The sequence below is a fragment of the Physcomitrium patens genome, chromosome 4, assembly GCF_059467195.1.
Source record: "Physcomitrium patens ecotype Gransden chromosome 4, ASM5946719v1, whole genome shotgun sequence".
NCBI classification, from domain to species: domain Eukaryota; kingdom Viridiplantae; phylum Streptophyta; class Bryopsida; order Funariales; family Funariaceae; genus Physcomitrium; species Physcomitrium patens.
In genome coordinates this window covers 18728274-18800362 of record NC_143413.1, presented here as the reverse complement: position 1 = coordinate 18800362, position 72089 = coordinate 18728274, and the positions used below count along the sequence as shown (strand labels likewise).

General features: G+C 33.6%; 2 protein-coding genes across 3 annotated transcripts; both read left to right on the top strand.

Annotated features, from left to right (window-relative positions):
• The first annotated feature begins 44767 nt into the window (after positions 1–44767).
• On the top strand, positions 44768–47395 carry LOC112281319 (uncharacterized). Of its 2 annotated transcripts, none has more exons than XM_024517696.3 (8): positions 44768–44879; positions 45213–45293; positions 45581–45754; positions 45895–46067; positions 46187–46286; positions 46432–46505; positions 46655–46751; positions 46892–47395. In XM_024517696.3, exons 2-8 carry the CDS (start codon positions 45239–45241, stop codon positions 47047–47049), a joined length of 831 nt encoding a protein of 276 aa, XP_024373464.1. In that variant the 5' UTR covers positions 44768–44879; positions 45213–45238; the 3' UTR covers positions 47050–47395. The 2 variants fall into 2 exon arrangements, with proteins under 2 accessions (XP_024373464.1, XP_024373465.1); XM_024517697.3 differs by having other exon boundaries at positions 44768–44958.
• A 573-nt stretch (positions 47396–47968) lies between these two features.
• Positions 47969–50504, top strand: LOC112281320 (ran-binding protein 1 homolog b). The gene is made up of 4 exons (XM_024517698.3): positions 47969–48278; positions 49194–49345; positions 49535–49660; positions 49967–50504. Exons 1-4 carry the CDS (start codon positions 48085–48087, stop codon positions 50134–50136), a joined length of 642 nt encoding a protein of 213 aa, XP_024373466.1. The 5' UTR covers positions 47969–48084; the 3' UTR covers positions 50137–50504.
• The last annotated feature ends 21585 nt before the right edge of the window (positions 50505–72089 follow it).

Below are 72089 nucleotides of genomic sequence, written 5' to 3'. Positions count from 1 at the left end.
CGCTGGCAACCATCTCAGCCAAATGTCTTCTATCCTTCCATTATTGGCTACACATGCCGTCAAGAATTGAGACAAATGTTGATCTGGGTCCGCACTTGACAAACCACGAAAATTAGGTAATGGTGCGACGCTAATCGTACGATCGCCCAAGGTACCCATTTGAACTGCAATCGGAACGGCTGGTCCTCCTGCCGCCATTGAATTTTTTGTTCCTCTGAAATTTGTTTTAAAATAATCTCTGCTTTCTCTTACTCTAATTACCGAGCTCTCAGCGGTCCTTGATTTACTGTTATTTCTCCCAAATAGTTTTATTGGTTGACTTGCAGGTGAAAACGTCAGATTTTGAAATACAATATAGTTGCCTTTATTGGCGACCAATTCATGCCAATCTGCAGAGCCCCTATTGCTCGTTTCAGCGGTACCTCCTACTGGAAAATTACCCAATGGAGTACCAAATACTTCTATGCCTCCTTCTCTTTCAATTAACGGCCTCAAGATTTCTACTGGAATGTTGACAAAATTTCCCACGAGTGCTCTTGGCAGTTTTTCTAACGGTACATAAGACTGCAGAATTAACAGTCTGTCCGGTTCTTGATATGTTCGGATGCACCGACAAGCTTGCAACCATGGTTTAATCCAATTCTGTCGATGCTTCCTTTTAAGATTACGTTCTTGCTCCTCTCTACGCAAGTTCCTTCCTTGCGCTCTTCCCTGTCTTTTTCTCAACTGATTTATTTTCCTCGATGCAATGCTCTCGTTCTTATTAACCATAATCTTTCTTCAAACACTACTAAAATCGTCTTCCATTGCCCATTTTCTCACACGTTTGTAATTAATTCCTAGCGCTCAAAGCTATTATCACTCCCCGGCAGCGGCGCCAAAATGTGATTTCTCGTTTTACTTATTCTGGAAGAAACTTCCCAGAATAAATCCATATAGGGGGATTCGAACACGGAGAGTGACTAGTTGCTTGAGCGTTCACGTTAGGGTCACACAATTAATTACCTCCAATGTATCGTCACTATTTCCATTGTCTAAGCACATAGGAAAACGATAATCTCTCCTTTCACCTTATCACTCTCTTCCTTGCAATAATTCAGTCATACCAATAACTGTTATTTCCACCAATATATCTTCACTCTTATAATCTCCAACTGTAATACCTCAACATCACAGCTTCAGCACACAATTACCCTCATTCCAATTACTGGAATTCTTCACACAAAACTACCATTCACATTACAGTGTTTCACACAACCACAGATTCATTCTCTCTGCTGAACTACAATCAGATTTCAGCATTCAATCTTTCTTCTTCTCATTCAATAACATATAATTCTATTCACACTTTCATTCCATGATTCACTTCACAATATTCAGAAACTCTCAATACTCTTATTTCAAAGAACATAACAACAAAAGAAAAGAGGTAGCACCAAGCTTACCCCGGCTCACACTATCACAGTAATGGCGGTTTCTTCTTCTCTCTCATCCTCCTTATCCTACCACAAGATACCAACTGCTACATCTCTAATGAAAACTGCTTTTCCTAACTATTCATCCATTTTAAGTACTGAACTACCTTTCTAACAGTCATCTATCCCTGTTTACACTATAAACTAAGTATCTACAAATCAGCAAATAACTACTTATTCTACACTTGAAAACCTTGACTAAGCAGGGAAATCGATTTACAAAAAAATCAAACAAATAAGAAAAAAAGCATATGGATTTTTGCTTCGAGATGGATTCTTATAGAAGAGACCGAAGAAAGGAATTGCGATGCCACAACAAGTGATAGGCTAAAAGGAAGAAAAACTAAAATTATTAAGAAGTTCCATGATAGTTTATGGGCAGTGCATAGAGGAATTTGGGCTACTTTTGCTAAACTCAAGGAACGATTTTGGTAGGAAAATATGTATCGAGATGTGCTCTCATTTTTAGAGTCATGTGAAATTTGTCAATCGTATTCTAATATCCGACATCGAGATGGTCTTCATCTTATGTTGTCGTATTACGTACTTTTCTGCTCGAGAACGCGCCGGGCATCTAGCTGTAGAAGGTAGTATGGAGATTTGCTAATATTCAAGCAGTTTATCGGTTTTTGACTGTTGGAATATAAATAACTACAACAATATATCGTAAATCTATACGAATGTTGTTCGACTGCTCACCGAAATCTTTTTTATCCCAGTCGGTAGGTCTCTAGACATTACAGAGAACCCCGAACAATCCAAACTGCTAATCTTCGATACCGCTTTATACTCACGATCTTGTATCCACTGACTGTCTCGTTAGATTAACCCAATAAATTTCATTCACTCCGCATACTCAATCCTATAGGCACCCTTTTAATTCTTCATCAGAGACGTTACTTCGATTTCATAAAACAGTCAAGAGTAATCACACCCACTTCATTAAAACCCCGATTCACCAATACAGCACTCACTTCAGCAACGATTGCCTCAGTCTTCCCAAATCCCTATGAAGAAAAAAAAACCCCAATTCTCTGTTTTTTTTCCCTGCCCTGAAGCATGAAGCTAGCTCTCTGACCCTTCTAAAAAACTTATTCTCTCCCCTTTCATTTCTTAACCTATCCTCTCCTTTAACCCTAATTCTCCCCTCTTTCAAACCCTAGCCTCTGAATTTCTTCATTCTTCCATCTTGGATCCAAAATTGGCTCCCGCCATCAGAGCTTTCTCCTCTGTTTTTACCTTTAAGAGATCCTTTTACCGAAAGGACGTTCCTGGAACAGCACAAAGAACGGAACAACTTGAAATGGAATCGGAGCCCCGTAATCGGGACCACATTGAGTCGCTCGACCAATTCAGGTCTCATATTAATTAAGAGGCCCATAGTAAGACTTGGATGTTCCCACAATTGGACCACATTGGATTGCTCGACCAATTTAGGTCTCATATTGGATAAGAGGCCCGTAGTAAGACCTGGATTGGATGTCTGGAAATTGGATCCAATTGGCTCTTCGAGCCAGGTTCAGCCGTCGTTGAATTAGTCCTTTTCCTTTCTGTAGACTCCAATTATTGGAATCGAATGGAGCATTTCAGTATGCCTTGGTTGACTGTAACGGGGTGACTGACCCTGGCCTCTCAATATTTACACTGGGATTGGTCGTCGCTCCCAATATTCGAGGTAACTGAACATTAATAAAAGTCTCCTTTCTTTATATTTTCCCAGTATATTCATGTTACAATACGACATTCACCTCCTCTGAACCTGTGCATCCTCCGGTATGCACCAAATTTATCCAATTCCTGTTTGATTTAAAATATATTCTCTACATCTTTGTCCAGTTTGTCTTTGTCACCTTCATTATCAAAACCACTTTTATCTTTTTTGCTGCGTACCTAACTTGCATAATTCTCCTTCAATATTATATAAACTTTTTCTTTCTTTTCTTTTAAAATCATTAACTTTCTTATACATAATATTTCCATTCTCCAAAATATCAATAAAACTCGCATCAAAGGCACCTTCATCTCGCGAGAGTACCTTCTATTTTTTACCTCCATAATCTCGCTTTAAAGTGGTACCTCCTCAAAATCCTTAAATCTTTCAACAATCTTTGGCAATGGTTTCTCCCTCAACCTATCTCAACTCCGTTCATAGTTACGAGGTACTGTTAGAAACTGTATAGCTTTCCTCCCATCTTTGCTACGTAGCCTTCCATAAGCAGAACCATGGTCAAATACTTTTGTTTCCATCTGTATTGTCGTAATATAAGGTTGTCCTAAAACCAATGGATAAGACATTGTATCTTGAACAAAGAAATGTTGCTCCGTCACAACATCCCCAATCCGAATTTTGACATCTAGACAAGCTCTATATAATTCGCCCCGTGTGTTATTAGCTACTCGTATTGCCCATCCATGTTCCATATCAATTGGCCATTTTTGCTTCTTATAAAGATCTTTAGACATGAGATTTATTTCAGAACCATGGTCGACTAAAGCAACAATTGGTTCTTCTATATCTCCTACTTTCACCAATACCTCAGTAGTTGCCCTTGCCCAATGCTTTCGAGTATAACGGCTCAAAGTTTTCATTTTCTTATCACTATAATCTTCAAAACGTACTCGTTGATTAAACCCATTCTTTTTATTTGTTGGTTGCTTGTAACCAATATGAACCTCTTCTTCATCTTTATATATTCTTGCATCAATAGCATGACTCATTCCAGTTTTGCCCATTAATTGCCTCTTTTGCTTAATACTGTCAATGATAACTTCATCAAACTCCTTCTTTGCAATTCTCAAGACTTCTTTCAATGTGAATTCCACCTTACCATTTAATATACGTTCTTCCAACACCCCTTTCAAATTTATTGCCGCTTCAATGTCAGAAAGTAGCTTATAAGCAATTGATTTGCCCTTATCTTTTGTCTCCGTTATTTTTTCTTCCAATGATGCTGAGGTATCCTTTACAGGCAATTCTTATGAAGCTGCTTCCCGATCCTTGTCTCCTCGAGTTTGCCTCTTAAAAGAATTTCCTTCTCTCGTATCATCAAAATTTCCTCATCTCTTTTCTTCCATCAAAGCTTCATGTTGGCTCTTAGCAATATATGCATGAATTGAAAGAGAATCAACAGGATCCTCCTAACATGTTGCAACTCGTATTGTAGCTGCAATCCTCAATAATGCTTCTCGAGGTAATTTCCCTTCTTGCATTGTAGAAATGGCAGAAGCCCAAAACTCATTAGTTTTCATACTTCCACCAAGGTCATCATCTACTCTAGCACCATAACTTGTACTTTCTCGTGCTGCTGTTTCGTGCTCTTTTAAGTAATCTTGAACCAATGCTTTCATTCCTCCCTTGCCAAAATTGGTTTGAAGAAGATCCTCCCTATCTTTTAATGCTATCTTCCTATCTTTCCAGCAAATAATTCCTTGCCGTATCATATTATTAAATTCATTGCAATATTTTCTAGTATGTGAAGCATCATCACACCAAATGCATCTTTATACATATGCTTGTTTTGAAACATTCTTCGAATTATTTATAGAAGTATTCTCTTCAAGTCTTGCCAATTTGATTTGAAGATCTCGCATCCGTCCTATAATTTCTTCCATCCCCATATCTACTTTCTTTGATAAGGATGTCGAAGGTTGAACTGTAGGCATTGTTGGTGGTGTTGTACGTACTGGAGCTTTGGATGCTTGTACTGTTTTTGGAATATTACTCTTATCCTTCCTCCTTTCTCTTTTTGTAAGCAACCCCATCCCATCTTCAAAGTTCTTCTACTTTGTTGTCAATCCTTCATCTTCTTCTTTATCTTCAAGAAGGAGTTCTAATTTCCCTTTCAATTCTCCATCAGCAGCTTGAAGAAATAGATCAACTTTGTTCGGCTCCAATGTCAATTTTTCTACCTTCGATAATTGAGAGGACTGCTTCTCAAATTCCTTTAGTAGCTTTGTTGCTTGTAAATTCTTATTAGGTCGTTCAATCCATTCCAAAAACAACTTTTTAGTAACGCGATCAGCATCTTCCAAGAAATATTCGTCTATCAATGCATGTGAAAAAACCTCCCATGAATTCCGATAACGATCCGTAATCGATGTAATATGGTCTCTTATCTCCGGTATCATGGCAAGTCCAAATAATTCAACCATTTTCTTCTCAAAAACTCGATTTAATTCCATTTCATGAATATAACATCTTAAATACCTTGAAATATTCCTCCCATCAAATTGATCAATTTTATTGACCACTGCTTGCAATGCTTCGGTTGCCAAAGCTTTCTTTTGATCATTGCTTTGTTGTTGCTACATTGATAATGAGAAGGCTTGAAACATACTAACAATAAATGGATCCATGTGCATATCTTGTCTTTTAGAAGAATCCCCACCAGAAACTCCTCCCAAAGATCCTTTAAAATTTTTATTTCCGTTTTCCATAAAAATAAAAATAAAACCAAACGAAATCCAATACCTTCCATCTGAAGCTTTCACGTCGGATTCACCACTTTATGTCATATCACGTACTTTTCTGCTCGAGAACGCGCCGGGCGTCTGGTTGTAGAAGGTAGTTTGGAGATTCGCTAATATTCAAGCAGTCTATTAGTTTTCGACTCTTGGAATATAAACAACTACAAGAATACACCATAAATCTATACAGATGTCCTTCGACTACTAGCCGAAATCCTTTTTACTCCAGCCGATAGGTCTCTAGACGTTACAGAGAACCCCAAACAACCCAAACTGCTAATCTTCGATACCGCTTTATACTCACGATCTTGTATCCACTGATTGTCTCATTAGATTAACCCAATAAATTTCATTCACTCTGCATACTCAATCCTGTAGGCACCCTTTTAATTCTTCATCACAGACGTTACTTTGATTTCATAAAACAGTCAAGAGTTATCACACCCACTTCATTAAAACCCCGATTCACCAATACAGCACTCACTTCAGCAATGATTGCCTCAATCTTCCCAAAACCCTATGAAGAAAAAAAAACCCCAATTCTCTGTCTTTTTTCCCCGCTCCGAAGCATGAAGCTAGCTCTCTGACCCTTCTAAAAAACTTATTCTCTCACCATTCATTTCTTAACCTATCCTCTCCTTCAACCCTAATTCTCCCCTCTTTCAAACCCTAGCCTGTGAATTTCTTCAATCTTTCGTCTTGGATCTAAAATTGGCTCCCGCCATCAAAGCTTTCTCTTCCATTTTTACCTTTAAGAGATCCTCTTACCGAAAGAACGTTCTCGGAATAGTACAAAAGACGGAATAGCTTGAAACGGAATCGGAGCCCCATAATCGGGACCACATTGAGTCGCTCGACCAATTCAGGTCTCATATTGCTTAAGAGGCCCGTAGTAAGACTTGGATGTCCCCGCAATTGGACCGCATTGGATTGCCCGACTAATTTAGGTCTCATATTGGGTAAGAGGCCCGTAGTAAGACTTGAATTGGAGGTCTTAAAATTGGATCCAATTGGCTCTTCGGGCCAGGTTCACCCGTCGTTGAATTGATCCTTTTCCTTTCTGCTGACTCCCGTTATTGAAATCGAATGGAGCATTTCAGTATGCCCCGGCTAACTGTAACGGGGTGACTGACCCTGGCCTCTCAGTATTTGCACTGGAATTGGTCGTTGCTCCCAATATTCGAGGTAACTGTACATTAATAAAAGTCCCTTTTCTTTATATTTTTCCAGTATACTCGTGTTACAACACGACAACGTATCCTCTGGCTATTCATTTTAAATGGTTGTTGATTTGGTTATTATGCCAATTGGGTTATGGGAGATGAGATATTTAGTTTTAGCTCGTGAAGATTTATCAAATCAAGTAGAAGGAAGAGCATTGAGGACAAAATCTACAGAGGGGATTTGTAGGTTTTTGCTTAAAGATGTCATTTGCCGCTATGGATGCGTAGAAAAAATCACTGCAGATCGTGGAGAATTAAATGCACAAGAAGCTCGTAAGTTCTTTGAAAGATGTAGAATTAAACTATCACTGACTACTGCTTATAATCCGGAAGGGAATGCAAAAAGTGAACTTAGTCACCGACCAATTGTGAAAGCATTAGTTAAAGCTTGTAATGGGAAAGTTAAAGAGTGGCCACAGCTTTTGTCATTTGCATTATGGGCTGATCGAACAACACATAGTTAAGTGACAGGATATAAGCCAATAGAACTTATGACAGGTCGAAAACCAATTATATCGATTGAAGAAAAGGTACTTACTTGGAGTATGCTACCATGGGAAGATGGATTGACAAGAGAAGAACTTCTAGCTATTAGGATTCGACAATTGGAGCAAAGAACGGAAGATGTCCAGATAGCATTGGGAAGGTTAAAAAGAGCAAGGTTACAAAACAAGGCGCGATTCGATAAGCAATATCGATTAAGACCAAAAGCAATCGAAGAAGGTGACTGGGTACTTGTTCATGACAATAGTCTGGATAATCAACATTGTACTTTGCAGAAATTTTCAAAACGTTGGTTTGGACCACATGTAGTAACAACTGTTCATGATAATGCGACTTACTCATTACAGGAGTTAGATGGTATAAAATTGAAAATACCAATTGCAGGGAAGCGAGTAAAAATATTTAAACGAAGACACACGGAGATGAATATGAAAGACCTTAATAAAAGTATAGAGCTTCCGCAGCAAAAAGATGAAAGTGATTTGGATAATGAAGGTGACGAAGACGAACTAGACAAAAACGTAGAGAATATATTCTAAATCAAATAGCAATTGGATAAATTGGTGCATATCGGAGGATGCACAAGTTCAGAGGGGGTGGATGTCGTGTTGTAATACGAGTATACCGAGAAAATATAAAGAAAGGGGACTTTTATTAATATTCAGTTACCTCGAATATTGAGAGAACCGACCAATTTCAGTGCAAATACTGAGAGGCCAGGTTCAGTTACCCTGTTACAGTCAGCCGAGGCATACTGAAATGCTCCGTTCGATTCCAATAACGGAAATCAGCAAGAAGGAAAAGGACCAATTCAACAACGGGTGAGCCTGATTCGAAGAGCCAATTGGATCCAATTTCAAGACATCCAATCCAGGTCTTACTACGGTCCTCTTAGCCAATCTGATATGAAGGACCAATTTGACCCAATTGCGGGAACATCCAGGTCTTACTACGGGCCTCTTCTCCAATATGAGACCTGAATTGGTCGAGTGATTCAATGTGGTCCCGATTATGGGGCTCAAATTCCATTTCAGGCTGTTCCATCCTTTGTGCCATTTTGAGAACGTCTTTTCGGTAAAAGGATCTCTTAAAGGTAAAAACGGAGGAGAAAGCTCTGAGGACGGAGCTTATTCCAGATCCAAGACGGAAGATTGAAGAAATTCAGAGGCTAGGGTTTGAAAGAGAGGAGAATTAGGGTTAAAGGGGAGGATAGGTTAAGAAATGAAGAGAGGAGAAGGGATCGGAGGAGAGCTTCATGCTTCAGGGTAGAGAAAAAAGACAGAGAATTGGGATTTTTTTTATAGGATTTTGGGAAGACTGAGGCATTCGTTGTTGAAGTCAGTGTTGTATTGGTGAATCGGGATTTTAATGAAGTGGGTGTGATTACTCTTGATAGTTTTGTAAAATCGAAGTTACGTCTATGATTGAAGAATTAAGAGGGGTCTATAGGATTGAGTATGCGGAGTGAATGGAATTTATTGGGTTAATCTAACAAGACAGTCAGTGGATACAAGGTCGTGAGTATAAAGCGGCATCGGAGATTAGCAGATTGGGTTGTTCAGGGTTCTTTGTAATGTCTAGAGACCTACCGGCTGGAGTTAAAAGGATTTCGGCAAAAAGTCGAAGGACATCCGTATAGATTTACGATATATTCTTGCAGTTGTTTATATTTTAATAGTCAAAAACCGATAGACTGCTTGAATATTAGCGAATCTCCATACTACCTTCTACAATCAGACGTCCGGCGCGTTCTCGAGCAGGAAAGCACGAAATATGACAATGTCATGCCTTTTAGACTTACAAATGCACCAGCAGCTTTTCAACATCTAATGAATGATGTTTTTCGAGAGTTTTTGGATGATTTTGTGGTCTTTTATTTAGACGACATCTATTCTAAGAATTGAGAAGAACATGAACTTCATGTTCGTCATGTATTACAAAAATTTAAAAATGCAAGACTCTATGTTAAGATAGAAAAGTGTGTATTCCACACTACTCAAGTCAATTTTTTAGGTTACATCATTTCAAATGATGGTCTTATGATGGATCCTAAGAAAGTTCAAACTATTATAGATTCAAAGATTCTAAAAATGGTAAGAGATGTCCAATGTTTTTTGGGATTTGCCAACTACTATCGGATCTTCATCAAAGACTTCTCTCAAGTTGCAGCTCCACTAACACGTTTGACTTGTAAAGACAAACTCTAATGGAATTAAGAAGCGGAAGTTGCTTTTGAATCTTTGAAGATAGCGTTTGTTTCTGTACCAATCTTGTATCATGTTGATTTTTCCAAAGCATTCTTTATAGAAACAGATGCATCAGACTTTGCTCTGAGTGCAATTTTATCACAAATGGGAACAGATGACAAACTTCATCTAGTAGCCTTTCATTCAAGAAAATTCTCAGTAGTAGAAATCAATTATGAGATCTACGACAAAGAACTTCTTGCAATCGTGGATTCATTTCAAAAATGGCATCATTATCCAGAAGGTGCTTCTAATCCAGTCACCGTATATACGGATCACAAGAACCCCAAGTATTTTATGTCAGCACGCATATTAAAGTGTCGTCAAGCTCGTTGGAGCATCTCTTTATCAAGATTCGAATTCATCATCACTTATCAATTAGAAAAACAACAAGGTTTGTCCGATGCCTTGTCTAAACATTTTTATCTTGCACAAAAAGAAGGAGATGCAGCTTTTGAGCAACAAAGAACGGTTCTCTTGAAGCCGGAGCAATTTCATCTTTGAGCAATAAAATCAACATTGACTGTTGATTTAACTTTTCTTAAGCAAGTCCAGTTAAGTATGCTTCAGACCCTCTTTTTCATGATATCAAGAATAATTCTTTCAAATCTCATGATCCCTCTAAATTTGAATTCAAGAACAACCTACTCTATTTCAAAGGATGCCTACATGTTTCAAAAGGAGAAGCATGTTTACGTGTTCTTCAAGCTCATCACAACTTCCCAACAGTAGGACATTTTGGATATAATAAGACTTTGGAGCTGATATCTAGGGATTTTTGGTGGCCTCAAATGTGGAAGGCAGTCAAAGATTTTGTATAATCATGTGATGTTTGCTTAAGATCAAAAACTCCTCATCATTGACCTTTTGGACTTCTTCAGTCGTTACCGATTTCAGAACAACCACGGTCTTCTGTTTCTATGGACTTCATCACGGATCTTCCAATCTCAAGTTCTTATGATTCTATATTCGTGATAGTAGATCGTTTTATCAAGATGGCACATTTTGTACCACGTACAAAATCTATCACAGGTGAAGAAACAGCTAAGCTCTTTCTTGACAATATCTATCGCTATCATGGATTATCTAAGGATATTATATCAAATAGGGGAACTCAATTTGTATCAAGATTTTGGCGGACTCTTTTCAAGATTCTTAAAGTGGATATAAAACTATCTTCGGTATTCCATCCCCAAACTCATGGACAAACGGAGCGTGTTAATCAAGTTTTGGAGCAATATTTAAGATGTACCATTAATTACCAACAAGATGATTGAACAACTCTTTTACCATTGGCAGAGTTTGCTTACAATAACATGGTACATTCTTCTACAAAACAAACACCTTTCTTTACTAGTTATGGTTATCATCCACAACTTGATACTTTTGACTTTTTAAAAGTTGATAATCCTGCTGCAAAAGATATGGCGATTCATTTGTCAGAGCTACATGCAACGATGAAGGCGCAATTAAAAGAGGCTCAAGAACAACAAAAGGCCAATGCGGATGTCTATCAAAAGGAACAACCTCCATTCCTCTTGGCTGATAAGGTATGGCTACTTCATCACAATATCAAGACCACTCATCCTTGTGACAAGTTGGACTGTCAAAGACTTGGACCATTTTCTATTTTTACACAAATCAATTCAGTTGCATATCGTTTACATCTACCGGAGTCAATAAAAATCCATCTAATATTCCACATGTCTCTTCTTGAAGCATACAAGACAGTGGATATACCAAGAAGACAACAAGCTCCATCTCCTCCTATAGAAGTGGACAATAATAAAGAGTTTGAAGTAGAAGAAGTCTTAGATTCAAGGCGACGCCGAAATAATCTAGAATATCTTGTCCATTGGTGCGGATATGATATTAGTGAATGCACATGGGAGCAAATAAATAATTTTATAAATGCAGCAAAGGCGGTGGAGGCTTTTCATCGATGACATCCATCAAAATCAAGATGAAAACCTTCTTTATAAAAGAAATAACATCTAGGCAAGATAACATTCTATTTTCAATCCTTGTTTGTAGCTTCTTTGTAGTTGTGACGCTCAGGAGATTGAAAACCAACAACCAATGGATTCGACTCAAGAGCCTTTGTTTGCTGACCTGCCAGATGAGATATTACGATTATCATAACCTTCAAGACGATACAATCGAGATGAAGATCTTCAAGAACGATATGTTCTTCCTCGAATAGATGGCGAGATACAACGCGTTTGATATCACGATTTGGGAAGGGACTCCCGATGTTTGGTGATTTTGCTAGAGGTAAAAAAAAACTCCTGATGGTGTTTCAAATATTCTATTTGAAGAAAATTATGAAAGCCTCAACAATGATCAAATAACTGGGTGGTCTTCCTGCTCTGGTATGGGACACTACCAATGGTTGAGAGGCCCTATCAATCATCTTTAAAGAGAACAAAGATCAGAGTATGTGGCGAATACAATTCGACACATCATAGATTTCCTCAACATATGATGACCGCTCCTCGTGGAACTCATCCCTAGAAGGTGGGGTAATGTCACAGACATACTCATATAAGCTAGTAATTACATATACAAATAGGTGGAAGTAAGTAAAATCAAGTAAAAATAAGTTAATTCTATAGTATTTAATATGGAAGCTTCCTAGAAGCGTTATAGATGCTACTTTGACTTCATAGGTGTCTTTAATTGACTTTTTGGATTAGAAACATGGTCAACAAGTTGGCCATGTGCCACACATGTTGTTAGTTTGAAGATCAAACTAATTATGTGGCCTTCACATAGAAAAACTTGCCTTGTAAGTCAAGGCATGTGTCCCACAAAGTCAAGACATATTAGAGGTCCTATAGAACGTTGTTACATAGCCCCTTGTTAGATAGTATATATAGAGACAAGAGTGAAGCCCTCTTCACTCTTGTCAATTCCTTTCTTGCTCTAGTCTAGTTTCAAGGGTCTTTAGTTTTCTTGTCCTTTAGCAATAGCCATTCCAGTTTCTCTTTCAATATACATACTTTTTTTATTTAGATTTTGTTACCTTTCTTCAAGTAAAGGCTCACTTGTCTGAATTTCTTTTTATCGAGTTCTAGTCCTTGACAATGTACCACCGAATGTGACAACAACATATGTTCGATCGACGTCATCAAACCAAGTACCATCCGTACTAACGGTGTCGTATTACGTGCTTTCCTGCTCGAGAACGCGCCGGGCGTCTGGCTGTAGAAGGTAGTATGGAGATTTGCCGATAGTCAAGCAGTCTATCAGTTTTTGACTGCTGGAATATAAATGACTGTAACAATGTACCGTAAATCTATACGAATGTTCTTCGACTACTTGTCGAAGTCTTTTTTTTTTTGCCCCAGCCGATAGGTCTCTAGAGGTTACAGAGAACCCCGAACAACCCAAACTGTTAATCTTCAATACTCCTTTGTACTTACGATCTTGTATCCACTGACTGTCCTGTTAGATTAACCCAATAAATTTCATTCACTCCGCATACTCAATCCTATAGACACCCCTTTAATCCTTCAATCACAAACGTAACTCGATTTTTACAAAACAGTCAAGAGTATTCAAACCCACTTCATTTAAAAATCCCGATTCACCATTACAACACTGACTTCAGCAGCGATTGCCTCAGTCTTCTCAAAACTCTACGAAGAAGAAAAATCCAAATTCTATGTCTTTCCTTCCCCGACCCGAAGCATGAAGCTCCTCTCTCTAATTCCCTTGATCTTCAAAAACCTCCAATGAAACCGAACTACTAACCTTGTAAAAGCTTGAAAACTACCTCCCCCTCCCCCGATTCCCCGAAAGAAAAAAAACCTCCCCCGTCAAAACTATATCCCCCCTAACCTTATCCTCTGAATTTCTTCAATCTTCCGTCTTAGATCCGGAATTGGCTCCCACCTCAAGCTTGGATCCGAAATTGGCTCTCGCCGTCAAGCTTTTTCCTCTGTTTTTACCTTTAAGAAATCCATTTACCGAAAACAACGTTCCCTGAAACGGCACAGAAAACAGGACAGCCTGAAACAGAATCGAACCCCGTAATCGGAACCACATTGAGTCGCCCGACCAATTCAGGTCCTATATTGGGAAAGATGCGTGCTGACTCTCGTTATTGGAATCGAATGGAGCATTTCAGTATGCCCCGGCTGACTGTAACGGAGTGACTGAACCTGACCACTCAGTATTTGTACTGGAGTTGGTCGATGCTCCCAATATTCGAGGTAACTGAATATTAATAAAATTCTCCTTTCTCTTTATTTTCACTGTATACTTGTGTTACAACACGACATCCACCCCCTCTGAACCTATGCATCCTCCGGTATGCACCAATTTACCCAATTGCTGTTTGATTCAGAATATATCCCCTACGTCTTTGTCCAGTTCGTCTTCGTCACCTTCATTATCCAAATCACTTTCATCTTCTTGCTGCGGAATCTCTGTACCTTCATTAAGGTCCTCCATATTCATCTCTGTGTGCCTTCATTTAAATATTTTTACTCGCTTCCCTGCAATTGGTATTTTCAATTTTGTACCATCTAACTCCCGTAATGAGTAAGTCGCATTATCATAAACAATTTTTACAACATATGGTCCAAACCAACGTTTTGAAAATTTCCGCAAAGTACTATGTTGATTATCCAGACTATTGTCATAAACAAGTACCCAGTCACCTTCCTCGATTGCTTTTGGTCTCAATCGATGTTGCTTATCGAATCGCGCCTTGTTTTGTAACCTTGCTCTTTTTAACCTTTCCAATGCTATTTGGACATCTTCCGTTCTTTGCTCCAATTGTCGAATCTTAATAGCCAGAAGTTCTTCTCTTGTTAATCCATCTTTCCATGGTAGCATACTCCAAGTAAGTACCTTTTCTTCAATTGGCATAATTGGTTTTTGACCTATCATAAGTTCTACTGGCATATATCCTGTCACCGAACTATGTGTTGTTCGATCAGCCCATAATGCAAATGCCAAAAGCCGTGGCCACTCTTTAACTTTCCCATTACAAGCTTTAACCAATGCTTTCACAATCGGCGGGTGACCGCGTTCGCTTTTCGCATTCCCTTCCGGATTATAAGCAATAGTCAGTGATAGTTTAACTCCACATCTTTCAAAGAACTTACGAGCTTTTTGTGCATTTAATTCTCCACGATCTGCAGTGATTTTTCCAACGCACCCGTAACGGCAAATGACATCTTCAAGCAAAAACCAACAAATCTCCTCTGTAGATTTTGTCCTCAATGCTCTTCCTTCTACTTGATTTGATAAATCTTCACGAGCTAAAACTAAATATCTCATCTGCCATAACCCAACCGGCATAATAACCAAATCAACAACCCATTTAAAATGAATAGCCAGAGGATACGTAGGATGAAGACCATCTCGATGTTGGATATTAGAATACGATTGACAGATTTCACATGACTCTACAAATGAGAGCACATCTCGATACATATTTTTCCACCAATATCGTTCCTTGAGTTTAGCAAAAGTAGTCCAGATTCCTCTATGCCCTGCCCATAAACTATCATGAAACTCCTTTAATAATTTTAGTCTTTCTTCCTTTTTGCCTATCACTCGTTGTGGCATCCCAATTCCTTTCTTCGGTCTCTTCCATAAGAATCCATCTCGAAGTAAAAATCCATATGCTTTTTTTCTTATTTGTTTGAATTTTTCTGTAGACCAATTCCCCTACTTAGACAAGGTATTCAAATAATGACCAATATCCAATAATTCTCCTTCATAAGATTCTTCAAGAAATAGCTTGTCTTCTCTGTTGAGATTTGATACTGAATAGAATTTCAATTCGACATCATCAATGTCTTCAACCATTTCGTCCTCCCTCTCGTATCTTGCTCGAGATAGCATGTCTGCTACTAAATTGTCCTTTCCAGTGATATGCTTAAATTCTGGATTTAGTGACTTAATATAAGCAATCCATCTCAACATTGCAATATCTGGCGTTGAACAGTAAATAATCATTCCAAGCAATGGCAAGCAATCAGTTTCAATTACTACTACTGCCCCAATCAAATAGTCCTTTTCAGCTTTCATAGCCGAAACCACTCCCCAAAGTTCTCTTTTGACTTGCGAATATGCACGCTGACGAATACTTAAAACTTTAGCCCCAAATCGAACTGCAAATCTACTCCCATTCGAATCACCTTGACCCACAGCCCATCCAACGGCAATTGGACTAGCGTCTACAGTAAGAATCACTGGTCTATTGCACTTATAATCAACCTTCCTCAATATTGGAGGTGACATCAAAAATTTCTTCAATCTTTGCATTGCCTGAATATGCCTTTCTTCCCATTCAAATCGGTAACCCTTGCGTAACAGTTCATATAATGGATCCGCTATGTGAGCAAAATGAGGGATCCAGATTCGATAAAATACACTTGCACCCAAAAATCTGCGAACCTCTGTTAAAGAACCACAATCCTCTTTCATCCTTCCAATTGCATCAACTTTAGTCGGATCTGGTTTTCTTCCGTAAGATCCGCATAAATGTCCAACAATTACAACCTCTCGCACTCCAAATACGGACTTCATACCCGATAATGTAAGATGAACTTCTCCAAGCCGAGTTAAAATCTTTTCACAATCTTGTATATGATCAACAACATATCTGCGACACCCCCTCGTATCTAAAGTTTCATCCTTGTCTCCTTCTTTGCACCCTTTTATAGGAACATCATCCAGAAAAGGCATAGTCTTTTTCGGAATAAAATCTCTCAATACCTTATTCATCCCATTCATCATATGCGCAACTGAGTTGGTCGCGCCTTGAGGAAGAGTGCACATTCTAACCAATCCAAGCGGTGTCCTCATCGTTGTCATATCTCTCCTTCCTTCGGCAAGTTGAAATTGATCATAACCTGAATACAAATCACCCATTGAATAGATCGCCCTTCCAGCAAACGCCTCAGCAAATTCATCCACAATAGGTCCAATTCCTGCATTCCTGACAGTTAAAGCATTCACCGGCTGCATATCTTGAATAAACCGCAGTGACCCATTCTTCTTAGGTACCGTAAACCATCGACTAGAATACGGCGCAAATGAAGGTTCTAATATTTTCATCTTTATCTTTTCTTTCAATAGTTCCACCAATTTAGGTAAATGTGCCCTCGGTACTGGAATCGGTCTTAGATTCTAAGGTACATGCGGTACAGTGAAGATAACCATAGGTGTTATAATATTTGGATCCACACACCCAATTTCATGAGATTCGAAGGCAAACGATCTACCTTGTTTAGCCAACATCTTTTTGAAGCAAGTAATTTCCTCCGGCAATAAAGAACCATCAGAACCAATCTTCAATTCTTCAAAAGTCTCTTCAGTAAACTGATGTCTAATACTCATTGGATCTCTTAAACTTGCTTCTTTTGATGCTTCTCCCATTTGTTCTTTAGAATCCTCTGCTAATGGTCCGGCAACTCGCTTTACCTTCTTATCTGTCGTTTTATATCTCGTCTCTACTATGACTTCTGGTGCTTGAAAAGATTCAAGCATGGTATAAACCTCTCTCGAATGAATCTCAACAATCTTATCATTATCTCCTAACCCAATAGATGTAATCAGTTCCAATGAATCTTCCAGCCCATTTTCTTCATAAACACCCAAAATCCTCTCATCATCTTGCAATGTACCTATCTTGCGTAACTGTCCTTCAATATCATATAATCTTTTTCTTTCTTTTCTTTTAAAATCATCAACTTTCTTATACATAATATTTCCATTCTCCAATATACCAATAAAACTCGCATCAAAGGCACCTTCATCTCGCGAGAGTACCTCCTCTTTTGTACCTCCATAATCTCGCTTTACAGTGGTACCTCCCCAAAATCCTTAAATCCTTCAACAATCTTTGGCAATGGTTTCTCCCTCAACCTATCTCGATTCCGTTCATGGTTAGGAGGTACTGTTAGAAATTGTATAGCTTTCCTCCCATCTTCGCTCCGTACCCTTGCATAAGCAGAACCATCGTCAAGTACCTCTGTTTCCATCTGTGTTGCCGTGATATAAGGTTGTCCTAAAATCAACGGATAAGACGTTGTATCTTGAACGAAGAAATGTTGCTCCGTCGCAACATCCCCAATCCGAATTTTAACATCTGGACAAGCTCCATATAATTCGCCTCGTGTGTTATTAGCTGCTCGTATTGCCCATCCATGTTCCATATCAATTGGCCATTTTTGCTTCTTATAAAGATCTTTAGACATGAGATTTATTTCAGAACCATGGTCCACCAAAGCAACTATTGGTTCTTCTATATCTCCTACCTTCACCAATACCTTAGTAGTTGCCCTTGCCCAATGCTTTCGAGTATAATGGCTCAAAGTTTCCATTTCCTTGTCACTAGAATCTCCGAAATGTACTCGTTGATTATACCCATTCTTTTCATTTGTTGGTTGTTTGTAACCATTATCAGCCTCTTCTTCATCTCTACATATTCTTGCATCAATAGCATGACTCATTCTAGTTTTGTCCATTAATTGCCTCTTTCGCTTAATACTGTCAATGATAACATCATGAAACTCCTTCTTGGCAATTCCCAAGACTTCTTTCAATGTGAATTCCACCTTAGCGTTTAATATACGTTCTTCCAATACCCCTTTCAAATTTGTTGCCGCTTCAATGTCAGAAAGTAGCTTATAAGCAATTGATTTGCCCTTATCTTTTGTCTCCGTTGTTTTTTCTCCCAATGATGCTGAGGTATCCTTTACAGGCAATTCTTGTGAAGCTGCCTCCCGAGCCTTGTCTCCTCGAGTTTGCCTCTTAAAAGAATTTCCTTTTCTAGTATCATCAAAATTTCCTCGTCTTTTTTCTTCCATCAAAGCTTCATGTTGGCTCTTAGCAATATATGCATGAACTGAAAGAGACTCAACAGGATCCTCTCAACATGTTCTTCCTCGTATTGTAGCTGCAGTTCTCAATAACGCTTCTTGAGGTAATTTCCCTTTTTGCATTGTAGAAACGGCAGAAGCCCAAAACTCACTAGTTTCCGTACTTCCACCAATTTCATCATCTACTCTAGCACCATAACTTGCACTTTCTCGTACTACTGTTTCATGCTCTTTTAAGTAATCTTGAACCAATGCTCTCATTCCTCCCTTGCCAAAATTGGTTTGAAGAAGATCCTCCCTATCTTTCAATGCTATCTTCCCATCTTTCCAGCAAATAATTCCTTGCCGTATCATATTATTAAATTTATTGCAATCTTTTCTAGTGTGTGAAGCATCATCACACCAAATGCATCTTTGTACATATCCTTGTTTTGAAACATTCTTCGAATTATTTATAGAAGTATTCTCTTCAAGTCTTGCCAATTTGATTTGAAGATCTTGCATTCCTCGTATAATTTCTTCCATACCCATATCTGCTTTCTTTGACAAGGATGTTGAAGGTTGAACTGTAGGCATTGTCGGTGGTGTTGTACGTACTGGAGCTTTGGGTGCTTGTACTGTTTTCGAAATATTGCTCCTATCCTTCCTCCTTTCTTTTTTTGTAAGCAACCCCACCGCATCTTCAACGTTCTTCCACTTCGTTGTCAATCCTTCATCTTCTTCTTTGTCTTCAAGAAGAGGTTCTAATTTCTCTTGCAATTCTCTATCAGTAGCTTGAAGAAATAGATCAACTTTGTTCGGCTCTAATGTCAATTTTTCTACCTTCGATAATTGAGAGTACTGCCTTTCAAATTCCCTTAGTAGCTCTGTTGCTTGCAAATTCTTATTGGGCCGTTCAATCCATCCCAGAAACAGCTTCTTAGTAACGCGATCAACATCTTCCAAGAAATATTCGTCTTTCAATGCATGTGAAAAATCCTCCCATGAATTCCCACAACGATCCGTAATCGATGTAATGTGGTCCCTTATCTCCAGTATCGTGGCAAGTCCAAATAGTGCAACCATTTTCTTCTCAGAAACCCGATTTAATTCCATTTCACGAACATAACATCTTAAATACCTTGAAATATTCCTCCCATCAAATTGATCAATTTTATTGACCACTGCTTGCAATGCTTTGGTTGCCAAAGCTTCCTTTCGATCATTGCTTTGCTGTTGCTGCATTGACAATGAGAAGGCTTGAAACAAACTAGCAATAGACGGATCCATGTACATACCTTGTCCTTTAGAAGACTCCCCACCAGAAACTTCTCCCAAAAATCCTTCAAAATTTTTATTTTCGTTTTCCATAAAAATAAAGATAAAATCAACCGAAATCCAATACCTTCTACCTCAAGCTTTCACGTCGGGTTCACCACAAATACCGTATTACGTGCTTTCCTGCTCGAGAACGCGCCGGGCGTCTGGCTGTAGAAGGTAGTATGGAGATTTGCTGATAGTCAAGCAGTCTATCAGTTTTTGACTGCTGGAATATAAACGACTGTAACAATGTACTGTAAATCTATACGAATGCTCTTCGACTACTTGTCGAAGTCTTTTTTTTTTTGCCCCAGCCGATAGGTCTCTAGAGGTTACAGAGAACCCCGAACAACCCAAACTGTTAATCTTCAATACTCCTTTGTACTTACGATCTTGTATCCACTGACTGTCCTGTTAGATTAACCCAATAAATTTCATTCACTCCGCATACTCAATCCTATAGACACCCCTTTAATCCTTCAATCACAAACGTAACTCAATTTTTACAAAACAGTCAAGAGTATTCAAACCCACTTCATTTAAAAATCCCGATTCACCATTACAACACTGACTTCAGCAGCGATTGCCTCAGTCTTCTCAAAACTCTACGAAGAAGAAAAATCCAAATTCTATGTCTTTCCTTCCCCGACCCGAAGCATGAAGCTCCTCTCTCTAATTTCCTTGATCTTCAAAAACCTCCAATGAAACTGAACTAGTAACCTTGCAAAAGCTTGAAAACTACCTCCCCCTCCCCCGATTCTCCGAAAGAAAAAAAACCTCCTCCCTCAAAACTATATCTCCCCTAACCTTATCCTCTGAATTTCTTCAATCTTCCGTCTTAGATCCGGAATTGGCTCCCACCTCAAGCTTGGATCCGAAATTGGCTCTCGCCGTCAAGCTTTCTCCTCTGTTTTTACCTTTAAGAAATCCATTTACCGAAAACAACGTTCCCTGAAACGGCACAAAAAACAGGACAGCCTGAAACAGAATCGAACCCCGTAATCGGGACCACATTGAGTCGCCCGACCAATTCAGGTCCTGTATTGGGAAAGATGCCCGTAGTAACCTGGATGTTCCCGTAATTGGGTCAAATTGGTCCTCGCATCAGATTGGCTAAGACCCGTAGTAAGACTTGGATTTCCCGTAATTAGACTGCATTGGGTTGCCCAGCCAATTCAGGTCTCATATTGGATAAGAAGACCCGGATTGGATTATCGAAATTGGATCCAATTGGCTCCTCGAACCCGTCGTGTGAATTGGTCCTTCTCTTCCTGCTGACTCCCGTTATTGGAATCGAATGGAGCATTTCAGTATGCCCCGGCTGACTGTAACGGAGTGACTGAACCTGACCACTCAGTATTTGTACTGGAGTTGGTCGATGCTCCCAATATTCGAGGTAACTGAATATTAATAAAATTCCCCTTTCTTTTTATTTTTCACTGTATACTCACGTTAGAACAGGACAACGGGATGATCAAGTTCATTTTCTAATCCTACATGGAACAAGCCTAGTAGGTATATACTAGTGGAGATACTGAATATACCTGATGGGGGTACAAGAAGACGACTTCGTTGTTTTCATTGCAAACCGATTGATAATTGTGCTAGAGAATGTCTCAATCCTTGAGCCAGTGACAATTATGTGCCTATATGTGGAAATAGCAAGCAATCGGGGCATACTTATCAGCAATACAATACTCCGTTTAATTCCAATAATTGGGATCAACAAATCCATTTGAACAAACGAATGAATCTTCGATAATAACTAACATGGTCCACAAATCCATGAACACCGGAGACCATCTCTGATCAGATCAAGTTCATTATATACTGTACTTTGTCAAGATCTGTAGCAATACTATGGTTAGAGATGATATGTCTTAATAATTTTTTGGACGGAACACCAAATTGACACTTCTCCAAATACAATGATATTCCAAATTTAATGCACCAAGCCAAACATTTGTCCTAGACAATTAAGATGATCATGTTTTGTAGTGAATGCACAAAAGTCATCTAAAAAGAGCTCTATAAACATCCGGAGATAGTCTTAGAAGGCTTAAGTTATCACTCTTTGAAACGTGGCTGTGATGTTACATAATCCAAAAGGCATCACGCAATAAGCAAATGTGCCCTAATCCATAGTAAAGGTCATCTTAAGCTGGTCTTCCATTGTAATTTGTCTTGATTATATCTACAAAATCGATTATAAAATGAATAACATTTGTGACCGACTATGGCATCCAATATACTATTTGTAAAAGGCAACGGAAAGTAATCCTTCTTGGTAGCCGCATTAAGTTTTTGAAAATCCTGACAAATGCGTATTTTTTCATTCTTTTTTGGCACCATGATAATTGGAGAAATCCACTCGCTATTTGATATCGAGTAAATAAAATCAATTGCAAGAAGCTTGTCCAATTCTTCCTTCACCATGAGGGAATATTTAGGATTAAGGTGATGTTGCTTTTGCCGTACCAATTTAGAGTTCTCCTCTAAAATGATACGATGCTCATAGACGTCAGAGAAAATATCCTTTAAATCAGCATAAGTCCAAGCAAAAGTGGACTTATGATGCAAGAAAAATTCTGTCTAATAGGTCAACTTCTGGTCCTTAATATCTTTGTAGACCTTAATTATCTGTGGCTCTGCTCTGGTTGCCAAATTAATAGTTTGACTTAAAGCTACAACAACGATGTTCTGTTTCAACCCCCGCGCTGGTTGAAAATCAGTTGGTAAGTCTGACATGTGTCAAGTACTGAATCCTGTGTCCATGGTACTAACATGGTGCACATCATACTTGATCATCCAATCAATACTAACATAATCAGAGCTTTCCAAATCTGTCGGATATATCAAGTATTCCCCCGGACCTCCACATTGGTATACCACTCCAAGGTGTTACGCTGCCTCCAAGGGTGCCTCCATTGTCATGTTGTAACACGTCTATATGATGAAAATATAAATGAAGAAGACTTATTAATATTTAGTCACCTTGGGTATTAGAAGCGATGGCCAATTCCAGTACAAATACTGAGAGGCCAGGTTCAGTCACCCCGTTAGTCAGCCGAGGCATACTCACCAATAACGAAATGCTCCATTCGATTCCAATAATGGGAGTCTGTAGAATGGGAAAGGACTAATTCAACGACAAGTGAGCTTGGTTCGAAGAGCCAATTGGATCCAATTTCAGAAGACCTCGAATCCAGATCTTATTATGGGCCTCTTACCCAATATGAGACCTGACTTGGTTACGCAATCCAATGTGGTCTGATTACGGGCTTCAATTTTGTTTCAGGTTGTTCCAATTCTTTGTATTGTTTCGGAAACATCCTTTCAGTAAAAAGATCTCTTAAAGGCAAAAATGGGGGAGAGAAAGCTCCATCGGCTGTTCCAATTCAAAGAATCCAAGGCGAAAGAATAGGATCTTCTCAGGATTAAAGGGAAGGATAGGTTAAGAAATGAAGAGGAGAGAATCAGAATTTTAAGGGTTGGAGAACTAGCTTCACGTTGAAAAAAAGACAGAGAGTTGGGGTTTTTTTTTCTTCATAGGGTTTTAAGAAGACTGAGACAATCGTTGCTGAAAGTCAGTGATATATTGGTGAACTGGATTTTCCATAAGAGAAGAAAAGGCTGGTACTCTTGATTGTTGTTGGAATGGGAGATACTTCTGTGGTTGAAATTCAGAGTTGTCTAGAAGGTTGAGTATGCTGAATGCATGTGTGGTTGTGTTAATCTGACTATACGGATAGAAGATATCTGCCAACAGTTTAAAGAGGTTTTGGGAGTTGGCAAATTGGGATTTGTTTAGGATTTCTATGATAACTAAGGACCTACCAACAGGGATAAGAGGAATATCGGTAAGCGGCCAAGGGACATCGGTACGGATTGCAGCATAGCCTCACAATCTGTAAGCGGGGTTGAACTGGAACTTCTTGAGCATTCGAAAGGGCTTGCAGAGACACTAGCGATAGATGTTTCACAACAAGTCGAAAGGACAGATTGAGGATCACACCTTGCAGAAGTTCACGATTTAGAATTAAGGTAATTAACAATAAAGATAAAATAAAAAACATAAAATAAATAAAATAAAAATAAAAATAATAAAAGAGATTGAAGTTATATAGGGTCTCTAGGCATTTTATATTAGAATTAAGCTTTTACATTGTAATCCGATATAGATTGTATTTGGGTAGTCAAGAACCCGATAGACTGCTTGAGTACTAGCAAAACATCATATTACCTCCTACAGCCAGATGCCCGGTGTCGTGTTGTAACACGAGTATACCGTGAAAATATAAAGAAAGGGGACTTTTATTAATGTTCAGTTACCTCAAATATTGGGAGCAATGACCAATTCCAGGGCAAATACTGAGAGGCCAGGGTTAGTCACCCCGTTACAGTCAGTCAGGGCATACTGAAATGCTTTGTTCGATTCTAATAACGGGAGTCAGCAGAAAGAAAAAGGACCAATTCAACGACGGGTGAGCCTGGTTCAAAAAGCCAATTGGATCCAATTTCAAGACATCCAATCCATGTCCTATTATGGTCCTCTTACCCAATATGAGACCTGACTTGGTCAGGCGACTCAATGTGGTCCCGATTAGGGGGGTTTCGATTTCGTTTCAGGCTGTTCCGTCCTTTGTGCCGATCCGGGAATGTCCCTTTAGTAAAAGGATCTCTTAAAGGTAAAAATGGAGGAGAAAGCTCTGACGACAGAGCCAATTTTGGATCCAAGACGGAAGATTGAAGAAATTCAGAGGCTAGGGTTTGAGAGAGGAGAGAATTAGGGTTAAAGAGGAGGATAGGTTAAGAAATGGAAGGGAAGAGAATAAGTTTTTTAGAAGGGTCGGAGAGCTAGCTTCATGCTTCAGGGCAGGGAAAAAAAACAGAGAATTGGGATTTTTTTTCTTCATAGGGTTTTGGAAAGACTGAGGCAATCGTTGCTGAAGTCAGTGTTGTACTGGTGAATCGGGATTTTAATGAAGTGGGTGTCATTACTCTTGACTGTTTTGTGAAATCGAGTTACGTCTGTGATGAAGAATTAAAAAGGTGCCTAAAGGATTGAGTATGCGGAGTGAATGAAATTTATTGGGTTAATCTAATGAGACAGTCAGTGGATACAAGATCGTGAATATAAAGCGGTATCGAAGATTAGCAGTTTGGATTGTTTGGGGTTCTCTATAACGTCTAGAGACCTACCGGCTAGGGCAAAAAGGATTTCAGCGAGCAGTCGAAGGACATCCGTATAGATTTACGGTATATTCTTGCAGTTGTTTATATTTCAATAGTCAAAAACTGATAAACTGCTTGAATATTAGCAAATCTCCATACTACCTTCTACAGCCAGACGCCCGATGCGTTCTCGAGCAAGAAAGCACGTAATACGACACTGGCACATTCTCAAGTAAGTTAGCACGTAATACAACACCGTAATCAGTATAATTACGTCATCAATGGAGCCAAGTTCATCGTTCGATGTCAATTCAAATGCTGGCAATTGAAACTCCCTACAATAGCGTACTAGGTACATTTGTAATACCATTTTGTCGTCGCCTTTGCCAATTGTCAAAGTACCCTGACCCCAATCATTCTTGGCCTTTGCTTGATAAAGCTAGTGTCGTCCCAATAAAATTAGATAAGATAAAATTAAGCATTGTAGTTGAAAGACGATATAGTCAATTACATATGGAATACCAGTTATTATAATTTGAACACTCCATAAAATATCCATTAGTTTAACATGGCTATGATCTGCCATCCATGATACCAATGTCGTGGATTCTAAGTATTCCAAATCTAAAGCATCTATTGTATCAGCGTTCATCAAATTGACACTGGAACTACCATCTACCCGAACACCCAAGATCATAAGACCATCAATCGAAACATCGATGGTTGGTGCATCTGGGTCAAAGTTTAAACTGACTTCACAAACTTCTTTATTACGTTGCCAATGTAGTATTAACGATGAATTCAATGTAGAACGGTACTCTGGTACAACCGCTAAAAGTTGCTTCATAGAAATAGAAGGCCGAATAACATCCAGATCCTTCAATATGTCATAGGATTCTATATTTAGGGTAATATTTAATGTCTTCTTTCTTTTCATTGGTTGAAGTTTAACTCCTTAAGGTAAGATATTCTTCCGCCCTAGACTCAGAATTGGAATAGTAGACGGAGCTTTTTGAGAATTCATGCATCTAAGAGGATCTTTCAATAGAAAAGAGGTTTCTCAAAATGACATAGAGAACAAAACAGCTTGAAACGAATCTGAAGCCTCCATAATCGGTACCTCATTCGGTAGCCCAACCGAATCAGGTCTCATACTGAGTAAGAGGCCCATAACAGGACGTGGCTTGGATGTTCTTATAATTGGGTCAAATTGGCCCTTCGCATCAGGCTCATCCAAATATTGAATTGATTCTTTCCTCTTTTTTTGACTCTTACTAAGAATGGCTTGGAAACATTCCACCCAATTTTTCGGAGAATCTTGAAGACCTTGATTTATTTCCTTTATTTTTCTTTGGTTTTGGATCTGTTGATCTCAATTATTGAAATTGAACAGAGTATTATATTGTTGATAAGTATGCCCCGACTGCTTGTAATTTCCACAAACTAGTGTATAATCATCATTGGCTCTGGCATTGAGACATTTACTTGCATAATAATCAATCTGTCTGCAACGAAAACATCAAAGTAGTCTTCTTGCACCTCCATCAGGCATATTGGGTGTCTTTATCGATATATACCTACTAGGCTTGTTCCATGTAGGATTAAAAAATGATCGTGGTTGTCTCGTTGGAAAAGAGGAAACTTGGTTCGATGATGTCAGAGGAGCATATTGACGATATCTTTGATCCATTTCAAGTCATGATAGATCTCGTACCTACAAATAAGGATTTCAATAGAATAGACTTATGGATTTTTATTACCTAATAGGACCTTAGGCTAAACTATGGAAGAAATGAAAATTATAAGAAATCTAATCTATCTGAGGATTATATCTTTTCAATCACGATAATTCTAAAATGATTCAATTAAAAGAAGATTTAATTACATCAAATATTACTAACTATTGTAATTACTAGTTACTACTCCTATAGGAATACTTTCATATGTAATATTCCTAGGAATTAATAATCATCTATCTATTACTTCTACATGCATAAGTTTGATTTTATAAATTAAGAATATATCTTATTTTTTGATAAAGTCTTTATGTATAAAAGAAGCCGAGGCTCTTGAATCCAACGAGGCTAAGACTTTGTGATTTTTTGTTTCTAAAGAAATTTTTATTATAAAACAAGGTGAGGGATTGGAGGAGAAAATATGACCTTTATTAGATATTGTACATGATTTCAGCCATATGGTCCTTATTATAGCTAAAGTAATTCATTTTTTTACTTATTATTTTCTTTGGTAATTGTGCTTTGTATTTTATAATTGAGTTACTTTTTTAGACAATGTTGAGCAGTGTACCTATCTTCTCTATAATATAAGTAGAAATCCTCTTGATGATGTCAAGTTTTTTCTTACCTTATGAAGAATTTAAAATATATCATATCAATTTACATTGATTTCAAGCTTAATGAATAAATTTCAAAATACTTAGGAGCTACCATTGTCGTACTATAAAAGCTTACAGCATATAAAAATTAGTTAAAATATATTATATGTTAATAAATCTAGATATATGTTAGAATCGTTAATAGACTAATTTAAAGAGAGTGGATTTAAGAAACTTTACTTTGAGTTTTATCTTTTTTGATTATAGCATTTAAAAAAATTATAAGACCTAAATGTTTAGTATAAGGCCTTGAGAGGAGATTAGAGCCTAAAGTAGAAATTCTTAACAAATAGGAGGCTTATTGGGAGGGATGAAAGCAAGGCATGGTTAGATGAAGGCAAGGAATGGGAAACTTCATTCCTATTGGTCGAAGGCCATGCCCAGTGGGCTTCAAGGAGGCTACCCGAGGCCTTATCAGGGATTAGGATTTTTATTTCGAGGTCATTTGAACTTTGAAGGCTAGGGCCAACAAGTTCAGGATTTTGGGTATAATTTGAGTGAAGAGTTTAGGTGATTTCAAGTTTTTTTGAAGGAGATATAAGTATTCAAAGTTAAGGTGTCAAATTTGTACCTACTATCACTCTTTGAAGCATAACATATGCATATGGAGCGCAATGAAAGATCAGCAAATAGAGTTGGAGATAAAAATTTCTTGGCTATACTTTATATATATTATTTGACAAATTTCAAATTTGGATGAAAGAATTATAGGGCATTGAAGATAGCACATGTAATTCAAAGGCAATAAGTGAGTCATTTTGTTGATAGTAATGGTTGGAGCCATATCTTGAGTTCCTAAACGAATTTTTAATTCAAAATTTCTATAAATATTATTTATTAAGTTAAAAAACTATAGATCAAAGTTTCATAGTATTTGAGGACTTATTTTGTGAAATATGAAGAAATTAGCATGTGGATGTACGTAAGTTGGGATTTAAAGCTACTGTTAGGGCTTTGGTGATATCTAAAGATCCGTAATAAATTTGTGGTTGAATTTTTTTGTGATATTTTTTGAAAGTATACTAGTGCTTTATGTAAAATTTTAGATTTTTTGAATAATTCAATCGTGAGATATGAACTATTGAAGTTTGGAACATTTCTCATAAGGATATATAAGGTTTTAAGATACTTTATCATACATTTGGATGTTTTTTTGGTACTTGGATTCATATATTGATATAATTTTCCTAAAATTAAATATATTATATATATAAACTTGGTACTTTTATATCTTAGACTTGATTGAGCATTTAGTAGTAGTGAGAAGCTCAACGCTTTCTTGTAGTAAACTCTCTCTACCTTTACATCATTATTACTTGACTTCTTACTCTTTAGTCGAGTCTTTGTTCTTGATATCTTTCAAATAATCTATTTTTCTATGTAATGGCTTGAATAGTAAATTATTCCAAAGATTTTACCTTTGATATTATCAACAATAAATTTCTGATGTTGTCTTTCAATCCATATTATAATTGATTGATAAGGGCTTTGTCATTTCTGTCAATGTTGCAAGCAAGGTTTTGGAATTCAGCAGCATATATGGTGGTTGATCGTGATCTTTGTTGTAAAAATAAGAGCTTGATCTTTATTACTCTTTTTTGATCATTTTTTTCAAATATAACCATAAATATTTCTAGAAATAAATTCAAATCATAAAGAAGTCATGAATCCTTTTCTATCTAAGGTATAAATCAAGAGAAAGGACTTCTAATTAGAAGTGTGCTTATAAATCCAACTTGAGTAAATCCATTAAGATACTGGAAGGGATGTAATCTTAAATAGAGCTTGACTTGTTGCAGAAATCCTCAAAATTTTGATTTTATTCTATCCAACTTTTTGGGCATACTAATCCTTGTTCTTATTGTACTTATAGAAATAAAACTTATTGGATTTGATTGTGAAATTAATCTACTTTTTTCCTTTAATTACACAACTTTTTGACATAGATTTTGAACTTTTTCTATAGATGTAAGAATAGTACCTCTGTGATTGACGTTGGAAGTACATGAGATCTCTACTCTTAGAGTATTGATAAGCTTGTGAAGATTTACAATAGTTACAAATCTATTCTCATTTTCATTAAGAGTAGCATCCATAATTTTTTTTTCTATAGAAAACTCAAAAAAAAATTCATAAAGTTAAATTAGAAGATGTGTAGAATGGGTAGAAATTGGTTTTTGTAGAATATTAGTTAGATATTGCTAAAATTGATTAATCATCTATAGGTCAGTCAATTCAAGAGATAGTATAGATATTTTAGTTGAAAAAAGTGATTAAATAAGAAATGTTGGTTAGAATCTTTATTTCGGGATAAGTATAAATTGATTGAAGAAGAAGTAGATAGGGCCAAATTATAATAGTTATGAGCTAGGATAAGCTTGGTGATACTTTTTGTTTTTATTTTCTTTATAGAAGAAGGATAATGGATAGATTTTGAATAATATGAAGTGAAATTTTGTAATAAAAGAAAGTTTTGATTTATGTGATGTCAATTGAGAAATTGAATTTATTAAGTACTAAATTATAAGTCGAAAATTGGAAAGTTGATAATTAAAGATATTTATGAAATATAGATATGAATGAAGAATTATAATATATTGTTCATTGAAAGTTGAGACTGTTCCGTAAGAAGAAATCTATGGAGTTTGGAATTGTATGAAGCAGATTACTGAGAATGACAGTTAGTTTTAGAGAATTCTAATGATTAGATTATAAAATGTTTTATGTAGTCTTTTAAGATAGTGTAGTATTACATATTGTTGTTATAAGTTTGGAGAGGAGAAAAGAGAATGAATGCATAGAATAGAATTATCAATTGTAATATTTTATTTTTTAAAAGAAGAATTGATAGAGTGTAGAAGGCATTGTAGCTTTTTTGGATGTTTTTAGCAAATCAAGAAGACAATTAATTGTGTGATGCTAATATATAAACTCATGCAAATAGTCTTTCTTTGTATTTGAACTCTCCTTTACAGGTTTATTCTGAGAAGGTATTTAAAGAATAAGTAAAACAATAATTACAAGAGAGTAATTCGGAACCTCTAATGTCAAATATAAATTTCCATGAGGAAGAATAATCCACTGTATTTTAAAGAAAAATCAATGTTAGAAAATAAGATTATTTCTTTAAAGATAGATAGTCTTCCACCTTTAAAATAAAATAATAGAAGTGGGATAATCCATTCACTTCTAAAATAAGATAAAAATTATAAATTAGCACTCTTGTCAAACTATGAAGGATATGAATCTTCAAGAAAAAAAATCTTTAATACACTCTTATAGCATTAAAAGGAACTAAAAAACCATTCAAAGATGATATAATATTGAATTGGAATGGCTATTGCCAAAAATAAGAAGACTAAAAAGTCTTGAAACAAGACTAAGGACTCAAAAGGTATTGACAAGAGTGAAGAAGGCTTCATTCTTGCCTCCGTATATACTCTTTAACTAGGAGCTACGTGACGATATTCTATACGACCTCCAACATGTGTTGACTTTGCTAGCCACATATCTTAACTTACAAGACAAGTTATCTATATATATACCACATAATTAGCTTATTCTACAAGCTAGTATACAGAGTTAATTTGTTCTACAAGCTACCAACATGTGGTTAATTTATTGGCCAAATTTCTAACTTATAAATATATCTAAGGTCATAACCATGTTGTCATGATATAACATGACTAATATGTGAAAGGAGTGAAGAATCTATTATAATATAGAAGATCTTACTTCAAATATTATAGCAAATTATATTTAAAAATAAACAATAGTCCAAAAGAAAGTAGAACCAAAGGTTTAAATGCTACCTTTTTACAAAGTAGACTTCTACTTACTTTGTAAGGCCATAAATAAAGAAAAACAAGGTAGATTAGAATAATAAAGAATATGAATATATGTAAGAAGAAGTTAAGAATTTATTGGAATAAAAATTAACTCTAAAGGGAAAAATTTGATATCCAAAGAGGACTAGTTATCAACCTACGTCAAAATCAGACCCTGAGGTACATAACTGAGCACCTACAATAATTCAAAAGATTTTTTTATAGATCAAAGAGTGGAATTTAAAAAAAAAAACTTGATAGAATTTTTTTAATCATTGATTTTGAGGGAATTGAGTGTATAATGACTTTAAAAGAGCTTTGCAAAGTTACAATTTTTTTAGGTGACTCTAAAATATGTGAAATAAAAAAAAATATTACGTTTTAGAGAATTTTGTGAGTTTGATAGTAGATCTATAATTAAAATTTTTATGACTTATAAAAGTAGTTGTTTGAAGTGTATGTTATAATTTTGAGCTTGATCAATTGGTTGAATTAAAGGCTATTGAATTTTAAGTAGGTTGAGGCCTCAAAAATTGGACTTTGAGAGGCTATTAGGATTTTTAAGTTTTTCAACAATCTACTAGTTGGATTAGGATAAATTTTATATTTAAAAGTAAAAGACTTGATTTTATATATACATGTGAAATTTGAGAACATTTGAATAGTTTAATAAGAAGATATTAGTACTAGAAGTTCAATATTTAGATTGGAGTAGGAAGCTAGTCAATACCCAAGAAAAATTTAAGATTATTCTTCCATTTGTTAAATGCAATTATTTTCAAATTTTGTATGCTTTTTGTCAATTTAGTTGTTGAAAGATATTTAAATTTTTAAGCAAGATCAATAGATCAATTAATAGATATTAAGGTTCTAAATCACACTAGGATTAGATTGAATAGGATTAGAATTTGGTTTAGGATCTAAGATTTGATCTAAGGTTTGATTTAGATTTTAGGATTTTTTTAGGATTTAATTTAGGATTTGGTTTAAAATTTAGGATTTATTTAGGATTTGATTTAGGATCTAAAACTTGATCTAAAATTTGATTTAAGATTTAAGATTTGTCTACGGTTCAATTCAAGATTTGGTCTAGGATTTTTAATTTATCTAGGATTTAATTTAGGATTTAATTTAGGATCTAGGATTTAATCTAGGATTTGGTTTAAAGTTTAGGATTTATCTATGATTTGATTTAGGATTTAGGATTTGATTTAAGATTTGGTTTAAGATTTAGAGTTTATTTAAGATTTGATTTAAGATTTGGTTTAGGATCCAAGATTTGATTTGAAGTTTGGTTTAAGATTTAGGACTTTTCTAAAGTTTGATTGAAGTCCATTAAAATTTCAACAAAGGTTAATTTAGAACTTGATTGAAATTTATTTAAGATATTTTTGTGATTGTTTTAATTTTTTTTAGGGCTTCTTAAGGATTCTTTTAAGGTTTCTTGTGAATTTTCTTTCAACTTCTTTAAGATTTCTTATTGTTTCTTTTATAATTTCTTTAAAGTTTCTTTTGAATTTAATTAAATTTTGTTTACTATTGTTAAAGTTTAATTAGATTTTTTTTAATATTCTATTAGAATTAAAATTTTATTATTGTAATTTTTATTCTACCTTCTACAATTAGGTGCTTGATGCACTTTTGAGCAAGACTTCACATAATACAATAACATCCCTGAAGCTTCTAGGAAGCTTTTCTAAAATACTTTATAAAATTAATCTATATTTAAATATTTATACCTAATCATATAAGTAACTATTGGGATAAATATATATATATTTGTGATAGGCAATAAATTGAGTTGATGCATCGCAAGCATCAATTTTCTTAATTATTCTTGTATTTATGCCATTGTACTCTTTATTTCAAGAAGCTTTGCCATATTAATACTTAAAAAAATATCTAATATCACTCAAGATAAAAAAAAAAAAAAAAATGACTTAATTACAAAGAAAATATTAAGAATAATATTAATTTAGAAGAGGGTAATCTGTAACTTCTAATATGCTTATGTATTATAAAAAAAATGAATAATTTATTTTTGATCAAAAGAAGATAAAGCACTAATATTATAAATATATTATTATCAATCTATAAAGAACATGTACTAAAAAAAGATGCATAAACTTATGAAATCCATATCAAAAAAAAAGTGATAAAATAAAAAATAAAAATATGTATATTAAAAAATATTATAATGGCTATTGCCAAAAGATAAGAAAACTAGAAACTCTTGAATCTAAACTAAAAGCAAGAAAGGAATTGACAAGAGTGAAGAAGGCTTCATTCTTGCCTCTATATATATTATCTATTTATAATCTATGTGGAGACATTCTATAAGACCTCAAAAAATGTGTTGACTTTATATGATAGATATCTTGACTTACAAGGCAAGTTTTTCATATGGGCGCCACATTATTAACTTATTCCACAAGCTACTAATACATGTGGCTTATGATTAGCTTATTGATAAAGTTTATAATCTATCAATCAACTACAAACACATGTAAAATAAAAATAGAGTCTACAAAGCTTCTAAGAAGCTTTTTTAAAAGATATTATAAAATTAATCTATTTTTACTTACTTCTACCTATTTATATTATCTAAGTAATAATAATAATAATATATATATATATATATATATATATATATATATTTGTGACAATGGATTGCTAAAAATCTTAGAAATATTCATTAACCCTCAAATTCTAATTTTTGAGACCTCAATCTACAAAAATCCTCATTGACTTCAATCTAATTGTTTGATTGACTTTAAAATTTGCATACAAATCTATAACTAATACACCAATGCATTATCTAAATTTTACTTGTATATATACCAAAAAACTTAAGAAACCTTTAAATTTGTAAACATATTATTATTTCTCGAAACCTAAACCTACTAAGAATATCATTAATTTTGGAAATCTCTCAAAAACTCAATATTAATTCAAATGACATAAAACTAATGTCAAAAAATCTGCTTTAAGTCTGATCTCAATTTCTATTCTTTGATCTCCAAAAGAATTTTGAAGTTGCTATATAGGAATGGTTTTGTGCTTTAGGATCTAATTTTGATCTAGGTTAACAATTGGTCCTCTTTGAGTATTAATTTCTGATAATTTAAAGTAATTTTTTATTTAACCTATTATTAAAATATATATATATATATATATTTATTTATATTTATATTAATTTTTATCTTATTTACTTTAATTTGGTTCATTTATGCCTCTACAAAGTAAATAGAAGTTCTTTCTACAAAAAAAAATATTAAGACTAAATCTTTTACTATTTTTCTATCATTTATTCTTATTTTTTATTACATATTTCTATTAAGTTCTTCTATAATAACATCCATATTTTTATTTTTTACTATATAATTGTATTACCACACAATAATACTTCTAGCCTTCTATGCAACATCACTTATTTCTTTGCAATATTTTTGGATGTCAATTATAGTAATTTGGATTAAGAACTTTAAGAATGAGGAGCCAATGGTAAGTGTTGTTTGGTGATCATATAAGACATGATTACATGTTGAAAGTATATGTGAATGAACACAATGCAGATATTGTTCTAATCATAAATGTCATTAAATTTGAAGATTGGAACATCACCTCTGTTGAAGAGCAAGCTCAGTGAGAGCCAAATTTGTCAATTTTGAAGCATCTTTTAGAGAGGCAATAGAGGCAAGAGAGGGAGAGCATAATTGTTGTTATAGAGTTGCAATGGAATTCTAGAGTAGCAAAGAAGAGGTGTTAACATAGTGCCAAATCAAGCTTCCTTCTCTTTTTTTTTATTTTTATTTAGATTTTGATATAGTAACGACTTATCTTGCATTAGGCAATTAGTAAGGGAAGGAAAAATATGGGTATTGACTTCTTTTGGCTTGGATTTTGTCATTGCCTTATTTATAATCAATAGAAGGAAGAGAGAGAGGCAAATATAAAAAAGAAGTGACACTGGATCAAATAGGCAATCCATAAGGAAAGTTGTAGCTATTTTCAAATTTTTTCTAAGTTTAATTTTTTAAGAAAGTAGAGATTTAGGGATCAAATGCAACATTGTAAAATATGCAAACTTATCAAAGATATATTATTGAGATTTTTAATGAATAAATCATATGCATAATTTATTAAAAAAATATAAAATAATCACTTGGATTGAATTAGGTCATACATAGATGAATTAGGATTTAAAGATTGGATGACAAATTATGGATAAAAATTGATTAAATATGGATGATTTCTTATTTTTGGATAAAAAATTATTAATAAATAAAAAATTATCATAGATAAAATTTTAAATTTAGATGATTTTTTATTAGATAATTAAATAAAATATGTATAATATAAAACATCATAAAAATAATTTTTTTATAAAATATACATAGCTTTTATATCATTATGTGGCTTATATTGTGGATTATAGGTGCTTGAATGTGAATTTAATTTATTAAAGAAGTTAATGTCTCTTAATAAGAAGTAAGAAGAATCTTTATTTGATCAGTCATAAGATAATTAGTAGCTATGAATTAGATGAATTCACCTATTATGATGGTTTATTTTATTTCATAAGTAGAATATTTTTAAATTTTGTGGATATTAAATCAAATTCTAATTTATAATTATTAAAATATTTAGATAATTAAATTATTATAAATTAGAATAGGATTTCAACTAATGGAGATTTATTTTAATTAATAAATAACTTTCATAAGTTCATCTATAGTTGAATCATCAATCATAGAAATTAAAAAAGATATCTTGATATAAAGATGTATTGTTTGAAGTACCACGGCTTTTCTATCACTTGTTAAATTCTTATCTTTTTGTTGTTGTCTCTATTTATGTAATGATATAGCTCCTACTACCTCTTTCTAATCAATTTTTAGTCTATGCTCTTTATTTTAGTCTTCTAAAAGTGAGTTAAGGAATCCTTATAATCTTAAATCTAGAGTTTAAATAAACAACTTTGTACTTTTGCTTTCGAAAGTTGTTCTATTGATTTTTGTCAATTACATATATTGATGTTGTTGTAATAGAAAGAATTTTCTTCAAAAAATCACAAGACCTTTGGTTGCTATTAATTGCTCAAATAAATTGAAAGTTTATAAAATACAAATCTTATTTATAGCTTGTCTTTAAGAAGACACTTATGTGAGTGTAAAATTCACCCCTCTATCCAAATTACAAGATGGCCTCAACTAAGAGTTGCTTGTAATGGGTAGTGTGAAGTGGAAGATGCAATGAACAAGAACAAAAGAAGAAACAATACAAATAAGAGAAATGAATGTATACAAGCAAATACACACTCTGAAACTCGGTCACAGTCTGTTCACGGAGTTTTCATCCAGTGAATAAAAAGTAAAAGTAAAAAGTATATTTTTGAGAAGTTAATTTTTTAAGCTTTCCAATGATATAAGAAATATGTAAATCCGAGTTACTATGAGTAAGTTATGAAGGTTTAAAAATAACAAGTGAATAAATAAAAGTGAATTGAAAATGTTTTATCTCAAGGATAACTTGCTTATAGGTCAAGGATTAGAGCCTCACCAAGGCTCACATGTAGTATATATCGGGTGTCTAAAGAGGCCTTGAGGCCTTAGTCTTATCTTCCTACCTATACCCAAGGTGCTATAACCCATTTGGGACTTGTACACCTTTCTTCCTACAGGGACTAGACTAGTTGCTGGTCCTCCTATTTTCTACAAGTAAAACTCATTTTTTTTTATTTTTGATTTCACCGTGGTGTTTAAAAACACCTAATTAGTATAGAGGCTTGTCGTGGCCTTCAAATCTTACTCTCTTTATTCATAATGGCTTCCAAAGTGGTAAAACTCATTTTTACCAAGATCTTAAATATTGCTCTAAACATTCCTAAAAAAATTTAAATAAATTCTAAATAAATTCTGAAAAATCCTATAATATTTATATAATTCTAATATCCGTGTAAGGCTATATTTTCCTATCTTGGTGATTTTTGATAATAATAAAAATCAATTTAAATCTACTATAGATCCTATATTTTTTTATACCAATAACTAAAATGACATGAGGTTCTTTCTCATGCTTCTTCTAACTATGAACATTTATAGTTTTTATAAGTAGTACATATAGATAGAAGACCAATATAAATATTGGTCTTAATAAATAATTCTTACTATTCAACAATGAATAAAAATACTAAACCAATGTAGATAATTGCCTCTAAGACTTACTAAGACTCCATTTCTACCACTAACATTCTAATTTTCTATTTTTCTAAGGATTTCTACATTGCTTACTATATATTATAATTTAAAGTATTCTAAATGTATTTTTTTATCCTAAAACAATAAGTAAGTCAATTTGATGACTCACAACTTACATCAAATATACAAGTCTAGGAAGCATAAGAGTTTCTAAGATGTGACTACATATCTTAAAACCACTTCTATTCATATCAAAATTCCTTCCAAATATGTATTACCTTACAACTTTCAATGTATCGGTTTAGTTGGATCCAAACTTCTCTACAAGTTACTTTATATCCTTAATTACTTCCATAAAAAAATTCAACCATAAATTCATTATAGATCTTTGAATATTATCTAATTTCTAGTAAATACTAAACATGTCAATTTTTAGGCACCTACACACTAATTCCATCATATTTCAAAAATCCAATACTCAAATACTATGAAATTTTTTATGAACAACTTTGTGAGTCATCAAATTGACTCACTTATTATTTTAGGATAAAAATATGCATTTAAAATACTTTAAATCATAATTTTTAGTGAATAGTATAGAAATCCTTAGAGAAATAGAAAATTAAAATGTTAGTAGTAGAAATAAAGACTTAGTAAGTCTTGGAGGTAATTAACTTCGATGGTTTAGTATTTTTATTCATTGTTGAATATTAAAGATTATTTATTAAGACCAATATTTATATTGGTCTTCTATATATATATATATATATAATAATTATAAAAAATATGAATATTAGTAGTTAGAAGAAGCATGAGAAAGAACCTCATGTCATTTTAGTTATTGATATAAAAAATAGGATTCATAGTGGATTTAAATTGATTTTTATTATTATCAAAAATCACCAAGATAGAAAAATATAATCTTAAATGGATATTAGAATTATAGAAATATTATATGATTTTTCAGAATTTATTTAAAATTTATATAGTATTTTTTATGAATTTTTAGAGTAATTTTTAAGATCTTGGTAAAAATAAGTTTTACCACTTTAGAAGCCTTTATGAAGAAATGGAGCAAGATTTGAAGGCCATACAAGATTCTTATGATAATTGGATGTTTTTGAACACCATGGCGAGGTCAAAAATATAAAAATGTTGGTCCTTCTAGAATTAAAATAGGAAGACTAGTAGCTAGTATAGTCCTTGTAGAAAGGGGGGTGTAAAAGTCTCATATGGGTTGTAGCACCTTGAAGGTAATTAGGAGGATAAGACTAAGGCCTTGTGGCCTCTTTTAGACACCTTTATACACTACATGTGAACCTTGGTAAAGCTCGAACCCTTGATCTATAAGCAAGTTATCCTTGAGGTAAAATATTTTCACTTCTATTCAATTATTCACTTCCAATCTTTAAACTTTCATAACATAATCATAGTAATTCGGATTTATATGTTTATTACACCATTGAAAAGCTAAAAAAATTATCTATCTAAAAATATATCTTTAATTTTTTATTTTTTACTTTTTATTCGGTAAAAACTTAGTAAACAAATTGTAACCAAATTTTAGATTTTGTACTTGCTTCATGTCATTTATTTCAATTATTTTGTGATTGTTCTTCTTTTGATCTTATTATTTGCTTACTTCACTTCATACCACCAATTAAAAGTAACTCTTAATTGAGGCCATCTTGTAACTTGGATTAAGAAATAAAAATTTACACTAATAAATTTCTTAATATAATCATCTATACTTGTGGAAATTTTGGGTCAAAATTTCATCCAAAAACTTAAGATATGGCTCAAATCAAAACTTCTATAAAACAAATATACATACAAGTTATAGTTTTAAAGCACAGACTTCAATAATTCTTCTTTATTCATTTCAAATCATAATTTATCAATTCATCATATCAAATGAAGCTCCTCAAGTCAGTTTTCTAATACCATCTTTTGATTATTATTCATATTAGAATGGCCAAAGAGTCAAAATATTATACTTTTGATACCAAAGCCCTTCTAAACTCTTTATTAATAAATCCTACAACTTCTACTTTTAATTATAAAATTTAAACTAAAAATTTAAATAAATTAGATAAATAATTTAATTTAATTTTATTTTATTTTATTTTTAAATCACAATCCAAACTTTTATAAAATTTTATATTATTTTTATATATTATACTACTTTCTAATACAATAATGCTCAAATTTCTTTACAAGCTTGTTTGCCAAAAAAACCTTTATTAGGTTGTGCAAATTTTTTTAAAAATGTTCACTTTGTTACCTTCTTAAAATCTTCCATAAAACAATTGGTTGTATAAATGTTTTTTTATTTATTCTATTTTTTTTTTTTAATTCTCTCTTATGCCTAAAAATTTTAGAAACCATAAAAAGCTCAAAATTTTCAATTATTTTATTCTCTAAAATCTTATTTAATTCCATTTTTGTTGCATAAACTCAAATATCTTGCCCATCAAATTAATTCACCTTATTAATAATAGAATGTAATGCCTTTTTTCCTAAAATTTCTTTTTAATGCTCAATATTTAATTGATGCATGTACAAATTTAAAGTCTTAAATATTCTTAAGGTACTACAATTGAACTCAATTAGTTTTTCACCTTTGTATGCTATGTGCCCTATACCTACAAACAAATAGTACTTCTACTCCAAACTTTTTTATTTCGGATTCACCAAAAATATATCAAAAAATTTATTATTGGTCAAAAAAAAGTACAAATTTTTTTATTATAAAGATTTTTATTACTTAAATAGATCTCACATAGTTTTTATTTTTTTATATTAATTTATATTAAGTTATTAATTAAATCTTTATTTATATTTAATTTGACCTACCTCAACTTAAATTTTTATAACTCAATGTAAAATCATTGGAATGATTTGAAATCTTTTGAAATAGATTATATAACTTATTTTCTCTTTAAATCCAATTTTTAAAATAATTGATGATTTAAATCACTTAAAGAAAGAAAACTTCTTAAACTAATATTTTTATCATTGTTTTTTTTTCACAATCTTGCATCCAATTATTTTTTTTTGCATATCTCTTAAATCAAAATTTATAATATCTTAAAACTTAATAAATTAGTTTTTGATTTAATAATACAACTATATTCTAAATTTTATAACCATGTCTCTTATAAAGTTCAAGTTATGACCCTTCAAAGTTATTACCTTGACTTACAAACTTATTAGACCTCTATTGTTTTTGTACTTTGTTTCTCCTTGACCTAGTTAGTTTTTTTCTTCAAACTTTGCACATAAGTGGATTCACTTGTCTTAAACAATATTTGAAAAGCTTGCTTTAATCAAAGACTCCAATCAATGATAATATATTTTAATCCAAGTTCTAAAAATTTTCTTTTTTATTAATCAAAATAAAAGATAAAATAACCATAAAAGAAACATATCTTTGTGGTTTTCTTCTCTTCTTTAAGTCACCTTAATTATTCAAAATATTACTAAGATGTCTCTAAGATAATCATCCAATACATACAATCTATCCTATCCTTATCATCAGCCTTATCTTTGAAAATATCACCAAAAAGTCTTCAAGCTAAGAATCCACCACATGTGGTCTATCCTATCATTATCTTTATTTTTAAAACTTTATAATTATTAATCTAATAAAAAATATTTTAATAATAATCAAACAAGTATATAAACTAAAAAAATCCATTAATAATAATCTAATTGAATATTTAAATTAGACACAATATATATGAATTTATGTTATTTAATCATTAAACAATCCACATTATGATAACATTGAGGTTCACTTGTACAACTTTCAAATCAAAATTTAAAATGCCAATTGTCACACTTCACAACATTTTATAGGACCTCTAAAAAATATTGACTTTGTACAATACATATCTTAACTTGGAAGGTAAGTTTTTTATATGGGCGCCACATAGTTAGCTTGTTCCTTAAGCTACTAATACATGTAGCATGTGGTTAATTTATTGACCAAGTTTTTAACCCATCAATCAACTACAAACACATATAAAATCAAAGCAACATCTATGAAGCTTATAGGAAGCTTTTCTAAAAGATATTATCAAATTAATCTATTTTTATCTACTTCTATCTATTCATATTACTTAAATAATAATTATAGTATATATATATATATATATATATATATATATATGCCTATTAAACCTTAAGATAAGTAAAAGAGAGAACTTGAAAACAAAAAAAGAAATTCTAAAAAAAAATCAATTTAGAAGAGAGTAATCTACAACTTCTAATATACTTATATCTTATCAAGAGAAAGAAATTATCTACTCTTAATCAAGAAAAGACAAAGCTTTGAAATGATAAGTATATTCTTATCAATTCATTGATAAGAACTTGATAAATATAAATAAATAAATAAAATATTTTTCAAAAAAAGATGACCAAATAGAAATATATATATATATATATATATATATATATATATATATATATATATATTCAAGAAGAAACTAGAATAGCTATTGTCAATAGACAAGAAAATTAGAAATCAATTGACAAGATTGAAAAAAGCTTTATTCTTGCTTTCATGTATATTATTTAACTAGAAGCTATGTGACAATGCTTTATAGGATTTCTAAAAAATGTCCAACTTGCATGATACATGTCTAACTTATAAGAGAAGTTTCTTATATATATGTCATATAGTTAACTTGTATCACAAGCCACAAATATGTGCAATATGTGACTAACTTGTTAGTTAAGTTTCTAATCTATCAATCACTTTTAGACATGTATAAAGATAAAATTACATCTATAAAGCTTTTGAAAAACTTCTCTACAAGATATTATCAAATTTATTTATTTTAATCTATTTATATCTATATATATTATCTAAATAATCTATATATTTATTTAAATAAATATGTATATTTGTGACACCTTATAAATGAATCCAAAAAATTGTGCTACTGTAAGTATAAAAAAAATAAAGACTAATATGCCAAAGAAGTTTGATGGAACAAGATCAAAACTTTGAGGATTTTTATAACAAGTCAAGCTTTATTTAAGATGACATCCTTTTCAATATTTTGACAAAATTATTTAAATTAGATTCATACATGCCTTCTTTTTTAGGAGTATTTTTCTTAGTTTGTACCTTTGATGGAAAAAGATTCATGACCTTTATATAATCTAAATTTATCCTTCAAAGTGTTTACAGTCACATTTAAAGAGATTGATTAAAAAAGAGTAGTAGAAACAAAAGTCCTATTTTTATAAAAATGATCATAATCAATTACCATGTATATTGCCAAATTCCAAATCCTTAATTGCAATGTAGATTGAAACAATAAAGCCCTCATTAATTAATTTCAATATGGATAAAAATATAATATCAAAATTTTATTATTAATAATACTAGAAATAAAGTCATTAGTTTAATTTATTAATGATGCCTTTTTTAATCTTATCAATAATATTTTTGTATTTTTATCTTAGCTCAAGAATTTCTAATTTCTTTATATTTAGTAAAAGATATTTTAATTTATGATTCATATCTATTTTTGATTTATCTACTCTTTTTTGAGTATCACAAGTGTATATTGCTTCTTTAGAGTTTTTTTTATGATTCTTGTCTTTAAAAATATGAAGATCAAAATTTTATTTTAAGCTTAAAATATAAAAAAAATAGATTAATAATTCTAAAAAATAATAGATTTTATATGATTTAATTTTATTATTTTAATTTAAACAATTATTTAATAAAAAATATAATAATAAATTTTATTTATTTTTATTTTTAGTCTATTTTCATATTCTAATTAACTTATTTAAAATTAAATAACTTTTAAATAATAAGAGTTACAATAAAATATGCTAAGATTTTAGAAACACTTTTTGAAGTATATTGAAGATGCTTTTACACATTATGAGATCTCTATTAATATTTTAAGTGGTTGGATAAAGATTTTGTTGTATTCAAATAAAACCAACTTTAAATTGTTGTTGCTATTTTGGCAAGAAAAATAATTAAAAAAATAAAAGCGACATCATTTGAAACATAGTGCATATAAATAAATAAGTCAATTGTGATCTTTTAAAGTATTTTAATAGATTAGAATGATTTTTTAATATATTATAATATTTAAATTCTAATATATTTTTTATTTAGAAGCGTAATGAAAATCTTACCAAATAAAGGTAGTAACAAATTTGTATTTAAAATAACAAAAATATTGAGCATTAAAGATATATTCTTCAAAACGAATCAACTAATAACCCACTATATTATGCAAGAATGTGATGACTGGGGCAACCTCATACATGTGTTGCAAAAATGTTTTTTTGTTGATCAACGTCTTTGGTGCCTCTTCAAGAGCACACGGTTGCTACACCAATAGAAGGGATCACCATGACCTTTTCAACTCGACTCATCCGTAGTTGATGGGGACATTTTTTCTGTGCATATGCATTAAGTTCCTTGCATCATTCCTCCATGTCAGGTATGATGGGGACATTTTTTCTGTGCATATGCATTAAGTTCCTTGCTTCATTCCTCCTTGTCAGGTATGATGTGGCCATTCCAGATTTTTGCAATTTTTTTTGTTGAACATGGCTTCGAACTATTCGGTGGATGTGCTCGGGACACTTCCGGAGTAAACGAGGTGGATCGTGGCCATTGTATCAGCGGCATCACACACGAATACCTTCGAGTCTCTATTGGTGAGTCAATGAGTTGCTGGGAGTGGTTGTTCCCTGGGGTGATGAGAAATGAGTGGAATTTTTTCGGCATTTTTCAGTGATGACGAACCCGGCTTGTCAAGTTGACACGTTTGCGGAGACACATATAACCCCAAAGCACATTTTTTCTCTTCTTTTCTTGGCACCTATTTTAAGTATTTCTATATTTGCCTTTCCTGAGAAAAACATGACCAAGTACATGGCAGGGATCACTAAAAAGCATAAATAAAAAAATCCGACAAAAGTATTCAGGCAGTACTCTGTAAGTTCACGGCAAATTCGAAAAAGACCAAGACGAGCTGCTAACGTGTGGTAACGTCGGGCTGTTGGTTGGTTCAGTGGTATAATATCCTCACTTATGCTTGGTTCGTGCTCACAGTTAGCCCTCGAACTCAGACTTCGCACTCCGGACTTAGAAGCAGATCATTCCTTGCAGGTTTGTCGGAGGTAGCTGGAGGACCACCTTGTTTCCATACGGATCTGAACTCCTTCCCATCAGGTACAGAATAATCTCCATCACGCAATACCAATTCTGAAGAGCTGCCAGTTATGTCGCTTACAAATTTCTGCAGAAACAGGTGATGTCCTCTGAGCATTCGTTCCAGTTGTCATGCTGGTAGCCGCCATTTTCATGCGTACCACTTAAGTTTCCTTGATCGGCGTGACGAGATCCTGAATTCGCACAACAGTGTTCGAGTAGCTTGATTTCACACCATGGAAGCCGGAGTCATTACGTCACATGGTCATCCTTCGATCTAGACTTATTGGAACTGAACTGCCTCACGGATTCTCCGAACCCGACACTTTCTCACTCTGCATCGTTGATCATCAGGTGGGCGACTCCGCTGATCACTAAGAATGAAAATTGAACGGGGCCAAGCTGCTTTAATCACAGGTGCTGGGAGTGGAATCGGTGCGTGTACCTGTACTTCACAATCTGAGTCCATCGCAGCTCGAGTTGATAATCGTTGATGAAACTCAAATCAGATATTGCCGTCACCGTTGGTCAAAATTTTGTTGGAGAGTATTTCGATTAGCAATCCTGTTCGTGGAGATCATCGAAGAAGAAAGTTGTATCTGACAGTGAATGTGTCCAATATGGTCAACTAGCCAAACGTACTGTTTTAGACGTCCTGCATGGAGAGAATGATCTCAATCGTGATGATAGAAAACTAACTGCAGTTTGTTCGGTTTCTCCAGGAAGAGCCCTGGCAGTCGGTCTGGCAGGTAGAGGAGTGCGGATAACATTGGTCGATCTGAGGGCCACGCAAAGTGAGGAGACTATCCGTTTGGTAGAAGAGGAGCATGCAAAGATTTCCTACAAGCCCAACTCTCCGTCGGCAATTTTCATCCAGTGTGATGTTACCAAGACTGGTACGAGTATCCTAAAACCCATAGTGAGCATCTTGATATTGTCTGAAACTCATCGAGAGATCGGACCTTCCAATCGTCTATGTTCTGACTTATTGTCTTATTGTCTTAGAATACAAAATTCTTACACGCTATGAATTCAGATGACGTGGCTGCTGCCTTCGCCCGCCACCAAGATGTCTTCGGACAGCTCGACATTTGTATCAACAACGCCGGAATCGTCAGCGAGGAGCCCTTTCCCGAGACCAATCCAAACATCTGGCGCAAAGTGATTGAGGTCAATCTCATGGCTGTAATAGATGGCACGATTAAAGCGGTACACCCAACTCTCTCCAGTTTCACTTAGCTTGCACTCAAATATTGCAGGATGTTTGTTTCCTGCACGGACGAGAAACCAACGAAACTAACGAAACTAACGAAACTGTTTCAACTCAGATACAAGCGATGAAAGAGCGAGGAGGAATGATCCTGAACACAGCATCAGCAGCAGGCTTCTTGCCATTACCCTTTCAACCTATTTACAGTGCAAGCAAAGGTTGGTGATACTCAAATATTCCCTGATATCACCATCTCACGTTCTAGGGATACGTGTTCACGAACGATACCTTAAAGTACAGCGTACACGGCAACATGGACATCTGCGTGCCTCTCAATAACCACGAAGTGCGCTATAATTACAGGTGGCGTACTCATGTTCACAATGTCGCTAACTAATTTGGAGATGGACATTCGGGTGAACTCGCTGTGTCCCGAGGTGGAACCCCTAACCGACCGATGCTCCACGCATTGAAAGTGTGAGAAAGACGTCGTTGTTCGTTAACTGTTTCCTTTCCACTCGTTCTTTAGTAGGAATCGTGCACTTTACTTTAAAAATAAAAGTGGTATTGTTATTGGCTCATGCAGTTTGTGGAGACACCGCTTCTCCAACCATTGCCATCTAGCGCAATGGCCGATCTACGCGACAAAGTGGGGTTTGTCCCCATGGAGAAAGTAGTCGCAGGTGAGGCTCTCCACGATAGCTCTCAGGCAGTATTACTTTCCTTAACAACCTGGACTGCTCCAGAGACGAGAGCTCCGTTCTGCGTCGAAGTCCCGCTGTCTAGATCTAGATGTCTAACCCTCTAGAAGTGCGGTCCGCAGCTGCGCTCTCCACTCTAGACGATGAAACCAAGGCTGGGCAATGCGTCTGGGTGCCGACAACACTACCTACGCAAACATATCCTGACGAAGAAACAGACCGGAAGTATCAGTTTTTCATGAAAGATGGGTCACCTTACCCACCATTCACACACCAGTAGTAACAACATCAAGAACGACAACAGAATATTGCTGCTCGGACAATGCCATTGAACACTGTTGCAAAAGTTAGATCCAGCATGTGGTTCTGAAGCCACACGCTCGCAACCTTATCTTATTATCGTTGTTCCTTCGATGGTTTTCATGTGACAGGGCATTAGCTTAGTCTTTGAAGTGGTTTTCACAAAATCTAAAAAGTTTTGATTGCTAGACATCTCTTTTTGTTGATTGCTTTTTGTCATTCTAATGAAAGCTCCTGTCGAATAGAATCTTTGGAGCCTTGGCAAGTCAAGTATGGTGTCTTCCTTGTGTTTCTGATTCGGTTGAATAAAACATGATCTTCGAAAACTGTTCTTATTCTACAAGTGTTTCCCACTTTGTCGGGTTTTTGAACATCATAGCAGTTGTTCATGGTGAGCATCCACCCCGTTAATTATTTACTTATTTGTACTTCTTCCGTTTTGCCGTAATTCTTTTGGAATAAGACAAAATTTCTTGGTGTGTTTCTACCCGCCAAAGTTTTTACAACGTTACTAGTGGATTCATTCATTTCAAGTATATTCAAGAAAAAATTATGAACATGAAATTCTCAAAATACAAAACCATAGAAAGTAAAATGAACTTGCAATGAAATGAATTCAAGGGGAGATGAAGGGGAGAGCCCACATCAAACCGAAGTTTGTTGGAAGTTCGACGAAATAGCACCATCCGACGAACACGACAACGTGGACGAAATCTGCGGTCGTTCGTCAACTGCGTCCGTTGCGACCATCCTCACGTTCTCGAACCTACTAAACCTGGCCACCGCATTACTCGCTCAAACAGGTGTCCATTAGCGACCCTCGATCTGTAAAAGGTGGCATTAGGTCAAGCTCTGTACCAGGACGACGGGTCGCGATCGGGTTCCTCACCTTCTTCAATTGCGAAGCTCGCTGCACCTCAACCTATCGTGTTCCCCTTTACCATTTTGCTGCTGTAGCACCTGACTCCCCTCCCTTGCACTGATCCTTACTCACCCTCAGTCGGGTCAGTGCGCAATGGCCGGTGACGATGAGAAGGATGTGCGCGAGGTAGAGGAGGCCACTTCCTCGGGAGCCACTGCGGAGGGATCCGACGAAGTCTCGAAGGCTGGTGAGGAAGAGGATACTGGTGCTCAGATCGCTCCTATCGTGACGCTGCAGGAAGTTGCCGTTATCACCGGCGAGGAGAATGAGGACGTGCTAATTGATATGTGAGTTGAGCTCCGCCTTACCCTTGTAAGAAGAGAGGTTCAGGTTTCCTAGCCGAACATCGGATTTGTTCTCCCTTGGGGGTGTAAGGGTCAGAGCTGTGACGGATTCCTGTAGCTGGTGAACTCTTAGAGGATTGCTTGTTGTGTTCGTATTGAGTTGTATGCTGATTATCATAGTGTACAAATGTTTAGCCCATTGGTTGGTTCCTCAATTGTTATTTTCGCAGCGCGTAGAACTTCACGGTCTATTACGTTGATTGAATCTGTTGATTAATTCAGGGTTTTTATTTATTTTTTATTTCTCTTACAGGTAGATAAATCACCAGATGATGATTATTTTACAGAGTTTACAGTATTTGGAACCATTTTTTTGCACTGGATTGTGTTTATTCGCACTATATATTTTAGAAATCAACAGTGAGAACTCTTTCAGTAAGGTTAACTACAGATATATGCAAAGAAATCGCAGTTGGATCATCTTTTACAAAACAAACTTCACAGTAGGCATCATCTTCCTCTTTTTCTCCTATTTTGTATAAACACTTCCTGAAGCACGCATTTTTGATGAAGTAATTATTTTCCAAACCTTGAAATTACTTCAAATGATTCTCATACTTGGAATGTTATTTTGGTCAATTTATTAGCGGATGGCTTTATTACCCTAGTTTTATTGAAATGTAAAGCAGACAGAAGTCATTGGAGTGCCATTTCTATCGACGACCTTCGGCTTAGAGCTCTGGACTGGTTGTGTCTAGCACAGCATTATCTCGAGTGTTCTGATTGATTCCGTGCGTGCATCGATACTTATTGTAATCAAATTATGTCTATATTCTAGGACTTGATGCCGCAACTTATTGTCGAATTCGGAATGTATAGTTAAGATTGAAGTAATTTATTTTATATGGTTTGATGCAGGAAGGCTAAGCTGTATCGATTTGATAAGGAGGGAACACAGTGGAAAGAGAGAGGTGTTGGTCAGGTGAAGATCCTGGAGCACAAGACAACTGGAAAGGTTCGATTGCTAATGCGACAGAACAGGACCCTTAAGATCTGTGCCAACCACATGGGTAAGTAAAAAAAATGATAAAGAAGTTATCTGGTGAGAGATAATTCTGTGCAGAACCTTAGTGAAAGTGTGGTTGTAGACTAGGTGGTTGAAGGACGGGCTTCCTATTTCTGATTATGACCTTTCTGAGGCACACTTCCAGGACACCATCGAGATCACCTGGACTGACCTGAAAAACTGTATATTGCAGTCTCGTCATCTACGCAACTGCAAGAGCACGCTGGTAGCGATAAGACTTGGGTCTGGCATGCTCGGGATTACTCAGATGGTGAATTAAAAGAGGAGCTTTTCTGCATGCGATTTGGCAGCGTTGAAAGTAAGTAGTCACTATCATTTATCTACTCGCTTCTACTATCATGTCTAACAATAGAACTCTTGCCACGTTATTTTTCACTCCCACTTGTACAGAATGGTTCGCTTTTCTGACACCTCCACAACTTGCATTTCAGTCCAATTTCCCTGCTTTGATAGTGATTGTCATGAAGGCTGCTTCTCTTTCTTAGTGAGGATTCATTACCTGCTTGTTTTGACCCCTCTTTCTTAGCATTCATTCAAGTGACAATTGTATTGTATTGTGACTTTTTGAGCTTTTCCCCTAGTCTCATGTTCGTTGTGTTGATAGGCGCTCAAAAATTCAAGGATGTGTACGAGGCCGCCCAAGAAAAGGCATCCAGCAAGACAGAGGAGAAGGACGAAGAGGCTGATGAGGCTGCAGATCTTTTGGATAAGTTGAAGGTGGGCTCAAAAGCCGAGAAGGCTGATGCACCTGAAGAGGCCAAGACTGAAAACTAGGGGTGTGATTAACATGTGCTTGAGTTGATGTTAGGTAGTCGATCGTGGGTTACCCGGGCTACATGATACAGTGTTTTGCTAACCCTTTAGCAGGGTCTTAGTGTGGGATGTTTCCCTCCAAGTTCAATAGCTCAATCGTCTCGACCTGTTGTTTAGAGTTAATTAGTATGACATCAGTTGCTTTTAAATGCCTGTTCTACTACTTCTAGCAGCATGTATTGGATCACTTGCTAGGTGCTCAATTGTCTTCACACTTTTGAAGGAGAGTGGGTTGTTATACATTTCGCGATTGCATCGCTTTATTGATATCCCATATTTTATTGATACAATTTGCGACGATTACTTCAATAAAATTTCGTGTCTTCGTATCTTCTCTTCTTTTCGTTCAATTGGTGGTACGCCCAAGTGTTGGAAGCAGGTATTTTACTATTCGTTTCCAAGTCTCCTGTGAAAAGATTCACTGCTGAATACCATCAGGCCTCACAACACTGTTTTCATCCTGAAGCTAGACTTTCAACTGGTTCACCTATCTTTTCCCATGGCCCTAAACCTACAGGACCATGAAAGAAGATACGTAAGCTAGTCGAGCGACGGGTCCGGTTTCAAGCCCAGAGACTGGGGGTTTTGAAGCAGACGAATTACCACTAAGTTTGTACTATATTTGGTCAAATTTTAGTAATCCATTGTGGTTGCAAACGAAGTACTAGGAAATTTCTGTGGCTATTGTGTCTAGTGTTGAAACGGAGCTTTCACCCAGGATACGCTTACTACCCAGATCTTTAAACTTGTGATAGTGTCTACGCGCTAAACAACCATGTTTGTTTGATTGTGACTGTTAACGTTACATGATTTTAGCCCCCTCCTGCAAATTACATGATTCAGTAAAAACTGCAGATTTCATTAAGTAACAGGGCTCTTTCAGCAGTGCGAGATGTGACGCCTTGAAAGCTCCTGTTGGCCAGGAACGATCGCATCTTCCTTTCATGGACATGAAAACCTGTTTGCTTGTTGTCACCATTGTTTGTCCCAATTTTATACTAAGGTCCCGTTTCAAACTAGGCACATCATGATGTTGCCATTGTACATTATTGTTAAATTTCGATTTGTTCCAATCTTAACTAAGCGCAAGAAGCTCCCTAATTTCGTGGCTTGGGCTCCACGCACTAGTGATATCACCACAGCAGCGCGACGTGAAATTCCGAGATGCAGTTCTTGTCATATGATCTTGTATTTGGTACAATAGGGCCACAAGTTACAACTGAGAAGTTCCGAACTTGCAGTGTACATTCGTCAGTACACTGTTTGCCACCGCAGCTCCGCTGGTGAGTGCACGGAATAGCGCACCATTCTCTTAGTTTCTGGAGAACCTGTCGCATTCGGGGTCGTTCATGTGTCTGAGAAGCTTTAGAGTACACTTCGCTACACGATAATCTGATGCAGGCTGGGCCCCTGGTTGACTAAGTTACCAGGGACCCAGTCTCATCACGATGCCGGCAGTGCTCTCCACCTGACCCAATTTCCAATTCGGCTAATTTAAATTGAAGTTTATTCTGTTCAGCGCTTACAGCACGCATGGTCTTGACAAATCAAAGACAGGCTTCGACTTGCAGAATTTTGTTGTCGGCCTGTGCGCTGGCCCCATATCCTACAGCTGTGAGACAATTCTCAAAAGTCCCTGTAAATTGTCGTATTGCCACGTCAAAAATTGAGCAGGTTCTGGAAGACCCATCTCCATTGTTCTCTTGGAAAACCATAGAAAAAGATCATAGTTGCAAAGTGGTAATGAAGGACATGGGTGAAGGCTATTTCTTAGCTTGCGACGCACTTGGTTCATTCCAATGTTTCCGACACACAGATCTCCATCACAATTCGCATCTTATAGAAATCCCATGTTTGTTAATTATTGGGTGCAGGTGCTTCTCGTGATCCTGATGACCAACAAGGAACTGGTATGTGATCTCCGAAACGATTGCCTAGCTGTCTGTTCTCTATCCAGTCGTAGCTATGCAGCACTCTCAAGTAGTAACTGGTGCTCTGGTGTCTATTGTCTCCTAACCTGTATATATATATATATATATATACATAAATAACCATCTGCAACTAAAATCATTCATTCTTTAAAGAGAAATTGGTTCATTGTAGGGCATACCAAAGAGCAATCAGCAGTGCCACACTTTAAACCCCAGTCATCGACATCACTCCTAATATTATTTGGAAGCAATCTGGAATAATAGTTTCCCAAGGTCGCTCCGGTTGGAGATGAGGAACTTGTGAAATGCATCCTTCAGGCACAGATAGGGGTCGCAATGAAACGTCGGAGGAGCTCTCATGTCAGAAAGGACTCTAAATACTTCCAGAAGCACGCAATTGTGGCGTACTTTGTAGGAGGTAAGCAACCCCCGATAGTCATTGCTAGTTGGGTAGACACTCTGTAAAAACATGTCAATGATTGGGTGGGCGTAGGCTGAGATCTAAGCCGAGGGTTCTTTCAGATTATGAGCCATCAACCGACAATTATCCAAAAGCTCCTCATGCTCACGCTAGACAAGTCCTGGTGGAGAACTTATATCCTGCAAACCTGGACATTGGGATTTAACTGGTCATGCTCAATAGGATTGAATATTTAATTAGGCTAGAAGCTAAAGTAGAATCTTTGATTCAAAGCAATTCAAAAAGAAAAAGAAAAAACACAATAGTAGTTTTAAACAAATAAAATAGAAAGGTTGAGAGAAAAAAGAAGAAAAAAGAAGAAGATTGAGAGAAAAAAGAAAAGTAGAAAAGAAAGAATAAGGAAGAAAAGAAAAAAAGAAAAAAGAAAAAAAAAATAGTGAAAAGAAAAGACAAGGAAGAATTTTTATTAGCTCGATGCATGTCAATTGAAAATCTTTGAAGAGGCCACTTGGATCCAGGGTAGTTCTAGATCTTCATTGCATTCTCCTATTTTTTTTTTTTTTTTTTTTTTTTTCTTATTTTTCTATATAGAGTAAAGCTCCAAATATTTGAGAAGTGGGTACTAGCCATTGTGTATTACTATTTGGTTTTTTTTGTTTGGTAGATGGAGGTGCCATGGCTATAATCATATAAGGTGGCAATTGTCTTCAATTTGCAATGGCTCTATTTTTTGTTCCTACGATGAAAGCAAGGAGTGCCTATATAATGATGCGGTTGGAGTGCCTATGCAATGCTGTGCTTATGGTTCAAAATAATACTATGTTAACCAGATTGTTGTCAATTCAATTGTTGTATTACAAGCTAGGACTCCATTGATACTATGGTTTTTATTGTGGTGCTGCCTGACATTGGCATTGTGATGTTTGAACAATTATTAGATTCAATAGTTGATTGTTGTGTGGTACTAAAATTGATTTATGTGTTTTTCATTGTGTGGGATATTGTTGCAAGATCCAAAGTCTAAACAAAAGCATACATTTAATCAACTTATAAGTGGCGCAAATTTGGTTGCGATGTTGGCATTGATGTAATGAATTATAATGTACTTGTTAGCTAGAGCAAGCTAGTGTCAATAATTTAGCTTTAAATCATTTTTATTTTTATTTTGTATATATATATATATATATATTTTGTGGTAATAGTATTGTGAAGGCTTGGATCATGTTCTTCTTGTAGTGCTTGAATTTTTGCAATATTAATGCTTCTGCCATATAGTCTCTAGTTATTTATTTTTTTGTTGTTTGTAGTGATTTTATTCAAGAATATTGCATTGAAGTTGCTAAGACCCTCATTGGTCTTTCTTTGAAATTTGATCTTTAATAGGGCTTTAAAAAAGTGCTATACAAATTGCAGTGGTTGTATGGTAGATGTGTGATTGCTTTCAACCATTGTATTATTAATGTTGTACTTTATTAAATTGGAATCTTTTTTCAATAGCAAATTGAAGCGATTTTTGTTTTATGTTGAGAATATTTACTGATTTGTCATCAATTCTAGAGGCATATGTTGGTGATGTAGTAGATCAAAGGTGCTTAATATTGATGTAGAAGTAAGTGGTGCTAATATTTTCTATCTTCTATCTTATATAGTTCTATATTTGAATTGTGGTATAAATAGTATTATAGATTTTTTAATTGTTGCAAGGCTTGGCTATAATATAGTAGTAGCTATATATTAAAGACATGAATATTGAAGAAAAAAATCCTCAATACACTCTTGTATTATTCAAAAAGACTAACAAATTACTCAAAGATGGTAATATGTTGAAATAGAATGGCTATTGCCAAAGACAAGAAGACTATAAAGTCTTCTTATAAGACTAGAGACTAGAAAGACATTGATAAAAGTGAAGAAGGCTTCACTCTCATCTCTATATGTACTATCTAAATAAGAGCTATATGTTGATGTTCAATAGGGCCTTCAAAACATATTGACTTTACAAAACACATATCTTAACTTGCCAAATAAGTTTTCTATATGTGTACTATATAGTTAGCTTGTTTTGGAAGCTATCAATACATAATTAATTTTTTTACCAAGTTTATCTTAGATTTGAGAGATATTGTTGTTGAAAAGCCTCAACCTTCTTTACTATATTTGCAAGTTTCTTTGTTAGCTCCCATATACATTTATTAATATCATATCTATGGCAATAAATAAGATATTTTAATTTGTTTTATTCTACCTTAAATTTAAGATTTATTTTGCCTCAAATTCTTAATTATTATCTATTTTTATAAAAAGAGGTGGCATATGTCTTCTTCTCAAGATATTCACTGTTTTATATGGTTGAAGAAGTGATATGTGGAATACAAGATGGATCTTCATAGACTTCAATAGATGTAATCAATAAACAACAAGATTGACTTGGTTACAAATAGGAAAAAATCCAAGCCTACAATACTCCAACTTATCTTGTATTAGACAAGTAGTCTTAATATTACAATGAAGTAATCATATTTTCTTTCCTATATTGAATTATGATTATCCCTTGTAATAGGCATCCACATTGAACTTTTGATGTTCTTAAGCTTCCTTTCACTTTGCCATTGTTGTTATATGTAGCTCTAACAAATATTTTGTCCAATCTTTGTTACAAGATTATCAACTTTTAAAAAGTCAAAAGTATCAAGTTGTAAATGATAACCATAATTGGCAAAGAAAGTTGTTTATTGAATAGAAGAATGTACCAAATTATTATATGCAATCTTTGCTAATGAGAAAAGAATTGTCCAATCATCTTAATGATAATTAATAGTATATTTTAAATACTACTCTAGAATTTGATTTACTTGTTTTGTTTATCTATTAATTTAAAGATGAAAATTCAAAGATAATTTTATATCTACCTTCAATATCTTAAAAAAGGTTCTTCAAAATCTTGATACAAATTATATTTTTCTATCTAATATGATATCTTTTGGCAATCCATAATAGCACTAGATGTTGTTAAGGAATATTTAGCTATTTCTTTACACAATAAAAAAAATATATCATTGACATAATAAAAAAATATTCCAACTTAGTAAAATGATCTACTATCACAAATATAAAATCATACAAATCTAAGACAAGAATATCTGTGATGAAATCTATAGAAATAAAAGACCATGGTTGTTTTGGAATAAGTAATGGCTAAAGAAGTCTATAATGTTGATAACAAGGAGTTTTGGATCTTGAACAAATATCACATGATTTTACAAAGTCTTTGATTACCTTCTATATTTGAGGCCACTAAAAAATTCTTAATATTAGCTCCAAAGTTTTGTTGTATCTAAGATATTTGCTTACTAGAAAGTTGTGACAAGCCTAAAGAACATGTAACCATGTTTTATCTTCTAAAAATTATAATTTTTCCTCAAAATAGAATAGATTATTCTTAAATTTGAATTTAGTAGTATGATGTGACTTTGAAGAGTTATTTTTAATATTATAAAAAAAAATATCAAAGAACATAATTGATTGAATTTTCTTGACAAAGGTTGAATAAAAATTTGATGTTGATTTTATTGCTTGAAGGTAAAATTGATTTGGCTTCAAAAAAACCATTTTATGTTAATTTAAAGATGCATTTTTTTTTTTTTTTTTTTTTTTTTTTTCTGTTACAAGATAAAACTATCTAGAAAAGGTGTCTAAGAAACCTTGTTGTTTTTTGGATTAGAAGTGATCTTAAAATCAAATTTTAATAAAGATATATTCCAATAAGCTTAGTAATAATTCAAAATACATATCAATATATAGTAATTGAGATTCTTGTGATCTATATACATGATGATTAGGCTCAAGGCAACTTCTAGATAATGATGATATTTTTGAAATGAATCCATAATTAAAAGAATTTCTTTATTGTAAATCTCATAGTTAATCTTGATAGTTAAAAATTTCTAAGAATAGAAAGCTATTAGATATAAATTATTATTTTCTTCTATTTGTGACAAAATATCACTTATAATAAATTTTGATGTATTTTTTTCTTTGAAGAATGCCTTGAAAAAATCAATATAATATAAAATTAATGTCAAAATAAATACTATCTTTTAGGCTTCAGAAGTTGCTTTAGCTTCTTTGCTCTACTAAAGTTTGTCTTTAGAAGTCAAATGTGTAAGAAGAATAGTAACTTAAGAAAAGTTCGTCATGAAAATTTGGAAGTAATTGATGAAGTCCAAAAAATATTGCACATTTCTTATTATTTTTGAAATCTTTCAATCTATGATAGCCTAAATCTTTTTTAAATCTATTACTAAGCCTTTATTAGAAATAAAGTATGTTAAAAAATCAACTTAAATAATATAAAATACACATTTTTTTTATCTTGGCATATAATCCTATCTTACTAAGTTTTTGTAATATATGATAAATATGTATTATTTATTTGTTTATTTATTTATATATATATTTAGAATAGATTAAAATATTATCTAAATAATAGACTAGATAATCATCAAGAAATTCACAAAAAATGTCATTCTTGAGATATTGAAAAGCAACTGGAGCTTTTGTAAGTCCAAAAGGTATGACAATATATTCAAAATGTCCATATTTAATTTAAAAAGAAGTCTTCTATTTATCTCCTTCATTAATACTGACTAAGTTGTATGTTCTTTGTAGGTCTATTTTTGTATAGTTCTTTGTTTCATAGAGTTGATCAATTTTTTTTGAAATCAGAGGTAAGAGTTAACTATTTTTTATAGTGATCTTTTTAAGTCTTTAATAATTTATATACATCTACAAAGATCTATTATTTTTCTCCACAAATAAGATAGGATGTTTTGCTATAGATTTTAAATGGTATATAAAGTTTTTGGCCAAATTCTCATCAATGTATTCTTTTAGTGCAGCCAACTTATATTATAATAAGCTACAGATTGATCCAAATGGCGGTTGAGCTCCTTCTTGTAGATCAATTGAACAATCATTGGAATGATGCTTTGAAAAAATATCTGCATTTTTCTTTTGAAAGATATCTTGAAAATCTTGATACTGATTAGAAATACTATTTGATATCTTCATATCATAAAAAATAGACATGACATTTATAGCAAAAGATGATCCTTCTTTTTTGCATACATAAAAGCTTTTTTACCTACTAATAAGGATTTTAATATACTAAACTTATGTATTTCTACTTGAATTATGGAATTTTAAATTAAACTATTAAAAAAATTAAGATTATAAGAAATCTAATTTATTTGAGGATTATATTTTTTTAATCATAATAATCCTAAAATAACCATATTTAAAATAAATCTTATCATATTAAATATTACTATATTATTATGATCTTTAATTGCTATGTCTAAAGGAATAATTTTATGGATAATATCTCCAAAAGAAAACAGATAACAATCTTTGACTTCTATATATACAAATTTAGTTCTTTTAATTAGTAAAATCTTCTTATTTTTTTCACAAAATCTTCATCTATAAAATAGATTGAGGCTCCTAAATGTAATAATGCAAAAACTTTGTAATTTTAGGTCCTAAACATACATCTATTGTAAAATAAAGTGAAGGATCTAAAGAGAGAATATGATCTTTATTAAGTGATGCATATGATTTCAGTCACACAATTCCTATAATAGCTAAAAAAATTTATTTTTTGACATATTCTCTTCTTTGGCAATCATACTCTTCATTTTATGATTACATTGCTTCTTTATATAATATAGAGTGGTGTATTTAGCTTCTCTATAATATGAGGAAAAACCATCTTGACAATGTCAAATCTATTTTTTATTTTATGAGAAATTTAAAATATACTATATTTATTTACATTTATTTTGGTCTTGATGAATAAGTTTTTATCAAATTGAGAATCACTATTATTACTTGATTTGTTTGTCTTTAGCCAAATCTTTGTTCTTGATGCCTTTCAAATAATCAATTATTGCATGGAATAACTTGAGTAATAAATTATTCTAAAGAATTCACTTTTGGTATTGTTAATAATAAATCTTTGATAATATCCTTCAACATATATGGAATTGATTGATAAGGAATTTTTTATTATAGTATATATTATAAGCAAGTTTTGGAATTCAATAGTATATATGGTAGCTGACTGTAATTCTTGTCATAGCAATACAAGCTTGGTTGTTGTTTCTCTTTCTCAATCACTTTTTTCAAATGTGCCATAAACACTTCTATGAATGAATTCAAATCATAAAAGAGTCATAAATCCTTTTCTATCTAAAATGCAAGTCAATAAAGAATACCTCTAAATAGAAGAGCACCTATGAACCTAACTTGAGTAAATCCATTAAGGTATCAGAAAAGGTGCAACCTTAAATAGTACTTAATTTGTTGTAGAAATATTCAAAATTTTGATCTTGTGCCATCAAACTTATCAAGCATATTGATCTTTGCCTCCCTTCTGCTTGTAGACACAAGATTTTTTGAATTTAGATATGAGTCTAATCTACTTGCTTCTTTCATCTGCACAACTTTTTGGTACAGATTTTGAACTCCTTTCATATCTATAGAAATAGTACCTTTATGATTTATATTAATAATATGTAAAATTTCTATTCTTAGAGTATTAATAAACTTATAAGGTCTTGTAATAATTACAAATTTATTTTGATTTCTACTTAAAGTAGCATCCATAATCTTTTTTTTCATAGATAATTCAAAAAACAATTTAAAAGTTAAATTAGAAGAGAATAATCTATAATTTTTAATATCAAATGAATTTTTTTATAAAGAGAGGTAATTCATTCTCTTTAAAAAAAAATAGTGTTAAAAAACTAAACTATTTGTTTAAAGATAGGTAATTAGTAACCTCCAAATACAATAATAAAGTAAAATAATTCACTCATTTCTAATATAAGATAAGAATAATAATCTAACTTTCAAACTAAACTATGAAAGATATGAATCTCAAAGAAAGAAATCCTCAATATACTTTTGTATCACTTAAAAAGACTAAAAAACATACAAAGACGATAATATATTAAACTAAAATGGCTATTTCCAAAGACAAGAAGTCTAGATAGTCATGAAATAAGACTAGGAACTCAAAAGGCATTGACAAGAATGAAGAAGGCTTCATTCTTGTTTCCATATATACTATTTAATTAAGAACTATATAGTAATGTTCTGTAGGGCCTCCTAAACATGTTGACTTTGCAAGATACATATCTTAACTTGTAAGGTAAGTTTCTTATATATATGCCACATAATTAACTTGTTTTGTAAGTTATTAAGATATGGTTAATTTCTTGATCAAATTTCTAATCTATCAATCAACTACTAATGCATATAAAATCAAAGCAATGTCAATAGAGCTTCTAAAAAGCTTTTCTAAAAAATGCAATGAAATAGATCTATTTTACCTACTTCTACTTAATCATATAAATAAATATTAGAATTAATATGTATATTTGTGACACTCTAGTGGCATTGAGGTACTGGTGGAGTGTAGTGTTGTAAGGCAATTTAGTTGAAGTTTGGATCTTTCAATCATTAAAGACATCAAGCTCATTGCTTTGAGTCTAAATTATTGCTAGGCGATAGGTTGTAGAATTTGCTTAGTATTGGATTTTTTTTTTTTTTTTTTTTTTTTTTTTTTTTCAATTTAGAATTTGATCAAAAGTTAAATTTTAATTTTCTATTCAAGAAAAATCAATTTATAGAGGTGTCTTTTTGGAGGATTTATCTTCAGTCTCTGGCAATTTTGACATTGATCTACCTTTACTTTTATTTAGATTCTATTGTTGCTAAAAAAGGTACATGGTTCAAAGCCAAAGAGATGCTTAGAAACTATGCAATCATTACTTGACTTGATATTATAAACTTCAAAGATGAAAGAAAAGTATATACCAATTTTAACTTAATCAAGATTACTATATACAAAGACACTCTAAAAAAATTGTATTTGACTTGACTAAACTAACAATTGAAGTGTAAAAGATCCATCAATAAATTGTTCATAATTTGTCCATTCTCAACATTTCTTGCGATCTCCTAAAGTGAATGCTAGTGTTGGTGGACTATAAGCTTCAAAGTGGCAACATAATATTAGTTTTTTTATCCCAAATTTGTATTATAAATTAAGATTGATTATCTACTCATCCTCAAAGTACTTTAATTTTATTGAAAATTTCTAAGGAAGCTTAGATCATAACTAAGTGATATTTAATTGGATGAAATTATATCAAAGTTTTAAAATTTAAAGATATTTGATGAATAGATTGTAGATGAAATTAAATCAAAGATAAAATATTATGGATGAAAAGTTATTCAAAGATGCATTATTATTCGAGGATGATTTTTTTAATGAATAAATTTTAATTAAAGATAAAATAAAATAATAATAAATATTAATAAATAATAATAAATAATAATAAATAATAAATAATAAATAATATATATATATAAATTAGATCAAAAAATAAATTTTTATGATATTAATTTTTTGAATGATTTATTATTGAGTGTGAATTAATAATAGAGGTTTTTTTTTTAATTAATCAGATGATTTAAAAAGAATAAGAGTAATTTGATCAAGATTTAAATAATAGCTATAATTTTTAAAATTTACATAATTAATTTACTTATTATAAACTAAAATAAAATTACAAATAATAGAGATTTATTTTAGCTTACATTTTTGATATTTTTTTTAGGAAGTTTATTCTAAAAATCTTAGGATTTTTTAGAAGGAATTTTATTTTATTTTATTATATTTTTTATTATTTTTAATCTTTTGGTAGTATCACCTTTTAGTTTTGCTGTAGTTTGTTATTTTGCAGGAACTTGGAATTGAAGAAGGAGCTTGAAGGTATTCAAAGGTGAAGTAGACAAAGACTTAAGTACAAATTTAGAATTATTTAGGAATTAGAATCAATAAGACTTAGACAAGGATTTGTCATTAAAAATAGAGCTTTACTTTAAGACAGTCATCTCACTTTTTTTTTATTATTTCTTTGTTGAGAGCCCATTTCTAGTGATTGAGGAATTTAATCACTTCTCTTCATCATTGTGATTTCTTATTGGTAATCATTCTCTAATTGTAGAAGGATTTAATTACCTTCTCTACTTGCTACACCGCTTCTATTCATAGATGTAGTGTAGTAAAAGGATTCTCCAAAAATAATTTAAAAAGCTTAATTTATCAATAAATCAAAATAAATATTAAAAAAATAACAATAATAAATAAAAAAAGAAAAAAAAAGAAAGAAGAAGAAATAAATATTTAAAAAGCTATATTTTAAGATAAATCTTTTTTGAATAATCTTTTAATTTTTTATTTATAAAATTAATAAAGATTTTACGATGAGAAGCAAGGAATAAGAAGAAAAAAAATTAGCACTTGGGAAGCAAAAACCAAATAAGTTTCTTAGTTCTTTTTTAATTTATTTGAAATTATTCAATTTTAATACATATGCATGGAGCAAGGAGAAGGAAATTGGAGGATAGAATCTAAGAAGAAGAAGCAAAAAAGGTATTTATCAAATCTTTTTTATAGGACATAGGTGTAGTGGAATAAATAAAACCTTCATCTTTTAATCCTATATTTTAAACTTAGCTCGTGATTGATTAGAAAGGTTGTTATAGACTTTTTTTAGTAATTTATTAACAAGTAATAAGGTGGCTAGCAATATAACTAAGTGAATTTTTTTGCTCAATAAAATTTTATTGTTAATCACATAGTGGATAATTTCCTAATTATATTAGTATAAAAGATTAAAAAAATAAAGAGAACTCAAATTTTATGTCGGCTTAGTATAGAATGCCTTTGCATTAGTATTGATTAGGGTCACCTTTACACAAGGTTGTTCTATATAATTTTAGGTCCTACCAATACATCTTAATTGATGAATTGATTAAAAATATAGTTTAAATTATTTAATTATATAAATATTAAGATTAGAAAGTCTTTTTAACTATTTAATTATTTATTAGAATCTGAAAATATTTATGAGTTACAAAAATCTTATTTGAAGAAAATTTATAAAAATACAATCTTAATAAGTCTTGGAGGTAATTATCTTAGTTGGTTTAGTATTTTTATTTGTTGTTAATTATTAAGAGTTAGTTATTAAGATAAATTTATTTATTGGCCCTTATTTATATGTGTTACTTATAAAATCCTATTAATAATTAGTTAGTAGTTAGAAGAAGCATGAAAAAGAACTTCATGTCTTTTTAATTAATTATATAAAAAAATAGGATTTTTAGTGGATTTAAATTTATTTTATTACTATAAAAAATCAAAAGATAGGAAAATATAGCCTTAAATAGATATTAGTATTTTAATAATATTACAAGATTTTTTAGAATTTATTTAAAATCTATTTAGAAGTTTTTAGGAATTTTTAGAGAAGATTTTAAGACGTTGATAAAATTGAGTTTTTCTACCTTGGGATCCATTTTGAAAAATTAAAAAAATATTTGAAGGCCATATAAGTTTCTAAGGCTATTTGGATATTTTTAAAGACCATGGTGAAGTTAAAAATATAAAAAAATGAGTTTTATTAGTAGAAAATAGGAGGACCAACAACTAATTTAGTCCTTATAAAAAAGAAGGTGCATAAGTCCCATATGGATTGTGACACCTTGAATGTAGGTAGGAAGATAAGATTAAAGCCTTGAGTCTTCTCTTAACAAGCCATATATACTACATGCAAGCCTTAGTGAGAGTCGAATCCTTGATCTATAAGCAAGTTATCATTGAGATAAAATATTTTCACTTAATTTTTTAATTATTCACTTTGTATCTTTAAACTTTCGTAACTTACTTGTAGTAATTCGGATTTATATGTTTCTTATGTAATTAAAAAGATAATAAAATTATGTATTTGAAAATATATTTTAAATATTTATTTTTATTTTTTATAGGTAAAAATTTAGTAAAAAAACTGTAAAATACTTTTGTTGTTGTCACGGACACAAAATACAGACTTGAAATCTAACAAGAAGTTCAAGAAGAAATGGCAGAACTAGATTAAATAGATGAGTACAAGAACAACACCAGAAAGGTGAGCTAGAACTCCAAGAGATGTGTTGTCGAGACTGAAGAACTCTTCAGCCTCGATCCCTATGTATACTCCTATTTAGGAAGCTTCTCGAGCTACTTCTATTAATTAGGAAGCTTCTAGAAGGTTCCAGAGGCTTCCTTTCTAGAAGGTTCTAGAAACTTCTCGAGCTACTTCTATTAACTAGGAAGCTTCTAGAAAGTTCTAGGGGATTCCTTTCTAGAAGCTTCTAGAAACTTCTCTCTAAAAGGTTCCAGAGGCTTCTCTTCTAGAAGGTTCCAGAGGCTTGTTTTCTAGAAGGTTCTAGAAACTTCTCTCTAGAAAGTTCTAAGGAATATGTCCCTAACATCACCCCCTCCTTTAGCTTCGAGGTCTCTGAGAAGCAATGTTGTTGATCAGTACCAACGCAAAAAAATGAAGATCTGTTGCATAACTTCTGCTATGAACTCCAACTGTTGTTCACAAGGCAAGTGGTTCATGGACCCTTGAAGCCAATGGTAGTGGCCCACGCCTTCGACTTCTGACCAAGTATGAACTTTCGTGTCCTCATTGTCAAATTGTCCTACAAACACGCCTTCTGGTTGACCATCGTAAGCAGGCTCGATCTCAAATACGATCACTAGTGATCGATTACTCGGTATCCTCCGTCGTCGTCGTGGTACATGTAGTTCTTCATCTCGGGGTCGCCTTCGTGAGCTACTCGGTTGCGATACTCTGACTGACATAGTATCTATCTCTTGGCTATCCATATCAAAAGACCAAACTACGATCTATCTTGGAGAAAATAACTACATCAACTATGAATTTAACTCGTGCTCTCTCCTTTTTTTATATTGTTGGGAGAACAAGCTTCAGAAAGAAGCTATCATCGAATTGATTTAGGTTTATCGGGATGTCGTTGATGAAACTCCTGTACTTTTTGTGGCGCATTTGCACGATTTTCAGCTGGCTCCCACGTTCGCTCATTAATGTCATAGCCGCACTAATGAACAAGATATTCTAACTTTCCCCACCTTCGCCGTGAATCCAATACCTTTTCAACCTCGTATTCTTCGTGGTTCTCGATTTCAATACTAGGTGGCAGACATTGCACTTTTTCAGGAAAAGATGACTCTCGATAAGGTTCCAACAGAGAAACATGAAAGACTGGATGTACCTTCATAGAAGCCGGTAACTCCAGCCGGTATGCCACTGGATTAATTTGCTTCTGGATGATAAATGGTCCCAATTTTCGATAGTCCAACTTATCACATGGTCGCTTGGTCTTGATATTTCGTCGAAGAAGCCAGACTTTGTCTCCAACTTTGAAAGTAGGTGCTGGATTCCGAAATCTATCTGCAGATGTCTTATAGGATTCTTTAGCGGATTGTAATTGAAGCTTCAACATAGTTTGAAGCTCTGATAGTTGCTTCGCAAATCCTTCAGCTGCTGGATTGTTATTTGTTGACGGACTGAATAAATCAAGCTTCGGATGATACCCATAGTTGGAAAAGAATGGTGTTTGTTGAGTTGACGCATGGAGGGTGTTGTTATATGCAAACTCGGCTAGCGGTAGATATGCAGTCCAATCGTCTTGTTGATAGTTGATGCTGCATCGTAAGTATTGCTCCAAGACTTGGTTCACCCGTTCCGTTTGGCCATCAGTTTGAGGATGAAAAGCTGAAGAAAGCTTGATATCTACCTTCAATATCCCAAAGAGAGATCTCCAAAACTTTAACACGAATTGGGTACCTCGATCTGATATGATATCATCTGGTAGTCCATGATATCGATACACATTATCGAGAAAGAGTCTTGCTGTGACTTCACTGGACGATGTCTTCTTACAAGGAACAAAGTGTGCCATCTTCGTAAGCCGATCTATCACGACAAAGATGCTGTGAAATGAGTTTGATGATGGCAAGTCCGTGATGAAGTCCATAGAAATTGAAGACCATGGTCGATGTGGAATTGGCAATGGCTGTAGAAGTCCATAAGGGCGATGCCGAGGATTCTTAAATCTTGAACAGATGTCACAAGAGAGGACAAAATCTTTCACATCCTTCCACATTTGGGGCCACCAAAAATCTCGGGAAATAAGCTCCAAGGTCTTATTGAATCCAAAATATCCCGCAGCTGGAAAATCATGGCGAGATTGAAGAACTCGGAGTCGTGCTAGTCCTTTTGGAATGTACAATCGCTCTTCAAAGTATAAAAGATCTTCCTCCACCTTGAACTTGTCGTCATTGGTACGTTGCTTGATATCAATGGCTACTGAATCTTTAATGGTCATAGCACGTACCTGGTTTAGGAAGTCAGCATCAAATGATACAAGAGTAGCACAAAGTTGAAATCTCTCTGGCTTCAATAACGTTGTACATTGTTGATCAAACGTTGCTTCTCCAACCTTTGGTGCAAGATACAATCTCCTTGATAAAGCATCGGATAGTCCTTGCTGCCTTCCAGATCGATAAGTGATAACAAAATCGAATCTAGATAGCGACATATTCCACCGAGCTTGACGCCGATTTAAAACTCAAGCCGTCATGAAATACTCCAAATTCTTGTGATCCGTATATACGGTTACTGGATGTGCAGCTCCTTCAAGAAAGTGACGCCATTCTTTGAAAGAATCCACTATAGCAAGAAGTTCCTTATCATGGATCTCATAATTGATTTCAGCAGCAGAGAACTTCCGAGAATAGAATGCAACTAGATGGAGCTTCTTATCTTCACTCATTTGTGAAAGCACAGCTCCCAAAGCAAAATCTGAAGCATCAGTTTCTAAATAGAAGGCCTTTGTAAAGTCTGGATGTACCAAAATTGGAGCTGTAGTAAATGTTGTCTTCAAATCTTGAAACGCCTTCTCCGCCAAAGGTCCCCATTCCAACTTATCCTTGCATATTAATCGAGTGAGAGGAGCAGCAACTTGAGAATAATTCTTGATGAAGATCCGATAGAAGTTAGCAAAACCAAGAAAGCATTGTATGTCTCTAACCGTCTTCGGAACCTCCCAAGACATGATTGCTTCTACTTTCTTGGGGTCCATCTTCAAACCTTCTGTAGTCGCAATGAATCCCAAAAATTCCATCTCCGTCTGGTGAAAGAAACACTTTTCTAATTTGGCATATAGTCCTCGCTTGCGTAGTTTCTCCAAGACCAAACGAACATGCTCCTCATGCTCTTCCTCGTTTTTAGAGAATATTAGAATATTGTCCAAGTAGATGACAACAAAATCGTCGAGGTATTCTCCAAAGATGTCATTCATCATATGTTGGAAAACCACTGGAGCATTGGTAAGACCAAAAGGCATGACATTATATTCGAAATGACCATACCTTATACGGAATGTTGTCTTCCACTCATCTCCTTCCTTGATTCGTACGAGATTATAAACTCCCCTTAGATCAATTTTTGTAAAGATCTTTGCACGTCCAAGTTGTTCTAAGAGACTAGAAATCAAGGGTAATGGGTAACGATTTTTCTTTGTTACCTTGTTGAGGCCTCGATAGTCCACACACATCCGTAATGATCTTTCTTCTTCACAAATAAGATGGGTGCTCCAGCTGATGATTTTGAATGACGAATGAAGTTCTTGGCTAGATTCTCGTCGATGTACTTTCGTAACTCTGCCAACTCCATTTGCGATAGATTGTAGATTGGGCTAAAAGGTGGTTGTGCTCCTTCTTGCAAGTCTATGGCACAATCATATGGTCGGTGTTCCGGTAGTATGTCGGCGTTCTTCTTTTGAAACACGTCTTCAAAATCTTTATATTGCTCCAGTATACTTGCTGTTGAGATCTTCTCCTCGATAGTTGGAGCCGCATAAATGACAAATGGAGTGCCTTCCTTAGATGATCTTATCAACGCTCTTGCTCCAATGAATAAGGATTTCTTTTTTCGAGGTTTTTTACTAGGTTTTTTCTTAGGTGGTTTTGTGGAAAAAGTCATCTTCCTTCAACCTCCAATCTATCAATGGATTATGTTTTTCCAACCAAGAAAGACCAAGAATAATAGGATTTGATGGGGTTCTAATAATATTAAAAATAATATGACTACTATGGTCTTTAAATGTTACTTCTATAGGTTTTGATTCATGGGTGATGCTACCAGACAATAAAGGTCGCCCATCTATGACCTCAACATGAACAGGTTTTGATTTTTGTACTAAAGAGATCTTATGACGCTTTGCAAATTCTTCGTCTAAAAAACAAGCAGATGCTCTTGAGTCTAGTAGTGCTAAGGTTCTCAGTTTTTGAGGGCCGATAAACAGAGGGATTGTAAAACAAAGTGCAAGTTGGGCAGAAAGAAAGGAACCTGATTGTTGTTGGGATATTTCATTGTCCAGCCGCACGGTTCCTACTGTGGCTGGGCATCCTCGTTTTCCTGAACAAATACTCCCCTAGTCTTGACTATGCCTCGATTTTGCTTTTTGGGACAGTTTTCGACTTTGTGGCCTTCTTCACCGCAATACAAGCATAAATTTTCTTCCATATGTGGTTTTTTTTCTTCTATAGTAAGAGATTTGATACGTACCGCATCAATTTACATGTCTTCCACCTCTGAATGCAAATTCACATTGCTTGCCGACATAGTTGGAGCATGTCGAATTGTATGTTGTCTTGAGCGTTGGTCTTGGCGACGTTGGAATAGGCGATTATTGCACTTCAGAGCTTGGCTAATGGCTTCATTGAGCGTTCGTGGATCAGGAAGAGTTAACAGCAAATCCTTCACATCATCTCTTAAACCCCAATAGAATTGACTCATCAACGCTTCTTCATCCCAATTGATGTCGCATACTAATTGCCTGAAATCTGAAGCATAGACTGATGTAGAATGCATCCCTTGTCGTAGCGACCGGATCTTTGTTGTAGCCCATCGAACCTTATCGTGTTCACCAAATGCTTCCGCAAATGCTTCCAAAAAGGTTTCGAAGTTGTTTAATATGGATGATCGTTTCTCAAACAAAGAAGCAAACCATGATAGAGCTTGTCCCGTAAGTAAGGTTCCAACAAGCCCAACACGTGACTCCTCCGTTGGATATCGTTCGAGCTGTAAAACTATTATCAATCTGATTTGATTGACGAATCCTCGAAACTTGGAATGTATTCCATCAAACTTATCTGGAAGGCTAACTCGAGGCTCCTTATGTTGTAGAACTAGTGGTTCTTGTCGAACCTGAGGTAAAGTTGTTTCTCCAAGTGCCGAAATTTGAGGCTGGTGTAGTTTAGATTGTGCTATCCTAGATACTTCATCATTATGAAGCCTTGCCACTACTCCTTCAATCTCTGCAGTTCTTTGTGATAACGTAGCGAGGGCATTCATAATAGCATCTAACTTAGACTCCAAACTTTCTGTCATACTAATGTCTTGACCTCCGGCCATTCTAAAAGAAGGACAAAAATGACCCTAAAAGAGACAATATTGGTTTATAGGAGGGTAATCCACAACCTATAAAATGCCTTAAGAATTTCAAGAAGAGGGGTAATCCACTCTCTCCAAGAAGAATAAGACTCCAATATTGTAACAGAAGAAGTATCAGTTTAGAGGAGGGTAATCCGCAACCTCTAAAAAATGCTAGTATACCTTCAAGTAGAGGGGTAATCCACACTCTACTAAGAAAGAACTAGCTCTGATATCTCAAGTTAGTGTAGTCTCGACAAACTGTCAGGGACACAAAATACAGACTTGAAATCTAACAAGAAGTTCAAGAAGAAGTGGCAGAACTAGATTAAATAGATGAGTACAAGAACAACACCAGAAAAGTGAGCTAGAACTCCAAGAGATGTGTTGTCGAGACTGAAGAACTCTTCAGCCTCGATCCCTTTATATACTCCTACTTAGGAAGCTTCTTGAGCTACTTCTATTAACTAGGAAGCTTCTAGAAGGTTCCAGAGGCTTCCTTTCTAGAAGGTTCTAGAAACTTCTCGAGCTACTTCTATTAACTAGGAAGCTTCTAGAAAGTTCTAGGGGATTCCTTTCTAGAAGCTTCTAGAAACTTCTCTTCTAGAAGGTTCCAGAGACTTTCTTTCTAGAAGCTTCTAGAAACTTCTCTCTAAAAGGTTCCAGAGGCTTCTCTTCTAGAAGGTTCCAGAGGCTTGTTTTCTAGAAGGTTCTAGAAACTTCTCTCTAGAAATTTCTAAGGAATATGTCCCTAACAGTTGTATGCAATTACTTGATTGCTTTTATTTCACTTATTTACTATTATTTTTTTAAAAAATTGTCTTATTTATTGCATCTTCTACTTCATACCACCAATAACAAGCAACTCTTAATTAAACCATCTTGTAATTTGAATTGAAGGGAGAATTTATCCTCACATAATAGTCTATGAGAATGAAAGTCTTGCTTGGGATGATAGTGAAGTAAGTATTCTTTTTTTTAGGCTAATTTTGTTGTATTTTCTTTCTTTATTGAAATAAATTCTTTTTAAATGAGATGTAAGTTTTGATAAATATAATATCTTAAAGAAAATATATAGTAAATTGATTATTATAGCTTATTTTTTATTTTTTATTTTTATTTTTTAGAGATGCTATTGTAAATGTTAGAATGTTCAATGTAATATTATATAATATAATAGATCCATATTATTAAAATCTTTACATAATCGAAAATCTATAAGGGCTACTAGATCTAATTTACTAATGAATAGAAATTCAATTAATAAATATAATTTTAATACGTCTAGATATTTCTTAAAAGAATTTGAGAATCTTTTTTTAAAAGCCTTTAAAGAGGATTTCAGAAACTTATCCTCAACTCCTCCAAAAGGTAATATAATTAATTTGAATCAAGGAAGCATCTATTCAATTCAACAATTAGATACACTTGAATCAAGTAGGATAGAGAGAGAAGAACCACCACTTGTACCAATTAATTCTTTGGTTCAATTGAGGGATCTACCTATTCGAGTTTTCCAAGGACTTAGTCTTGCTTCCATGCATCCTAATCTTTCTATCATTAAAGGTATAAGAAATGATGATCTTTCTGCTTACATAGAATATTTCATAGAAACATTCATGACTTCTTTAAAAATAGACGGCCATTATTATTTAGTGTAGTTTTCAACCACATTATAAGATGGAACATATAAGTGATATCACAACCACTCTTCCAAAATCTTTTTAAATTGAGATATGTTATAATAGACCTTTTTAGAATACTTTCTCTTTGAAGTAAGACAAAATAATGCCTTAACTGATTTATCTTCCCTCAAAAAAAAAAAAAGATAAAGACATCACTTCTTATATTTGTTATTTTAAATTAGTAGTAATAAGGTTTGTAGGAATCTTATTTACAAATAATATCTTAAAGTATATATTCTATATATATTTTAGAGATTTGATAGCAACCAATAATATAGCAAGGAAAGTGAAATAAATTAATAAGTGGCATAAAAGGTTGTGGCACAAAAAGATCATAGTATCCTTAGTTATACTTATATACATACTAAAAATCTATATGCATCAAGCTCTCATGTGCATAATAATCCTCATTAATTTCTTCTATCTTATGAAGCTATTCTTTATTCTTGAATATTAAGCCTCCACCTCCTTCATGGTCTCATTGGCTTTGACTTATCTTATTGAGGATAATAGATAGAAGGAAGACTTATAAAAAATAATGAAATTATCTCAATTAAAATTTTGAAATCAAATTTCTCATCAAATGAAATTGATGATAGAATAATTATTTGGATTAGCTAAAAATTCTAATTCTAATTCTCTTATCTTTTCCATTCAATTAGAAAGACATACCACAAGCCTATGGTGTACTTGTTATAGAAAATCAAGGTATTTGACTCAATTCTATAATCCTATGCTTTTACAAAACCAACACTCTCAATCATATGTGCTCTTATATAAAAATCAATGTTTTTAAGGATATAATTTGGAGCAACAAGGATATAATTCTAGTAACTAAGATACTAGGAATTCAACTAGAAATTAAGTGGATTTCTACCTATTTTGTACAAAAAAATATTGATTTGGCCAATATTGGATTGAAAATCAAATATAGTATAGAAATTGTAGTAATAACCATCCTATAGAGTTTTATAAAAAAATAAATAGATTAATTTCTTTATAACTTCCACCTAATAATTATCTTCAATAATCATATAATAATTGTAGGAAAGGAAGACAACCTCTATTGGATAATGACATAAGGCATCAAAATTTATATTATGATTATGAAAATAATAGATAAAACTAAAATACATCTAATTGGCTCCAAATCAATTCTCAATATATTCCATTTAATCCTAATTAGGAAAAAAATCAAAGTTAGATCCTTTCTAATTAATTATAACACAGCCAAAAATCTTAAGATATGAAATTTGTATCTCAATTCATAAGAAAGTTAAAAAAAGATTCAAAATCCTTCACAAATAATAGTTAATTAAGCCTTTTATTTGGAATTAAATTTAATAATTTTAATAAAAATCAATTAAAGGCAAAAAAATCCTATCTATAGTATAAGTTCTTATAATGATGACTAGATCTAGAGTTATAACTTTACTTATCCATCAAGAAGAAAAAA

Bases quoted from the DNA above. Each gene is read 5' to 3' on its own strand.
- LOC112281319 (XM_024517696.3), top strand. From the start codon at position 45,239: ATGAAAATTGAACGGGGCCAAGCTGCTTTAATCACAGGTGCTGGGAGT. The intron at 45,294-45,580 runs GTGCGTGTACCT...CGGTTTCTCCAG, and splicing joins AGGTGCTGGGAGTGGAATCG to GAAGAGCCCTGGCAGTCGGT. The intron at 46,506-46,654 runs GTGGAACCCCTA...TGGCTCATGCAG, and splicing joins TGAACTCGCTGTGTCCCGAG to TTTGTGGAGACACCGCTTCT.
- LOC112281320 (XM_024517698.3), top strand. From the start codon at position 48,085: ATGGCCGGTGACGATGAGAAGGATGTGCGCGAGGTAGAGGAGGCCACT. The intron at 49,346-49,534 runs GTAAGTAAAAAA...TGTATATTGCAG, and splicing joins GATCTGTGCCAACCACATGG to TCTCGTCATCTACGCAACTG. The intron at 49,661-49,966 runs GTAAGTAGTCAC...TTGTGTTGATAG, and splicing joins GCGATTTGGCAGCGTTGAAA to GCGCTCAAAAATTCAAGGAT.